Source organism: Nicotiana tabacum, chromosome 18 (genome assembly GCF_000715075.1).
Source record: "Nicotiana tabacum cultivar K326 chromosome 18, ASM71507v2, whole genome shotgun sequence".
In the NCBI taxonomy this organism is placed as follows: domain Eukaryota; kingdom Viridiplantae; phylum Streptophyta; class Magnoliopsida; order Solanales; family Solanaceae; genus Nicotiana; species Nicotiana tabacum.
The window spans coordinates 23050171-23111118 of record NC_134097.1 but is presented as its reverse complement, the minus strand read 5'-3'; the positions used below and the strand labels follow the sequence as shown (position 1 = coordinate 23111118).

Sequence of the window (60948 nt, the reverse complement as noted above, 5' to 3'; positions counted from 1 at the left end):
TTTATAAATTAGCATGGTGTTCAGTGAAATAAACATAAATAAAGATTGACCCCTTAAGTTAAAAATCCTTGACCCGCCTCTAACAGAAAGTAATTCTCTTTTGAGACTAAAACCGCTGCCTACTATGCTAGATGAGTTGATGTTAATATTGCTCTTTTATATTGATTCTTCTCGTTGGTCTCAATTTATAGCATGATTTTCAAATGCAAAATGCATCAATTAATAACTTCTTAGGAGTCTGATTCAGAACTTATACGGTTTTATAACAACAATAACAAACTCAATATAATCCCGCAAGTGGAGTTTGGGAAGGATAGTGTGTACGCAAGCCTTATATGGTTTTCTGTTTCACAAATGTTAAAATCAGGATGATGAACACAATGCATTTCACAATTTTTTTAAAGCATAAGTACAATGTTCAGAACACAATATTTCTGAAATAATTTTAAGTTATGCATTCTACTTATTGATACAAATAAACCCTGCCTAAATGGCTAACAATTTTGTTCAGATAATCCAGAACCAACCAAGAACAGAACCAGACACTAATCCCATCCCTAAGGAAACAGCCATAACAATTGCAGCTATTTCTGCTTCAGAAGTTGGCACTGACTTTGGAGCAAGAATCATGATGACACTTGTCAAGTATCCATTGGTCAAACCGAGCATCGTCGTTAGAAAAATAATTGGTACTTCATTTTTTAGCCATTTAGGACCATGTAGACAAGCAGTAAACAAAGGATAGAAAATTAGCCTAGCAATACAAAACCAAGTAGCCTTTCCAAAGCTCTTGAGAACATATACTGCAGTGAAAGATTTCCCCGCGAAATCCGACACGTTGTAAACTGTAATCAGCAAAATGGGATACCAATCTTTGAACAACTTTGATTCAAGATTTTCTGCCAAGAACCCTGGAAAAATGGACAAAGTAACCGTATAAATCGCGAAAATACCAAATGCTGGCCATCTTATAGTTCTTGCCATATCCTGGAATTTATGTCTTGAGCATGGTAAGCAATTATCTTGAACAAGTGCGTAATGTTGCTGCATTACTGGCAGTTTATATAACAAGTTGCAGCAGATAATGCAACCTATCAAAATTGTTGTGCTGGTTATGAAATACAAATGAGCACTTGTCTTGAGACCTTGTGGAGTATGTGGAAGTGACACCTTGGTTATAATCCTTAATATGGAAATTAAAACACCTGTTGCAAATTGACAAAAAACATTGATTAAGCAAAATAATCAAGATATAAAAAGAAAAGGAAAAAGGTCCAAAATATACTCCTCCAATATACGAAATATCTTAATTTTACCATCCGTTATACTTTCTGCCCATTCATATCCTTGCCGCTAGCAAATTACCTCATATATTTCTAGATATAACGGGCCTCCAGCGTGGATTGGGTGGATTCCATATGTCAAAATACTAAAAGGTCCAAATCTATCCATCTTATTTTGACTATGACAGTATGGTTGAAAATAACCTCTATTTTACTCCAGGCTGGAGCTCCCCTATGGTCAAGCGCAAATGCGAGACAATTTACTAATGGCAAAGATATGAATGGATCCAAAGCATAATAGAGAGGAAAACCAAGATGTTTCATAAAGCAGAGAGGGTAATTTGACCCATTTCCTAGAAGAAAAGGCAAATTCAAGCTTTAAGCTTGAGCTATAATTTGGGCAAGTTGTCTCGTATATTTTCTAGGCTTCAATATAGAATGGGTGGATTTCACATGTCAAAATATTTCAGGTAAAAAGTTGATTTTTATCCCTTTTAGCTTCTTTTGACTATAGTTTGAAATTACCATTTGTTATACTTCGGGTTGGAGCTTTATTAGGATCAAGCGCAAATACAAGACGGTTTGCTAGTGACAATGATATGAATGACTTCAAAGTATAACATAAAGATAAGTTCAAGATATTTCGTAAAGTAGACCCTTTTTCCAAAAAAATAAAAAAGAGCAGCCTAGTGCACTAAGCTCCCGCTATGAGCGGGATCCAAGAAAGGGCGGGACCACAAGGGTCTATTGTACGCAATCTTACCCTGCATTTCTGCAAGAGACTGTTTTCACGGCTCGAGCCCCGTGACCTACTGGTCACATGGCAGCAACTTTACTGATTACGCCAAGTTTCCCCTTTCACTCTTTTCCCAAAAGAAAATATCAAATTCAAGATTTAAGCTTGAGCTAATATGTCCATTTTAGTAAGGAATTTCACCGGACTTTATTACCTGAAGAAGCAGTTCCAGCAAAAATTGCTTGCATGTATTGTTTTGGTAATTTACCAGCAGAGCCAACCAAGCTTCCTCCAATTAAACCATCAGCTAAACCACATATAACAACTGATGCAACAATTACAAAATAGGCTGCATTTGATTCCACATTTGTACCATTTTGGTGCCAATTAGTCCACTCTATAATTGGAGTTACCATTAAAGAAAGAACAAACATTGAAAACCCAAGATTCAATCTCAATCTAAGGCTCAATGTTTGGTTCCATTTGGTCCAACTCAACATCAAAACAAGAATCAAGACAGAGGAAGTCATGTATGCAACAGAGAAAACATTTTCAACATGTTTGGTTGGATAAAGATATCCAAAATAATCAACAGCTGTAATAAAGGCATTCCAAGGCAGCAAATTGCCTGCACCAAGCAAGAAATGGATTATATATGCAATTTTGTAAGTGTCCCTTGGCTCATTTTCATCCCTTATAAAAGATCCTCCCTTCTCCATTCCCTTGAGATTTTGCACCATGTTTTGATTCCACAGCTTGTGGAAAATGATCATGATCCAGCATTTTATAAGTAGGCAACTAGCTAGACAAGTACCTATGTAAGTACTATGTTGCTCGGATACAGGTGCGGGTATCTGGCACGAGTGTGCAGTGGCAGAGCCAGAATTTTTATTAAAGGTGTCAAAATATAAATAATTAAACACACAGAAAAATCAAGAGAAGTCAACCTATAGTAAATATACAAAAAAAGAAACAATTTTATCTAGCAATACCATGTAATTTTCTGACGTGACACCCCTTAGTTGACTGTGGCTCTGCCACTGTGAGTGTGGATCTAGAGGATGGATTCTTCATCACATAAATTTTAGGATTCAAATGTGCATATGGCCACATTTCTTGTTGAAAAATAAGCAATAATTTTAACATAATTTAACTCAGTTTTATTTAATGAATTAAGTTGAATGATCAATCATGGTTGAGTCATTAAATAGTCATGGTTTATTAGTTACTAGTCCCTCCTGTCTATAATAAGTTATTTTTTGGCATTTGGCACTCCCATTAAGAAAATACTAACTCCTAGAGAAAAAAAGGAATTTTGACTAAATTATTTTAATTAAAATCTCCATATTGTTAACTTGACACGTTGGAAAATGTAAATAAGGCCAAATTTTGAAAAAAATAAAGTTAATTCTTTCTTGATTAAGTAAAATGTTACTTATTTTGGACCAAAGTAAAGAGACTAAAAAGTCACTTATTATGAACCGGAAGGAGTACAGAACTTGATTGACCGATTTTGGAATAAACTTATATTTTTGAAGAATACGAATATATGATACAAGTATGATGATATTTTTTGAGAATCCGAGCAGTATACAAATGTATTGTTTGCAAAAGAAGAATTAAGCATAACTATATATTTTCACCTTTATGTCCTGTGAAAGAATGGTGTTTTCAAGATTTCAAATGCCATTTTGGTAATGGTCATTGGTTATGCAGCTTAGCTTCAGTACACCATCACAGAATTAATCTTAGCTTCTTTATAGCCTATAGGGTACTGATCCCAACTTTGAGTTGACAAGGGTGCAAGCTGAACCATTGTGCTATAAGTTGAAGATTCCACTTAATTGGCATGGATTTGACTGATAAGGTTGAATTTTAGAATATGAAAGATGTCTTATTGTAACAGAATTATACCTTTGTGGGGACAAAAATGGATGGGTCCTATAATTTGAACAACATTTTCCCAAATTAAAAGGATACTTCTGCACATGCTACCATTCTTGGATTGCACGGGTCACACGGGAATGATTCACTATGGATGGAAAAAATAAAGGATTTAACTTTCGTTAGAGGCTGATCCAAAATTTAAACTAGAGGAATCAACCTTTAAGTACTATGTTACATGTCGAAAATGTCGGGCTACGTTGAACAGGTTACTTGGTTGCTACATCCAGTACTACTGCCCAAGGATGGATGTACCATTATTATAGGTACGGGTTCAATTGAAACTTATAATTTTCGACGCACAACATAAATTTATGTGTAAGAATTCATATAAATTATACTCCCTCCGTTTCATATTAAATGAAATAGTTTGACTCGGCACGGAGTTTAAGAAAAAAGAAGAAGACTTTAAGAACTTGTGGTCTTAAAAGCTTAAGGGGTAAAAAGTTTGTGGGACCATGATATTTGTGTAGCTATAAAAGCTTCTCATTAAGGGTAAATGGTATGAAAGAGTTTAAATTGAATTATTTTCAAATTTAGAAATGTATCATTTATTTTGGAACAGACTAAAAAGGAAAGTACCTCATTTAATATGAAATGGAGGGAGTAATAAATAGTAAATATGAACCCATAATTTTAAAAATATAATATATTTAATTCTAAAAATCTTAAAGTGAACTCATGGAGTTTATGGAGTTTAAATCCTGGACTCACCTTTGCTACTACCCTTCACGGGTGATACCAAGTTATTTGTCTTATCTCCGACATTACCAATGTTGGTATACTATAGACAATTTGTTGTTGCAAGTTACTCATAAGATAATGTAAAAAAATAAAAAATTATAGGTTTAATCAGTGTATATAGAAGTTAAACTCAAAATGAAGACTACTCTAATAATGCCTGTCTGGCATTTTCAAACTAAGTTTTCTTTTCTATTATCTAAGAATAAGAATGTCACATTGGTCCTTCTTGCAAAGTAAAACTGGATAGTTAGTTGCAGCTACTAATCATATCAGAGAGAATGACCAATATATAGTGGGAGATTTCCCATTATGGAGGATAAAAATACATTGTACTCTCTCTTTCAAAATGAATGGACTTGGAAATTGTTCTGAAAGTCTAATGATCAAGTGTAAGTTGTGTATATCGTAGTATCATTTTATGTATAGAAAGTTAACTTAGTGTGTGGGGCAAGGACACAATAACACTTCTTAGTGATCAGGAGCAGAGAGTCCGTTGAACCTTGATTTTTTTTGACGGACCTATCTTTTTCCTATAAACTATTGGGCGGCTCACGGTTCGTGAGCATGTTAGGAGATTAAGTGGATATTTTCCGAGGCGACTAACTTTTTCTAGTATTATTAGAGCTATATGTCGTTTGAGTTTTTTCATTACCATCGAAAGTGCAATATGATTTAATCATCCATGAAAGTGGAAGCCACATCGTAATGGTTGAAAATTTTGTGAAATATTTCAAGTTCTTTGCAAGGACATTAAGCATAATAGCGTAAACAAGGGCTTTTTGCTTTTATAAATGGAAGAGGGGTTGGGAGTGATCACTCGAATCAACCTATTTTTTAGGCTTTTATGATGATGTTAACCCCAAAAAACACAAATGAAATGACTGCCATTTTGCTTTTGACACGACTTAGAATTTGGAGAATACATGAACGTAGAGACGAGAACAAAATTTTGAGTTTATGGGTTCTAGATTATAAAAAAGACAACTTATTAGATTCTCGATAAATTATTTATGCATAGTAAATAAATTTTTTAACATAAATATAAGATCTAAGCCAAATTATTAAATTCTGCCCAACCCACGATTGTATCATGCAAGTGGAAGTTTTACTTTCGGCCGAACCAGAGAAACGATAGCTCCGCCCCTCAACGAGGATTGTAATATGTAATATTCTTTCTTTCTTTCATTGCATGTGTACGTACTTCCATTGGAGCTTATATATAACTGTCTCTTCGTTGAAATGTGTCATTTCACTTATTTTGTTTCAATTATTATAATCATAATATGTTTGCTACTCTCTCCGTTTAAGTTTATGTGAATCTTTTTTTTTTGTCTATTTCAAAAAGAATAATCCCTTTCTAAATTTGGAAACAATTTAGCTTAATCTTACAATTCTACCCTTAATGAAAAACTTCTATAACTACACAAATGCTCTGTGCCTCTTTTTGACTTGTTTAAGACCACAAATTCCAAAAATCTTTATTTTTTCTTAAATTTCGTGCCCAGTCAAACAGGTTCACATAAATTGGAACGAAGGGAGTATGTTTATTTTTGTTTACCTGTAAAATGCTATAGTGGAATTTATATGTGGTTTATAGACAAGTGAATCGATTTAATCTTAAAATGATAAATAAATTAGATAAAATGTAAGACTTAACCTTGAAATTGAGATAAAACAACAGATATCTTGGTTCCGGGAGCAGAGCTTCCGGAGCCAGTAATAGCAATACAAATAAGCAAGAAAATAAAGTGTTATTGAGCTTTGGATAGAATACAATATATACTTGTCAGAAAATTCATGTCACCTACAATAATGGTAGAACTCACTATTTATAGCTGCACCTAAGGAACAAGGTCCTTCAATCAAGCCCCTAATTATTTTCAATTATGATGGTCATTGAAGAATGTGTAACGGTAGAAAATGAATGCCATATTCTCTATAATAGACCATATACTTAATGCTACAGAATATTCTCCATTAAGTGCTATCGGATGACAGACATTTATTTCGCCTTTATGAATATCATTCTCTCCGATAACAAATGAGATCGTGCCTTCGGACCCGGTTATCTTCTGTCTTTGGCTCCACGTGTCGCTTTCTTATGTGATCATTTAATATGAACATATTTTACCTTATACAGATAGTTCCCCTGTTTTCCGGTGGCATAACGTTGTGTCACCGGAAAGTTGGTAGAGATACCCATTTTGGCGAGAAATTCTCTTACCCCCTCTAAAAAGTTTTTGGCGGTTGATTGAACGTATGTCTCTCCGCATTTAATGCCCCGAACACGCGTCATCCCAGATAATTATGGCCACAATTTTAACCGCCTATTCATTTACTTATACGCATCAAACTTCTTCATTTACATTTCATAATAATCAAACATTCTCAAACTCCCAACTCATACTTGTCTTCAACTTTCTCTAACCTTCTTGTTTAAAGAAAACCCCTTCCTCTCTTCTAATAACAATGGCTTCTTCTTCCAGAAACCCTATTTCCTTAAAGAACAAAGGTAGAGCTGATGATGCTGGTCCTCCTACGTGAGCACCATTTTTCCAAGAAGTCTTGTCACAACTAAGGACTTCGAAGAGAAATATCCTTCCACTAACCCTCGCACATATGCTATTGTTGTGTATCCTTCTTCCATCTGTCCTTCCAATACTCCTACTGTGAAGGAAGATTGCCATTGCCATGATTTAAACATCATCGCTCCTGACCTGGCGGAACGGATAACCTTACCCAAGAAGGGTTTCACATATTTTTATACATATCATTTCACTTTGGGGCCATTTACTTTGAGTGGGGAGCTTGACTCCGTTATTGTATGCCTGGCTCAAGTAATTCCTTCTCTGTGGAGTACAGTTGCTTGTTTTTGGTATCTATGGCAGTATACAGGAGAGGATCTAACCCTGGCTTGACTAATGAATGTTTATTCCTCCAAGATTTTTCGCGAGGGAATGATAAATTTCAGTAAATATGGCCCATGACCTACTGGCCAGAATGGTTCCTTGCAGTTGCCACTAGGGACATCATTCTGGCCTCGACTCCATACTTTCCAGAATTATGGAACCGTACTCATAAGTTCATCATTTGTCTTTTCTTCTTAGTTAAAGATCATCCCATGTTGTTACTAATCCATTTTTCTTTCACTTGTTTCAACAACTTGGTGGACTCCACCGAGAGTCAAAGACTAGGACCAGTGGGTCAAAAATATTTTGAATGTCACTACACTCGAGATCCGTATATGGAAGGAACTGACCCTTAAATATGGGTGGAAGGCCAAAAATCATGGTAAGTCGAACTCATCTTGTTTCTACCTTTTGTATAAGAAAACTTATTAACCTTTTTCTTTTGTGGTATTCAGGTCTACTCTAGGGCTCAGTTGTCGTTCCCGAGGAAGACATTTTGGCTAATCCTTCTGACGCGGTGAGGTTGCTGCATGAGGCTTTTACCCAAACAAGTGTCTCCGGGTCTGCTTTTGGTGCAAGTGCTTCTTCTTGGAGTCCCTGGCTGGAGAACAAGCAACAAAAAAGGAGATGTTCTTCCACATTCGGGGGAAAAAAATAAAAAGGCAAAGAGTGCCGCGCTTGAGACGTCTTCAGATGTTTTAGTAATGAGCACCACGCCCGAGCCGGCCATAGACATCGTGGTGATCGACACTGATGGAGAAGCCAGTGATGAAGGGGCTTCTCTATATAGAATACAACGACCTTCATCAGCTCAATCTGTTGAGCTAGTTACACCAATCGAGGATGATGCCTCGGCACTCTAGGGGGAGTATGATATGGGGAAAATGCTAACTCTTGCTTTTGAGTCCCAGTTGTCGTTTCCTATAGCGTGAGGCTGAGTACCAAGTCCTTTCCGTCTTTGGTTGATGAGCAACCAACAACCAGCACTGCATATGCCGCAGCCGCTTCTCATCCTACAACTCCATCAGCTTCATTCTCCTTCTTCACCAACTCTGCCCCCGCTACTAGCAACTACTATACCATCTCCACTAGTCGTAATTGCCTGAGAGGAGGATGTCCATCTTCCCAATCCCCAGTTCATGGGAATTTGGGGCAAAATTATGCTTCCCCCTATGAAGATCCCCAAACGGGGAGCAGCGTCATCCTATCGGTTTCTACCGAATTCCATGTGTTATCCCGACCGGTGTAACTTGATAATTATCTGAAGCCTTTGGCTTCAAAAAAGGATAGGAATAAAATATAAACTCTCTTGGGAGAATGTTTATTGAACAATTTCATGCACAACACAACGGCGGTATGGTCTTTGTTTAGTCTATTGTTTCTTCTATCTTTGTTATGACAAGGTTTTGAGTTTGCATTTTTGTTTTGCAGGCCAACTTCCTTGCTTTCAAGGGCCTTCAAAGGATGATTCTTGAAAAGGAGGAATTTACCTCTGAGCGAGATCAACTTTTGGTTGAGCGAGACTAGACTGTTGCTCGCCTCTCAGAATTGGAAGCACGAGCTGCTGAGGCCATGGGGTTGGAGGCTCGATTGCAGTAAAGCGAGCAAGAAGTAGTGAACTTTAGCCAGGAGACCGCCTAGTTAAGGGTGTAATTTGAAGAGGCTAGGGCCAAATGGGTTGAAGTCTATAACGACCCGGCCGGTCGTTTCGTGAGTCATAGCCCCGTTTCCCCCATTTCTACTTCTCTATGTGTTCTTTAGCTGTATTTCATCGTATCGTGTTGGTTGATTCGGGTTCGAGTGGTTTCGGTGTGGAATGAGACACTTAGTCTCCTAGTTAGAAGTTTAAGTTGGAAAAGTCAACTGGATGTTGACTTATATGTAAACGATCTTAGATATGAATCCTGATGGTTCGATTAGCTGTGTTAGGTAATTTTAGACTTGGGAGCGCGTCCGAAATGTGATTTGGAGGTCCGTAGTAAAATTAGGCTTGAATTGGCAAAATTGGAAATTTAGCGATATTCGATTGGTAGTGGAAATTTTGATATCGAGGCCGAAATGGAATTCCGGAAGTTGGAGCAGGTTCTAAGTATCATTTGTGACATGTGTGCAAAATTTCATGTCATTCGAATGAGGTTTGGTATATTTTGGCATTGTTTACGAAATTTGGAAGTTTAGAAGTTCTTAGGCTTGAATCTGAGGGTAATTTGGTGTTTTGATGCTGTTTTGAGTGTTCCGAAGGTTCGATTAAGTTCATATGTTGATATGTGACTTGTTGGTATTTTTGGTAGAGGTCCCGAGGGCCTCGGGTTGATTTCACGTAGTTGACGGAACAAGGTTGGAATTTGAGGAATGCTGAAGATTCCACTCAACTGTCATAACCGCACCTGCAGAGTGGTGACCATAAGTGCGGGTTCGCAGAAGCAGAAGAGTAGCTATAGAAGCAGCCATAGCTGAGGAGGGCAGGAGTCGCAGGCGCGAATAGTGGACTGCACCTGCGAGACCGCAGGTGCGGAATTTTACCGCAGAAGTAGATCCTGAGATTTAAGTGAGAACCGAATCAGTGATGGATTTTCCGCGGGTGCAGCATCGCAGAAGCGACATGAGGACCGTAGATGCGGAAGTGCTGGGCAGAATGTATAAAAGGGGAACTTCACGAATTTTGGGTCATTCTTTACCATTTTTATCCAGATTTAGAGATTTTGGTAGAAATTTGAAGAGGGATTAAATGGGGTTTTCATTGAGGTGAGTAATTTGAACCCTAATACTCGTGTTTATGGTAATTTCCCGTGGTTTAATCTTGTAATTAATGGTGTTTAAGGGTGAAAATGAGGGGTTAGGGCTTGGGATTTTGGAGAGTTTGATTGAGGATTTGAGGGGTCAAATGGAGTCGGATTTTGATAAATCTTGTATGTATTGACTCATGAGTAAAACGACTTTCTAGTTTTGTGATTTTTGTTGGATCCCGGGACATGGGCCCCAGGGCCGAATTTGTGTGAATTTCGGGATTTTGATCTAAATTGATAGTTTTTTGTGTGGAATTGATTCCTTGGCCTATATTGATTGCATTGTATTGCTTTTGGTTAGATTCGGGACATTTAGAGGCCGATTGCCAAGGCAAGGGCATAAAGTAATAGAATTTGGCTTGGTGTGAGGTAATTAACGCTTCCAAACTTGGTTATGAGGGTTCAACCCCCCGAATTATATGCTATATGATTGTATTGAGGTGATGCACATGCCAAGTGATGGGCGTGCGGGCGTGCACCGTGAGAATTGTGGCCTGGTTCATTCCATGGCACCGCTTAGTGGCTCTTTCTTGTTGATATCCTTGTTTCTATCATGTGATTAAGTAAATGTGCTGTAAATCATGCTAGATATCCTGTTAGGGCTTTACGGTGATACTATTGAGACCGAGTGGTCATTTCTTGCTGTCATTTAATTAGATTTAGTGATATTCTGTACTTAGTCTTATTCATGCATATCATATCATATCTCATTCTCAGTTGTTAATATTTGGCACATCATATCATTGTTTCGGGCTAGTTTTCATGGCATTGTGAGCCCGTATGTATGCGATTGGAGAGTGATGACTGAGTGAGACTGAGAGCCTGATTATGAGTGATAGTTATGGGATCAGGCTGCATGCCGCAATGGTTATGTTGATGATTATGATAGCGCTTGGGCTGTAGGAGCCCCTCTGGAGTCTATAACACACCCCTAGTGAGCGCATATGATATTTTGAGGGATGGATTTCCCTGGACATGGATTTGTCCGAAGTATTGATATCTGGAGATAGATTTCTCCCTAGGGTTGAATTACCCTTTACCTTGGTACCGAGTGACTTATAGTCAGCGATGAGTATGTTCTGGGATGGATTTCCCTTGGCCAGATGGCCATATGCGGTACCGAGTGGTTGAGTGTGCGTGTATATATATACACCTGGAGATGGATTTCTCCTCTGGGTTGGATTACCCTTGTTCCTCGGTACTGGTTGACTTGCAGTCAATGTTGTATATGTTCCGGGATGGATTTCTTTGGGCCGGATAGCCATCTGCAATATCGAGTGGTTGAGCACTTGAGACTGGGAGCATGGTACATTTGATACATTCTGTGCATTGGCATATAGGGTTAGCTGAGATTTATATCTCACATTGTTTAGATCTGTATTTATTTTATTGCTTGAGCTGTATTCCTGAACTGAAAGCATGCCTACTCTTTCTATATAGTTTATTTCTATTTTCTGTTGAGGTTATGTTCGTCACTACCTATCAGTCCATAGTTTGGACTTGTTACTTATTGAGTTGGTGTAATCACATTACCCCCCGCACCTTGTGTGATGATCCAGGTATCTCAGGCCACGGTAGCGGCTGTTGACTATTCCAGTCGCAGACTTTCACCGGAGATAGCGAGATAACTACCTGGCGATCGCAGTCCTTTCTTTCTCCTTCTTTATCTTCCTTTTAGTGTACTTTTGGATACTCTCAAACTATGTTGTCTTGTTATATTTCAGAACAGTTGTAGTATTTTCTCGTGAATTAGTGACACCCGAGGTCGGGCTTTTATTTCTGCATTTTGGTTTTTGAATTAATTTCTTTTACGAAAATTTCAGTATGAAAAAGTTTATTATCTAGCTTTTAATGAAATATCGAATTATTTGTGAATGTTCTGGTTGGCCTAGTTCCATGATAGGCGCCATCGCAACTAGGTTGGTTTTAGGGTCATGACAAAGTCCATAATGATGTTCTTGCTGCATCCAATCATGAGGCTACTTCTGCAGAAAGATTGAATAATTTGCAGGCAGACTTAAACTCCAAAACTGAAGAAGTTACTACTGCCAAGGAGAAGTATGCCCGGTCAGAGGAGAAACATAAGAGGATCATAGATCTCTACTATTTGTACATTGTTGTCAGCCTCTGGGCCACTAGATCCCCGCAGGATAACCTTTTTGCCAAGGTTGACCAACTTAAAGAAGAACTTCAGCGCCGAGCAGCTTCCCTCATTGTTGAAAAAACATATTTTATGTACAACGTGAGGAAAAAAACCTTGGAAGAGCCAAAGTGGGTGTCATTGACTTCGATGCTAAAATCGTTAAGGTCCGTAAGTTGAAGTCAACTGCCCAAAGGGGTCTTCCGATCCGTCCTGATACTATCGACACTTCTGGTTATGGTTCCAAGTTCCCAGGAATTGAAGAAGAATCGGAAGGTAATGACGTTGAAGGCCAAAATGGTGAAGGCCAAACTATTAAACCAGTAGCGGATCCAACTACTTCTCTTGGGGGTGCAGATGCTTCTCTTCCTCCAGGTTTTAAAGATGCAGCAGCTAAGTTTTTGCATTCCTTTCTTTTTCATATCTTTGTACTTGTGTTATTTGACATGTTTATTGTGAATATAAGCTTATGTTTGGTCAAGTATCATGCAAGTTTTTCTTGTTGCGTACTTTTTATTAAATATTTCTTGCAAGTTTTCCGCACTGAGATATGTGAGGCTTCGGGTGTATTTTTCCCAGTAGTATTTGGATTCCGGGCAAATGTTCTTCAGAAATCAACCATTTAACTTAAGGATTTCATAAGAGAGGGCCCTCTTATGTTTATGTTTATGGCGTTCTTGAAGAAGGCGTCTCATGTTCATTATGGCACTAGCATTTGAAGTACTTGTTTAACTTTCAAACGGTAAAATTAATTCATCGATAGGACAAGAAACAAGATAAAACCAAAGGATTTTACTTTATTCCTTCCATTTTCAAAAAAGTACGTAAACATTCATTGTGCTAAAATAAATTGCCATCACTTGTGGCTAACTTGTACAACTGGTTTCTACGGGGCTGGCCGCACAATCCCCGGTCCTGATGATACAGTTTTGTTTTCGGGTTTGTATCCTGGTTGATGTGGCAATCATTTTTGTTGTATCCTTATATCATCCCTCCCAGTGTTTGAATGGGAAGAATGTGAATTGGAACGCTAGAAGTTTTGCACCTTTTCGAGGATTCTACTAATGAATGGTTAGTTAATCTTCAGTTCAATATCATGCTTCACTTCCCCTAAGCAATTTATGCTATCGAAACAAAGATTATCTAACAATCCCCTAGTGGCTTGCACTTGTGAACGGTCGGGTAATCTTTGTTCGATAACAAATTTTACTTCCCGGTAGGAACTTTGCTACCGAGCAAAAGATTATCTAACCATTCCGTAGTGGTTATCTACTTGCGTGCCTTGTCATTTAAAAGTCTTATTTCTGCTGATGAAGATTCCTTCGCAGTATGCTTTCCGTTTCTACCTCGTTTAAAACCTTTCCACAAAACCTAATTGGAACAATAGCTGGACAAAGGGAAAAATAGTGCAGCATATACTTTCAGTGTATGCGAGGCTCATCAGCTATAGTATCTTTTGAGGTATGCCACGTTCCAGTTGCTCAGCAACTTTACCGTCTTGATTTTCCAATTTATATGACCCTTTTCCCGATGATAACTGGTACCCTGTAGGGGCCTTCCTATGTTGGACCTATTTCCCTGCATTGAGCTCCCAGGTGTTCTGAGTTACTTTCCTTAAAACCAAGTCTCCTGCTTTAAAATAATTGAGGTTGGCTCTTCGATTGTAATATATTTCCTTTCTCTTCTTTTGGGCTACCATCCATATACACACCAAGTCCCTGCGATAATCAAGCAGTTCCAATTTGACCAACATTGCCTCATTGTTTGTTTCTTCGTCCGCTCGGAAATATATCAAGGTATGTTCTCCTACTTCCACCAGGATCAAGGCTTCTGATCCATATACAAGAGAGAAAGGAGTTTCCCCCTTTCTTGACTTGGTCGTTGTCCGGTACGTCCATAGTACTCCTGGCAGCTCTTCAGGCCATTTACATTTAGCTGCTTCCAATCTCTTTTTGAGATTTCGTATAATCACCGTGTTTGTTGATTCTGCTTGATCATTTGTGCTCGGATGATAGGGTGACAATGTATTTTCAAGTTTCCAAGGAATTTGTGACCTTTTCACCTATTAATTGTGGCCCGTTATCGTAGGTTATCTCTATTGGTATTTTGAATCTGCAAATTATATTCTCCCACAAGAAATCAACCATTTCGCGCTCGCCGATATTCTGATAAGGACCTGCTTCAACCTATTTGGAAAAATAGTCAGTTAAAATAAAGAAAGAAATTTATCTTACCGGGGGCTGGTGGTAACAGATCGACTATATCCATCCCCCACTTCATGAATGGCCATGGCAAAAAGATTGAGTGTAGTGGCTCTGCCGGTTGATGTACCAACGGTGCATAACGTTGACATTTATCGCATTTTTTAACATAGGCCTTGACGTCTTACTTTATTTGGGGCCAGTAGTATCCTACTTTAATTAATTCTAACACTAAGGAATCTGCGCCTGAGTGATTTTCGTAGATCCCTTCATGGACTTCTCGCACGACATAGTTAACATCGGACCAATGAGCCTTGGAAAGATCTTCTATACAATTGCCCTTCTTTAAAGCTGTACCGAGCTGCTTTAGTGTACAACACCCAGGATGCCTTAGGATCTTCAGGAAATTTTCTGTGCTCAAGATAGTTAATGAACTTATTTCTCTAGTCCTAGACCATATTGGTCGTGTTTACCTCGTAATAGCTATCCGTATTCAATACAGAATGCATAAGTTGTACGACCGTGCCGAAGTCCGATCCTTTCATTTCCATGGATGATCCAAGATTGGCTAGTACATCTGCTTCCGCATTCTCTTCCCTCGGGATGTGTGTGACTTACCATTCCCTGAACCGGTCGAGCAGAGCCCCTGCTTTCACTACATTTGTTGCATGTGTTCCTATTTGACTTCGAATATCCTGTAGACCGGATTTACTACCAATTGGGAGTCGCATTTGATTTCTATGACCTCGGAGTCCAATACACGGGCCAGCTCGAGTCTTACACCGAAGCTTCATACTCTACTTTATTGTTAGTTAGAGGAACAGTTTTTATGGCATGCCTTAGGGTTTCTCCTGAGGGCATGGCTAGCACTATGCCAATCTCGGACCCCTTCACGTTGGAAGCTTTGTCCGTAAATAAGGTCCAAACACCCGATGATGATTCTGACACCATCACTGCTTTTTTGGTAGCCAAAGGTAAAAGTCCTAGACTGAAATCAACCATAAAGTCGGCCAAAGCTTTCGACTTAATCTCAGTCCTAGGTTTATATTCTTTGTCAAATTCACTCATTTCGATTGCCCCATCTACCTGAGAATTCAGGTTTATGAAGAATGTTCCGTAGGGGAAATATGGTCACCATAGCTATTGAGTGACATTGGTAAGCCTTAGTTTTCTAGCGACAATTACAAGGGTTAAAGCAAATTTTTCCGGAATGTGGGTAGAATATTTTGCTCCCGTCAAAATTTTACTAACATAATAGATAGTGGATTGTGTACCTTCATCCTCGCAGACTAAAATGACACTTATCGCTACCTCCAAGATGTCCAAGTAGATTAGTACTCATTCGCCTTCCTCTAGTTTTGAAAGCAATGAAGGACTTGACAAATACCTTTTCAAATCCTTCAAAGCCTATTGACATTCCGGGATTCATTTGAAGTTGTTCTTCTTTTTGAGGAGTGCAAAGAAATGATGGCATTTTTTCGAAGATCGCGAAATGGTCAGTCTCCCTGTCAGCCTTTGAACCTCTTTTACACTTGAAAGTTGGTCCAGGATGTTTTCGATGGCTTTAATTTTGTCGGGGTTAACCTCGCTCCCACTTTGATACAAAAGGAATCCCAGTAACTTACCGGAGCTGACCCTGAATGCACACTTCTCGGGATTAAGCTTCGTGGTGTGCTTCCTTAAGATGACAAAAGTTTATTGCAGGTGTTTAAGATGATCACTTGCGTTAAAAAACCTAACCAGCATATCATCTATGTAAACCTCCATAGCATTCCCTACTTGTTTCTTAAACATTTTGTTTACAAGCCACTGGTAAGTGGCTCCAGTGTTCTTTAGCCTGAAAGGCATTACATTATAACAATATGTGCCAAAGCTTGTTACGAACGAAGTTTTTTCCTATTCATATGGGTTCATCTTAATTTGGTTGTAGCCAAAGTAAGCATCGAGGAAACTCATTAATTTGTGATCGGACATCGCATCAAATATTATTTTCCTTTACATTTTCTCTATATAACATTATTATTACTTATCCTGATGAACCGACGACTGTGACATGTAATGAGACAACACAACATAAGGATAGTGATTCAGAGGAAATATAAGAAGAAGATATAATACCTGAGGAAATTGTCAGAGAGGTGAAATTTTTTGAGAATAAGCCTAAGTCCAATTTGAACGAAACCAAACTGAACTACGCTTGACCAGATTCCTATTTAAGAGGGGATACGTAGGCAGCCCTGTGGGTTCGGTCATATCTTAATAAAATCTTCATTTTCCCCAGGGTTAGAAACTGGGGCAGAATTTTAAGGAGGACCCTCAAAATTCCGGAGCAAGTCCAAACAATTTCTTCATATGCAGAACGGCCGAAGAATCGCTTATAAAACTGGGCCAGAATTTTGAGGAGGACCCTAAAAATTCTAATGCAAGGAAGTCACAATGTCTCTAAAAGTGTAATAGTCATTGATTCGTCTAGTTTACTCAATTTCGTATAGTACTATGTTTTTAAATAACTATGTTTATCAAATGCATACATATTTTTCGAAAACTGTATTTCTATGGCAGCCAGATGTTACCCACGGTAACTCAAATAGGATCTCCAGAGCAAAGCAAAGCAAGCAGGTGAAGGCATGAACCAACTTTCCCCACAAAACTCATAATTTTTCTTTGAATGCAGGCACAATGAACATAACATGAATATTCTCAAGTATACACATATCAAAATCACTATTTTCATAACAACAAGGCTGCCAAATGTAAACATGTCTCCAGATAAGAAAATACTCTGCTATCACTCATTATCCTTTCGTTACATGAGACTAAGCATTGTCTCCCATTTTGTATGAGGCTAAGCCCTGCCTCCTCAATTACATAAGGCTAAGCATTACCTTTACTTACATGAGACTAAGCTTTGTCTCCTTTTCTTGCATGAGACTAAGCATTGTCTCCCATTTTGCATGATGCTAAGCCCTGCCTCCTCAATTGTATAAGGCTAAGCACTGTCTTCCATTGCATGAGACTAAGCCTCGTCTCCTTTTCTTGCATGAGACTAAGCGTTGTCTCCCATTTTGCATGAGGCTAAGCTCTACCTCCTCAATTGCATAAGGCTAAGCACTGTCTTCCATTGCATGAGACTAAGCCATGTCTTCTTTAATTGCATGAGACCAAGCATTGTCTCCCATTTTGCATGAGGCTAAGCCCTGCCTCCTTAATTGCATAAAGCTAAGCACTGTCTTCCATTGTATGAGACTAAGCCCTGTCTCCTTTAATTGCATAAGACTAAGCATTGTCTCCCATTTTGAATGAGGCTAAGCCCTGCCTTTTCAATTGCATAAGGCTAAGCATTGCTTTTCCCTGCATGAGACTAAGCATTGTCTCCTATTTTTGCTTGAGGCTAAGCCCTGCCTCCTCAATTGCATAAGGCTAAGAACTGCCTTTCATTGCATGAGACTAAGACTTGTCTCCTTTAATTGCATGAGACTAAGCATTATCTCCCATTTTGCATAAGGCTAAGCCCTGCCTCCTAAACTTCATAAGGCTAAACATTGCCTTTCTTTGCATGAGACTAAACATTGTCTCCTAATTGCATGAGACTAAGCACTGTCTCCCTTTCTTGCATGAGGCTAAGTCTTGCTACCTCAACTACATAACTCTAAGCTCTACCTTTCCTTTCATAATACCGAATGCTATGCTACTTGAAATCTAGCACTATTTTTTGCTTTCCTGTGGTTAAGCTCTGCCCGAATCTTATGTAAGACTAAGCTCTGTCTTGTTTTGCTTCGCATATGACCCAGCATCATGTCTTTGCATCTCATGGGATAAAACATTGCCATCTTATCCAAAGGCACCATATTCCGAAGGCATCATTCTCGTAGCTGGAAGGCAGCATGTCATGGCCTGAGGATCTCTTAATATTGCACATCATTATTCAAAGGCGTCATAGTTCAGAGGCACCATTTTCATGGCCGGAGAACATCATTTCATGGCATGCGAATCCCTTATCTCACGATTCATTTCCCAGGAAATCATGGTCCAAGGACATCATCCTCACCGTCCAAAGACAACCTTCATGGTCCAAAGGGAATTTGCATCATGTTTAAATTCTTGCAATAACCCATATATATTTGCATGCATCGTATTTTAAGTTTTGCATGTAATCCAGGAAGTAACCATTCTTCAAATAGGAGCAATCCTCGCTCCGGTTTCCATTCATAACATTTGCATCCTACAATTATTTCAAAGCGAACTGACCATCATCAATTCCTGCTTCTTACTCTATGACCGTTCAAGTATTTGCTCATTGATATAGCCATAACGTTTCAAATTCATATTAATGACTTTGCATAAATTCATCCGATACTGTCCTACCCAAAGGAACCCTTTCCGAAACATACGACCATTCCTATAATAACTCCATCTGTTTTGTTCACCGTTGGATCCATAACTACACATGGCCTGATTCCCGTAACACTAGGGATATGTAGGAAACTCAGGAACCAGGGTTCGGCCCCCATTTTTCCTAAATCACATCATCCTACATTCAATTCGGCCAAAATTGGTCATCATTTTCTTTACCCGACAACTCTTATATCATTTTAGGGTAAAGAGGGGCGGCTATTGATACCCAATATTTCCCTCATATTTTTTAAAACATACATATATACTTTCAAAACATTATATGTGCATCCTCATTTAGTTTATAAACCCATACAAGCATTTTACATAATTTTTCATGATTTTTAGAAGCCTTAAAATAATTTTCTTCTGCATTTTTATTGTATAAATACTCAATAATTATCCTTCAAATTATATTTATGATCCAAACTTATTATTTAGACCAACATACATATTTTTAAATACTCATTTCATTTCTCATAATTATATTTGCATTTTTAGGCTAATTTCACATTTTTGTAATAATAGCCTATATTCATGTATAGTTACATTATTCATGCAAAAAATATCTTTTTTATATTTTTATAATGTTAAGTTAATATTTTAAATAATTTTAGTGAACAAATAATGTAAGCATGTGATTTTTACCCTATATGAAGTACTCCTATAAAATCCCAGGAAAATAAGTTTTCTGTTAATTATTTGCCATTTTAGGAATTTTTTTTTAGAAATTTTCTCAATTATTTGCATTTTTTGTGCATGTTTAATTTTTATTTAAATTATGAAAAAATAACAAAAATGTCATGCATTGCATTTAAGATTTGTTTTTACATTTTTAGAATTAATCAGTAATTATTTGCTTTATAAAATTTGAAAATCACAAAAAAATAGTTCATTTTTACATTTTATCTTTTAATTTTAGTTTATTGATTTTCCTCTTTTAATTTAGAATTAAGTGATGTTTGTAATTTTTATAATTATTTAATTAGTCTAATTTCACATTTTTAGATAAGTTAGGATTTTTAATTTAAAAAAAAGAGGGAAAGAAAAGAAAAATTATGAATAAAAGAAAGAATTGGAAAAGAGTTTCATTTTTTGAAATTGGGCCATTTTCAATATCCCCAATTCGGCCCAATAATTTTCCCTTCAAAATCAATTAACCCATCCCCAAATACCCACCGTCCCAGCCCAAAAATGGACATGACCCGCCCGGCTCCCCTACTATATAAAATCGTTATATCATTTTCCCCAATCCAACCCCAGCCCAAACACACTTGAACCCATCATCCCCAAACCCACTACCCTCTCTCATTAAAATCTCTAAAATCTAGACCTAGAGGATGAGATTTGGGGAGAGAACCAAGCGATATAGACCCTTCTCTGAAAAATAGAAGTAGCAGCGCAAAAAAAAAAACCCTGCTCCCTTTTTCTTTCTTCTCTGTTCTCATCTTCAGCAACAGAACTTCTTCCACATTCATTCTCTCCCTTAAATTCCATCCAAATACACAAATTATCACAAAATAAAAAAGAAAAGAGAAAAGAAGGGGCTGAAAACGAATTTCAGCATTTCAAAATCGAGTCCAAAACCTACAATACTGAAACTTAAAAAAAAGAATTCTAAAGTCGGTTTTCTGCTTCTTCTTTTCCAATCTGTTCATAGAAAAGAAATGGAGTGATTTCTTTCCTTTAAAATCAGAAAAGAACATGAATTTCAGCTCCTTCCTCCCTAATTTCGATTCTTAAAAATGAAGCTTGATTTCTTCGCTTTCTGGGTTTATGAAAGCTGTTTTGGAGCCGTGGATGTTGCTTCGCTGATTTTGCCGTTGCTGTTTGTGTTCCTTAATACGGGTTGCTGTTTCCTTTCGGTTTTTGCTTCTTTGTACGCGACAAAAGTTGATGGTAATTTCTTGCGCAAATATTTTTTCGTAGTCGTGCCCTTTCTGCTTGGCAAAGGTATTCTTTCTTCCTCCCTCTCTTTATTTTTTAGATTTGTTTTATATATCTAGTTATTTTTGTTTATTTTCTTATATTTGTTGTATTTGTTTTGTGTTTTGTCAATATTGATGGTACAGTTAAGAAAAAGTAGGTGGGTATTGATAGATCCAGCATATATGCACATATACACAATCAATTATGTTTAATGTGGTGATATGCTATGTGGGTTTTGAAATACATGTGTGTAGTATGAGCATTTGGTTGAAGCAGAAAATACAAGGGTTGGTGATTTGTTGAAGCTAAAGGGCTATAAGCTTAAAGCTGTCCTAAAGTTTTGAAATTATTATTACTGTAATATGTATAATTAGATGCAATTAATTGTATATTTGTTCCCTAATCTCCTAGCTGGGTGGAAAATGTGGTAATGAAAGTTAAAATGGTAGGGGTGCTCATTATGTTATTTCTTCTTTATGGTTTTAATTGTTTACTGAGGAATAATGTATACAGAATCAATCTAAAGGAGGATTAATGTATACAAAATTGAGTTGACTTTGAATTTTAAGTTGTAACCTTAACTGCAAGGCTATATTTGCAATGCATTCCGGGATTGTTTACAAACCAGTAGAGTTCGATAAAGTAACTACTTCCAATTTTTTCTTAATAGAATCTTTTTTTTTTTGTTTAAATTAAAAGAACGAGTTGATTCCCACATGTATGTTACCATAATATTTGAACCTCACATGCAAAATCTCTAATTTTAGGATAATAGAATCACAAATACCGTAGTTTGCTTTAGGCACATAATTAATTCATCGTGACTATGGGTACGGTTCCCGTGACATAGTCATAATACCTAATTCCCAAATTCAGGGGTGCATTTCATGTAACCCGATCATAACAACTTCGAATAATAAAACCCTTTGAAATAAATTAAGGTGTGCCATACGCAAACAAAATCCATAACTCATGGCCTTCTTAAAATTAAGTCAAGAGTTAACTCGTATAGAAAAGATTTGAGGTGTGCCATAAATAAATTAAATTATCTATTGCCCTCACAAATGTTGCTATTGAAAATTGAATCTTCGTAGTTTCTTTGGACGCGTTTTAAATAATTTATCATAGCTACGGGTATGGTTCCCGTAATGTAGTTGAGATTTTTAATTACAAAACTCGGGTGTACATTTCATGTGACCCAATTTCAATTCTCAACAATGTTAAATAAAACGTGTCGCGAACCGCGGGTGCATTTCATGTAGCGTGGTTTAAGACCTATTTTAAATAGCATTGAATCTTCCTAGACGCATTTTAAAATAATTAAAAGCGGTTATAAGGTTAAAAATGCACAACAGGTTTAAAATGTGTAGTAAATTAATAGGCCAATTGATAATAGTTAAAGAGACCGTGCTAGAACCACGAAGCCCGGGAATGCCTAACACCTTCTCCCGGGTTAACAGAATTCCTTACTTAGAATTTCTAGTTCGCAGACTTTTAAAAATAAAGTCTGGAATTCCTCGATTTGGGATTTTAAAATAAACCGGTAACTTGGGACACCAAAATAATTATCCCAAGTGACGACTCTGAAAAAATAAATTAAATAAATAATCTCATTTCGAATAATATAACTTTAATTGGAAAAACTCCCTCATATACCCTGGGGTGGTAAAAAGGAGGTGTGACAGCTCTGGCGACTCCGCTGGGGATCATGATCGAACCCAGAACTTTTGGTTCAGGGTTCAAGAATTCAATCTTAGAATAACTGTTATAGTTGGCTTTATTTATTATATGATTTTTACATGTTTGAGTCTAATGTGCTAAATGTCGCTTTTTACCGCTTTGATATTGTTTGGACTATATATAAATTGTTACGAAACCCTCTTCTCCCTGAGTCTTCTAAATCATCTGGGAAGTGTGCACTTCGTGTGACTTCTTTTCTGTTAGAGTCATATCCCAATTTTAGAACGAGGTTCGGACAAGTTGCAAAGCTAGTGAAACTTCTTTATTTCCGGTACACTGCCCCCCCCTCCCGACTCGGGCTGTTTGCTCGGCTAAGCCAGGTCTAGAACAATACACCCAAGTTTTAAACCTATAATAACATATCATCATGCCGAATCCCTAGTAGGAATACTTGTTTGCATCACATGCATCTGACTTTGGGGACTCAACACAGGGGTTGGGTCCGTCTATGACAAGTGTACCCAAATTAAAAAGACCATCCTGATGCATCTTACGTGCTACTTGTGCATCTATTTGTTTCGGCTTGTATGTTGACCAGCTTCTAGAATAGGGAAAGAAAATCAAAAAAGAAAAAAGAAAATCAAAAAAAGTGAGGTAGGTATTTAGAAAATTCTGAAACTCTGCCGGAATTCTGAAAAAAAGAAAAGTCATTTCAACATGAACCCAAAATATGCAAGTGTCATGTTTCCCTGTTCCGTCAAAACTGACCGAACTACGCAGGTCTGATTCTCACCGGATGTGAGATACATAGGCAAACCTTATCGGTTCCGGCCCCAATTTTCAAAAAATCCAAAAATATTTTCCTTTAGTTCCTTCTTTAGAAATCTTTCATTAGAAAATTTAAAAAGAAGAAGAAGTTTTTAAACTAAATAAAAAAGTAGTTTCCTTCATGCTGAAGTCTTTTACATGGAAAAAAGAAATAAAAGAAAAATCAATCAAAATTAAAATCCAAAATACAAGTTTCCTTTATTTTGAAATATTTATTTTTCAAAAATTCAAAAAAACAAAATTAGAAAAAAGGAATAAAAAAAATTCTTTTCCTTGTTTAAAAGTCTCTCTTTCAAAAAACAAATTTTTGAAAAAATTGAAGTCCCAAAATGTTTTTACTTTTCTTTAGAAGTACTTTTGTAAATAAGTAAAAAAAAACTCAGTAATCCAAAACATTTTCTTAAAAGTCCATCTTTCGAAAATTAAGAGGCGACATCCAAAATCCAAAAATATTTTTTTTCTTTTTTAGAAAAAGAGAAAACAAATGAAAATTCAAACAAAAATATTTTCTTTTTTACATTTAAAATTTCCAAAGTTCAAATCAAAAGCAAATGAATTTTTAGAAGTCTTTCTTTCAAAAAACAAAACAAAAATCAAAATATCAAAAAAAAATATTTCCTTTCTTCTTTTAACGCATTTCTTTCAAAAAATTCAAACAAAAAAAAGAGTTAGTTTATTTACTTCATTTTCGATCTTCCCGTACTACGCATGATCTGATTCATGCGGCGCCATGATACGTAGGCAATCCTCATCAGATTCGATCATAGCCATAAAATTAACTGAGTGAAAAATAAACTGAAAAAAAGAGAAAGAAAAATTGAGTGAAAAAGAAAAAAAGAAAAAAAAAGAGTGCCAAAAATAAAAGAGAGCGGCAAAAATAAAATGGGAAAATCAAGAGAGATTAAAGAGAGACAGAAATAAAAGAAAAGAGGTACATACTGAAAGACTTGGTTAAGGTCGGGATGAAACATGCAATCGTTCAAACATATGGTAGAAGCGTTTAACTGTCAGGTGCATTGCTTCCCAACGTGCGATTTCCTATATATTAAATGTTTCGAAACTAACAAGGTTGTTGGGTGTACAAATTAGCCAGGGTTTGGCGGTTGATTTTGTTGGTAGTCTAGCCTCCCCTCCTTCACAAGATCCTAAGGCACAGATGGCCTCCACAAGCAATCTACCAATCATCGGTCCTAAGGAGAGCCCGACATCGACTAGTTTGCAGCTAGAATCAACAGCTGCTGAAGAGAATAAGAGGTTGTGTCTTCGCATATTGGAAATGTGGGACGCCTGGTCTAATGGTAGGGATCCGCCAAGTGCAATTCCTGGGTTCCCTGAGTTGATCCCAGGTCAGGTGCGATTACCAACGCGCCTGTACCCAACCCACTCGTCCCATGCGGGAACCCTCCAATGATCCTGGCATGCCTTCTGTGGTTCGCCCCCAGTCACCGGCTTCAAGGACACCGCCTCCAATGTTCATCTTTTAGGGTCCATAGCTTCAGTCAGAAATAACATATGTGACCACGTGTTCTTTCACTCAACCTCCGCAATATGATCTCTTGGTGGAGCAAGAAAAGGTGGTTAAAAATCCCGAGCAAGAGGAAATGCCTCGGAAGATGAAGAGCCTCGAACAAAGCCTAAAACACATACAAGGTCTAAGTCGCCAAAAGAGTGTCTCATACTCTGACCTCTGTATGTTTCCCCATGTCCACTTGCCAGCTGGCTTCAAGACGCCAAATTTGAAAAGTACGACAGGCACAGAGACCTGATCACTCATCTGAAACAGTACTGTAACCAGCTGAGTGGTGTTGGTGGAAAAGAGGAGCTGCTAATGGCCTATTTTGGGGGAAGCCTCTTCGGAATTGCTTCTAAGTGGTATACGAATCAAGAAATTACCCATTGGCATGTGTGGGACAATATGACCCGAGATTTTGTCCGCCAATTCTAGTATAATGTGGACATCGCTTCCAACAGAAACGCTTTGTCCAATTTGAAAAAGAAAATCGCAAAAAGCTTCCGCGAATATGCTGTCAAATGGCGTGAACAAACTGCTAGGGTAAAGCCTCCAATGGATGAAATTGAAATGGTCACGGTCTTTCTACAGGCCCAAGAGGCGGACTACTTCCAGAACATAATGTCCGTTATTGGAAAGTCGTTTGCTGAGGCTATCAAAATTGGGGAGATGGTAGAAAGTGGGCTAAAAACGGGTCGAATCTTGAGTCATGTTGCTTTTAAAGCAACATCACCAGATGTCCAAAATGGTTCAGCGGATTTGATAAATGAAAACGGGAGAGAAGAAGGAGCCATTATGGCTTCTAGCTCGAGGGGGGCCCCTAGGTCATTCGGCTAATCATATATGCCTCCTGAGGTCCCTCAACATTATTATCCCCTTCAAGATGTTGCTTATGCCATGGCACCACCTCCTTATGCGATGATGAACGCGCAACCTTACCCGCGACCACAACATTATCCACAAAATCGAGCTCCACCTCCCAGAAATGCCTATCCTTACCAAGCTCCATATAATACTCTACAAAATGATCCCCAGTACAATCCTCGCCCAAGAGAACCTTTTAGAAAGAATCAGTTCACTCCTATTGGTGAATCATATTCAAGCTTGTTACTAAAGCTAATCAGGCTATATCTATTGCAGCCAGTGGCCCCGAAATCGCACCGAGTTGATACTAGATATGAATACCACTATGGAGCAGTGAGACATAATACGGAGGACTATTGGACCCTCAAAAGGACAGTTGAATATTTGATTGAAGCTGAAAGAATCGTTTTTCGCGATGAAGAAGCTCCTGATGTGACGAACAATCTATGCCTGCCCACAACATCGGGCCAATAGTTGGAATGATTTGTGAAGCTGAGGAATTTGATTCGGTACTGAAGGTCGTTGCGGCCTGTCGAGACAGAAGAAAAGCCAAAAAATGGTCGACAAGCATGAAATTTTCCCATAAAATGAGAGTCTTAATAGCCAGTCTTGCTATCCTTTCTGCGTCCGGATTATCTCAGGGTGTGATCCGGATGTTTTACCTTATTGTCTTACTTTCTGATGTAAACCCTTCTATCTTCATAATTGAAAAATAAAAGAAAAAAGAAAAATAAAAAAATCATAAATCAAGAATCAAATGAAATTAATATTTCATTGTCCAGGAATATCTCTTTTCTTAGTCTTGTCACTTTTCTTATTTTTCTTTTCAGTTCTGTTAAATGCAGATTTCAATAACATGACATGCTTGTGGACTTCATGCCCAGATCCTGAAAAGCTGTCAGAGCTTGAAGTAATGAATCAAGAATTAGATCGCAATGAGGATACGTTTAAGGAAATAAAACAAAGATTTAGAACAACTGAAGGAAAATTGGTTCCAGATTGGAAAGATCTATACATTGCAACAAGAGTACTGTCAAAAGAGTGCATTGTACTTGGGACACATCGAAGGAAATATCCCAAAAACAGCTATCAATGCAAATGCAGTCAAAAGGTACTGTGTTTGATCCTCCATATAGTATTAATGTTCTCCAGTTGGGATGATGAAGGCTTTTATTCTCGCTACCCAAACACTATCAACCCTTTGCAAACCCTTTTGAACCAGTTACTCTTCTTTGATTTCCCTCTTTGGAACTTTAAAGCGTTATTGAAAAAAAATAATTTTTGAGATGATAAATGAAAACAAAAGAGAAGAAAAAGAAGAATAAAAAAAAGGAAGAAAAGACAAAGAAAATGAAAAAAAAAGAGGAAAAAGAAAGAGAAAACAAAAAAAAAAGAAGAAGAAAATAAATAAAAAAACAAAATAAAGTTTCCTGAACTACGTTCGACTTGATTCCGAAAGGATACGTAGGCAGCCTCTCTCTGGGGTTCAGTCACACCAAAACAAATAATCTAAATTCCACCAAAAGTGAAACTGGGGCAAATGTAATAATGGCTCGGCGATGGTTTCGCCCGAAAAGTTCCAAAGTTGTAACTCAATCCCAAATCCTTTTTACCCAAAACCCTATTCAAGTCCTTCTGATCAATCGGCAAAGAGGTTCAAAATGGAAGGATAGAGTTACTTGGATCTGATACAATAAAATGAGAGAAATAAAATAAGAGTCTTATTGGTTAAACTCCACGGGCACAGTGAGACGACAATAAGCAGAGAAATTGAAATGAGAGAGTCTTGTTAGTGAAAACTCGCAAAGAGCACTATAAGGCGATGATGAGAAGAGAAATGAGAGAGGCCAGCTCATGAAAACCCGCAAAGGGCGCCCCTGATCGAAAAGAGGATTCTCACAGCCATCGGTATCGACAGAGTCCTGGCTAGGTTTCTCGATTTTAAGGCAAACGTTGTGATGAATTTCTTAGAGTCAGATGGTTTACACAGATCAGGAATCCAGTTCAAAAGGCACGTCATATTCATTGAAGTCTGCATGTACTCCGGATAAGTCCTTCATTCCTTTCCCCGAAAGAGACACTTCTTGTTTTAAACTCATTCTCCATTCTATTGTTTATTTTCTTTGAATCCCTTTCGATCTAACTCTGTTCCGAAACTAAGCAAAGAAAGGATGGTATGACTGATTTACAAGGTTCTCATTTGATACAAGTTAATATGCAAAAAGGCACCCAGCCTCGTCAGGGGGATAAGTCAGCCTCGACTGGCCATGACGGCTGATGCTTCGAAATCAAAACTCTTGGAAAGAGAAAATCTAATTGAAGTGCCTATAAAGGCAAATGAAGTTGAAAAGGTTGAGTCCCACATGGCCAACCATCTCAGCAAAAGTTTGAAAAGCCAAGGTACCCAAATGATCTGTAATTAAAGTTGGGAGAAAGAAGCCAGAAATGAAAGGCCTACGAAGGTGAAATAAAGTTGGAAAAGGTTAAGTCCCATGCGACTAGCCATTGCGACAAAGTTTGAGGACCCAAAAGTCCCCCAATGCTCTGAAGTTTTTTTTTAGAAAAAAAAAGAAAAAAAAAGAAGAAAAAAAAGAGAGAAAAAAAAGGAAGTCAAAAGGGAATGGCCTACGAAGGAAAAATAAAGTCGAAAAGGTTGAGGTCCACCGACCAACCGTCATGGCAAAGTCTGGAAAAACCAGAGGTTCTCCAGGGCTTGAAATGAAATCAGTCCTCAGGGAAAAAACAATTGCAGTTGAAAGGACCGAGATCAAGTGATTGAAATATTCAAGGCCACAAAACCAACCACCATTTCAAACTAACAATTGTACTTTATTTGAAAATATCAAACAGGTGCAATCCAAAGCAACCTTGCAAGAAGCAGGTGCAACCAAAGAGAAACTGCGCAAGCAGGTCCAAAGTTCTTTCCCGCATTTCTATGAAATAAAAAAAGAAAAAAGAAAAAAAAATAAGAAGAAAAAATTCAAAACATGGTAGCCTAGGGTCCCCAATCTCTAGTTACATTTTTTCCAACATAGGGTCTCCACTCCCTAGTTGATTTTATCTTAGACATAGGGTCTCCACTCCCTAGTCGCTTTTCCAACATAGGGTATCCACTCCCTAGTCGCTTTTCCAACATAGGGTTTTCACTCCCTAGTCGCCTTTTCCAACATAGGATCTCCACTCCCTAGTTGAATTTATTTTAGATATAGGGTCCCCACTACCTAGTCGCCTTTTCCAACATAGGATCTCCACTCCCTAGTTGATTTTATTTTAGATATAGGGTCTCCACTCCCTAGTCGCCTTCCCAACATAGGGTCTCCACTCCCTAGTCACTTTTCCAAACACAGGGTCTCCACTCCCCGGTTGATATTTTAGTATAGACATAGGGTCTCCACTCCCTAGTCGCTTTCCAACATAGGGTCTCCACTCCTTAGTTGATTTTATTTCGGACATAGGGACTTCACTCCCTAGTTGTCTTTCCAACATAGGGTCTCCACTCCCTAGTTGATCTTATTTCAGACATAGGGTCTCAACGCCTTAGTCGCCTTTCCAACATAGGGTCTCCACTCCCTAGTTGAGTTTATTTTTAGACATAGGGTCTCCACTCCCTAGTCACCTTTCCAACATAGGGTCTCCACTCCCTAGTTGAGTTTATTTTAGACATAGGGTCTCCACTCCCTAGTCGCCTTTTCCAACATAGGGTCTCCACTCCCTAGTTGAGTTTATTTTTATACATTGGGTCTACACTCCCTAGTCGCCTTTTCCACATAGGGTCTCCACTCCCTAGTCGCTTTTCCAAACACAGGGTCTCCACTCCCTGGTTGATTATAGATATAGGGTTCCACTCCCTAATCTTTTTCTCCCAAGGATACACAATCTTGATTTTATTGTTTTCAATAAAGAAATAGTTTAGATTTTGTTACAATAACTCACGAAATTTTCCTAGTGAAAACTGGGATAAACAATTTCGTTCGTTTATTTGCTTTGGTGCCTAAACAAGTTTTTACTGTGAGGCACAATTTTTGAGATGACCAAAATAAGAAGTCTCAACCCAAATAAAGAAAATAAGAAATAAGAAAAGAAGTTGAACTCAAGATGTAGAAGCGGAGAAAAGATGCGGACTGCTCATAATTTGATTGAAGTCACGAGTTTTGCATGTCCCGCCTTGATCCGAAAAGCTGAAGAAGAGTGAACCTGCAGTTGCAGCTAATGAGTATTAAGATTCAGATCAGAGTCTGCGGGAAGAACTATCCAAGACTCAAGATCAAGCTTTAGAAGGTTATAAATGGGAATCTTGTAACTCGTAGTTATTAGGCTTAGCTAGTTTAGCTTTTCATCTTCCATTTTGGTGTAATAAGGAGCTCAAAAAGCAGAAACATCAATGAAATCACAGTTTTCCGGTAGTCCCAGCTACCAAAACTTCCAGAACTACAGTGACCTGATTCCTTTATAGCCAAGGATATGTAGGCAACCTGCGAAGCAAGGTTCGGTCTGACTTTTTCAAAAGATGTTTCTCATGGAGTTTCAAACGGGCAAAAATCCCTCGTAACTGCTCATTTTATCTTTGCATGAAAACCCTTTGTGTCTCCGAGCAAAGAGGAGCAGCTGTGAGCATGCGCTTTTTGCTCTATATGAATTACTCCTATAAAATCTCAAGAAAATAGGTTTTTTGTTAATTATTTGCCATTTTAGGAATTTTTTATTTTTTATTTTTAGAAATTTTCTCAATTATTTGCATTTTCTGTGCATGTTTAATTTTTATTTAAATTATTAAAAAATACCAAAAATATCATGCATTGCATGTAGGATTTGTTTTTATATTTTTAGAATTAATCAGTAATTATTTTCTTTATAAAATTTAAAAATCACAAAAAATATTTCATTTTTACATTTTGTCACATATTTCTCTTTTAATTTAGAATTAAGTGATGTTTGTAATTTTTATAATTAGTTAATTAGTCTAATTTCACAATTTTAGATAAGTGGATTTTTAATTATTAGGATTTTTAATTTAAAAAAAATGAGGGAAATAAAAGAAAAATTAGGAATAAAAGAAAGAATTGGAGAAGAGTTTCATTTTTTGAAATTGGGCCATTTTCAATATCCCCAATTCGGCCCAATAATTTTCCCTTCAATATTAATTAACCCAGCCCCAAATACCCGCCGCTCCAGCCCAAAAATCGGACATGACTGTCACGACCCGGATTTCCCAACCTCGGGGGTCGTGATGGCACCTACTAATGGGAGCTAGGCAAGCCAAACCTTAACTACTTGCTACGCTTCCATATTGCTTTATTTTAACAAACACAAGGTGATAACATGATAATAACGGAAGTTTAAATAATTAAGCGGAAGTCAACAATTAAATATCTTAAGTCTACATTTATTACAACTTTTAAAACCTCAAATACCCAAAACCTGGTGTCACAGTATCACAGACTATCTAAGATTTCTACATACAAGGTCTGAAGAAATAACAGTGCGCTGTTTCTGAATAAAAGAAAATGAAACAGGAAGTAGAGATAGAGGGAGACGCAAGGGCCTGCGGACTCCTGCAGTCTACCTTGGGTCTCTGGGTGGATTGAAGGAAGCACTCAAACTACTGTTCGAAAGCTGCTCCTAGATTTGCACACAGTGCAGAGTGTAGTATCAGCACAACCGACCCCATGTGCTAGTTGTGAGCACGTAATTTTTGCCCTACACGAATTACTCCCACAATTTCAAAACAAAATAATTTCTTTTCATTATTTGCAATTTTGTGAATTTTGTGGCATTTTATGTTAAATGTTTGCATTTGTCTGTGCATGTTTATTTTATTTAACTAATGAAAAATACAAAATACGTACATTTGCATTTAGGATTTAATTTGACATTTTATGATTAATTAATTAATTAAGTTTTTTTATAAAAAGGAAAACCACAAAAATAGTTTATTTTTGCGCATTTGAATTTAGTCGCTTGCTTTAATTTGGGAATTAAATAGTTGTGATAATTATTTAGAGTTAGTTAATTTAATTTGATGAGATAATTTATTTAGGAATTAATTTAGGTTTATGTTTAATTTTAATTTCAATTTAAAAGGAATTAGAAAAAAACTAATTTGAAAGAAAGGAAAAGAATTGAATAAGAAGCCTAGGCTTGGGCCATTCTTGTTTAAAAATCCATAAGCCCAAATATTTTGCCATGAAACTCGTTCAGGCAACCCACGACCCGCCCCTGATACCCGACCCCTCCCCCCCTAATTGAAACGACGCCGTTTTGGATTGTGTAATCTGAGCCGTTGATCTCCCCTTAATCAAACGGATCAGAACTGAAGCTCCAGGTGTATTTAAGTGTCCGAATACCCCTACCCCCCTCAGAATTCCCTTCGGTTCATCACCCTCATCAGAAAACACCCCCAAAACCCTAATCCGCCGCCCTAACTCTCACCACCTTAGCCCGGCGGCGCTGCCTCTGTTCGCCACCAAAATCACACCCTGGAACCTCCACGATCCCCTCCTCCCAAATCCCGGGTTAGTTTCCCTTGAATATTGCCCGATCCTCTCGAATATTAGATCAGAAAGTGAAACCTAAAATCCCAAGATTTCCGAATCATGATTCCATTAAAAATTTTAGGTCCATTTTGACTTTACTCGTGTGTTTTTGATAAAGAACACACGATTAATCTCAAACTGAGCCGAGATTTGAAGACTTGAAGATTCGTCACCATTCTTTACTGGTTCGAGTGGTTTTTAGGTATTTTGTTCTTCTTTACCTTTCGTTATTTAACTTATGTTTTTTTTGCTATCTTCTTACCTTCTTCTACTCTGTCTTTTAGTTTCTGATTTGAATTTCTCATTTTGTTATACTGCCTATGTCTGCATGTGAGATTCAAGTTGTGTTTAATTATCAGTTGGGTCTTGTCTTCAAGTACATATAGTTTGAATTTTCATTTTTGTTTTGGTCTTAATTTTGTGTCTAGTCATTTAGGTTTCTCAATCTGAACGTGTGTGTTTTTGGGTTTTCTTCACATTATTTGGGTTCATAAGGATTAAATAGCCCAGGAAGGACTTGAATTGGGTCTAGTTCAGACCCATTCACTTGGGTCATTTGGACCTGGGTTTTGCTAGGCTGGGAGGGTAAATAATCAAGGTTCGAGGGGTAGTCTAGGGAATTGGGGAAGGGAATATTGAGTAACAGAATTCAGAAACTTCTAGGAAAGTAGGGTGGGGGCTTATATGAAATCTGATGTTTTAAACTAAGGGTTTTTGAGCAAAAACGAAAATATGAAAAGGGTCTAGGTGCAAATTTGATCCTCCTTTAGCTGCCCTAGTGCCTTGCTTATAAAGGAAGCTTTTCTTGCCTTTGAAGGCACTGATGGCTAAAATCCAGAAATATAGAAAAACTACATAAAAAAATTACTTTTTCACTGAATTGCTCTTCTGATTTTTTTAATTTCTAAAAATAGTAGTTTCTCATTTGGGGTTAGAAAGGATTAAACTTGGGTTTGTAGAAGTTTGATTTGAAGTTCGGGTCACTGTTTGATTGATATTGTTCTTTGGGTTGCTGCATATCATTTTTTGGTTTGGAATTGGGTCTGCCATTACAGTTACTGTTCCATTATTTCCTACTGGGTTTGCTGCTGCTGATTACTGCCTCTTTACAGCTGCTAATTTCATATAGGTCTGTTATATACTCTGGACCTTATTTGGTTTTGGCTGAGATTTGCTAGGGTTCTCTAATGAAGATTTATTTTTAAGCTTACTGGAAAATGACAAGTTGTTAGTGTGGTTGTATACAGGTTCTACTTGTACGAGATTGATTTGATTTTTAAATTTTTTAGGTATGTATTTCAAGGTAGTTTGGAAATCTAGAAATTAAAGTTTGCCTACTGTTAGTTATTAAAATGGGACTTTTAATCGTTTTCAAAGTCGAGTCAATGCTAAAATGCCAGACAATTGTCCATTGATGAGTTAAAGTGTGACTTCGAAGGTAGCTTGCATGTGTATTGATCCCAGCGTTAGCCCCTTTTGAATTTACGTTGTTTTATTTGCAACTTCTGGCATTATCTATGCGTTGTAAAGGACTCGATATTGAGTCAGCCATCCGGTAGTTACAAGTTCTGACATTTGGGCTCACGATTGAGCCTAAATTGGATACCCCCTTTCTCATTTAGCTATTAGCTCGTTTGTGCTGGATTAAATCCATTCGCTTAAATACTCAACTTTTCTCTAGTAAGCCTTTTAGTTAGTTTGAGAGAAACCTTTAATTATATTTGGCGTTTAATTAATTAAGCCCATTAAATAGATTGAGGTGAGCCATATTAAATAACATAACTAATTTATGGCCCTCATCAGTTAGTTTGGTAACCCTTTGATTAGAATAAATCGAGGTGTGCCCTGCCAAACAAAATGACAATTGCATGGCCTTCGTATTAATTTAGATATAAAAAATCGGCAAACGTACGGAGTTTGCTTACGTACGTTTAATATACTATCCTAATTATGGACACGTTCGCGTGACATGATTACGGTTTCTAAAAACAAAATCGAAGTATGCGTTCACACAACTTCGACCGAACTTTCTTAATAATAACAAAGCGTTATTAATTGTGGACACGTACGCGTGACATGATTTTTGACGCACCAAAAAAAAATGAGTACACGTGCGCGTGACTCGTTTCAAGGTAATTTCTTAAAAAAGAGTTAAATGCACATAGGTTCTAAAACGAGCAATTAGACAATTTAATAAGCTAAGTATGATCAAAGCGACCGTGCTAGAGCCACAGAACTCGGGAATGCCTAACACCTTCTCCCAGGTTTACAGAATTCCTTACTCGGATTTCTGGTTCGCGGACTGTAGTACAGAGTCAATCTTTTCCTCGATTCGGGATTCGAACCGGTGACTTGGGACACCATAAATTATCCCAAGTGGCGACTCTGAATCTTTAAATAAATAAATCCCATTTCGATTGTACTTTAATTGGAAAAACTCCCTTATATTTATACCCTTTACAGGGTGTAGTAAAAAGGAGTTGTGACAACTCTGGCGACTCTGTTAGGGAGCGAAATTAAAATCTCTGGTTCAGGGTTCAAGAATTTGAGCTTGTTAATGATTTTTACTTGGCTTCATTTATTGTTAATATTACTGTATTCTATGAATCTTTTGTGCTAAATGTTATTTGTTTACTGCTTTATTATTGTTTGAATTGTATATAAATATTTTCTTACGCCACCTCTTTGAGTCTTCTGGAAATGGTGCACACGTTCGCGTGACCCCCTTTTTTCTGTAGAAATTATACCAAATAAGAATGATACTGGGCAAGCGACAAGGCCGGGTAGACTTCAGTGCTCCCGTTACGTCGCCCCCTCTTCGGCCCCAGTTGTTTGCTCGGGTAATCCAAGTCTAGACCAAAACCCCTGGAGTTAAACTTAGAAAAACACAGCTTCATGCCGGATCCCTAATAGGAGAGTTTTGTTTGCATCATGTGCATTTGACTTAGGGGACTCAACATAGGGGCTGGGTCCGTCTAGGACAAGTGTGCCCGAAACAACAGACCATCCTGATGCATTCTATGTGCTATATGTACATTTATTTGTTCGGGCTTGCATGCTGACTGGCTAGGGAAAATAAAGCAAAAAGAAAAACCAAGAGTGATGTAGGGAAGGAAATAAAACCCGATTCTAAAGAAAACCACGGTATTTGAAAAACATCCCGAAGCTCTGCCAAAATTTTTCAACAAAAAAATTATTTCAAAAGAGTCAAACGCTGTGTTCTTCCAAATGTGTCAAAACTGACCGAACTACGCATGTCTGATTCTCACCAGATGTGGGATACGTAGGCAACCTACATAAGGTTCGACCTTATTTTTGAAAAAAAAAGAAAGAAAAACAAGAAAAGAAAGTCGGTGGTCGAGTGAATGCAGTCTGGATTCTTGATCAAAATAAGTCGATCCAGCTTCGACAATGTCTCAAACCGTTCTTGCCGAGATAGCCTCAGAGTATTTTTCAGTTGTCGAAAGGCTATTTTCGTAAAAGAATGGACAAGTTTGTGAAGGGTCATAATATAATCCCCCCGGCCTCAAAATTCATGTGAAATTGGGAAGGGGACGCATTTGGAAAAACAGTCACTTGGCTAAAATTGGCATATAGGGGAAGAAATCATGGTCCTTTGATTTGTTTTTTTTTCTTTTTTTCTTTTCTTTTCTCTATCTTTTTTCTTTTCTTCTTAAAAAAACTGTTTACAAAAGGGTCCACTCGAGTCAACCCTAACCTTAACCTTCCACAGGAACAGAATGAATACCATCCAGGATCCGCCAGAAGTGGTCAGGGAACATGCCCAATTGCACTTGCGTATGTGGTGGAATGATCTAGATGAAGATGGTCAGAAATGGGTGAAAAAGCAATTGGGTGCTCTTATAAATATTTTTGAGATCAAACCACGGGAAGATATGATCAAGGCTTTGGTAACTTTCTGGGATCCTGTCCACAATGTCTTTCATTTCTCGGATTTTGAGATCACCCCTACTTTGGAGGAGATAGCCGGGTACATTGAATTCGGACGGGATTTGAGGAAGCAACAACTTATATTTCCAAGGGCTCTATCGGTGCACAAGTTCTTTGACCTCCTGAATATCAGTAAACAGACAAATAAAGAACGTGTGAGCAATGGGTGTTGTGCTTTCCATTTATTATACTCCAGGTTCGGGCACTCTGCTGGTTTTGAAATGCATGAAAAGGGTCTGAGCAACAAACAAGACAAGGGCCTTTGGCAAATTCATCGTCGGTTCGCATTTATTGTGGCATTCTTGGGAATCATGGTTTTTCCAAATGAGAAAGGGATGGTGTATATTCGTATGGATAGAATTGCACAAATACTCACTACCAAGGAAGATCATACACTTGCCCTGTTGGTGCTGGCAGATATTTATCGAGCATTGACCTTATGCAAAGTAGGGGCTCAATTATTTGAAGGTTGCAACATCCTTCTGCAAATGTGGTTGATCGAGAACCTTCACCATCATCCCAAATTCATGAGTTATGGTTCGAGCCCGAATAACTTCATCACTAGTTACGAGGAGAGGGTAAAAGATTATAACGCATCAGAAGGGTTTGAAGCATGGGTCTCTCACTTGAAAGTTTTTAACGCAGGTCAGGTCGAGTAGACTATAGGATGGCTCATGAGGACAGAATTCATCTATATGACTGCTATCAAAGGCTACCTGAGGTTAATGGGTGTAAGGAGTATTCAGCCATATGCACCGTAGAGGGTCTTGAGGCAATTGGGAAGGTATCAGATTGTGCCCGAAGATGAAGATCTAAGCACCCAGGTCATAGAGTTACATCCAGAAGCTGCATTGCCCGAGGCTGTAGTTTAGCGGGATTGGAATAGCTGTCGGTATCTAAAAAAATGGCACCCAGGTACCAGACATCGCCAAGGGGGAAGTAGATCCAAATTATGCTGCTTGGTTTGAGAAAATGTCTTATGTAAATAACGAGCCAGAGCTCGAGAGGCCTACCAAAAGGCCTCATGTTCAAGCCTTTGATGATAAAATTCAGGAGAGGTTAGCCTGGGGGAGAAGGAAAAGGAATATAAGGCCACCATCCATGATTTACGAGAAGAGTTGAGAAATGTCACCTTCAACAATGATTTACAGGCACAAGAGGCCGAAGGTGAGAGGAGAAGATTGGTGCGAGAAAATGAAGCTCTCAGAGCTCAGGTTTGACAGTTGAAAATTAAAGCTGAGAACCCAGGCCGAAGCGGGAAAGATGAAAGACTCATTTATAACCTTACTCAAAAGGTACGTGACTATGAAGATGACCTGCAGAAAGCTGAGTCTGAACTAGCAAAAGCACAGGCAAGGTTGGCTAAAAGCACCGAAAGGTGTGCAACTTTCGTTCAACAGATGAAAGACAGATATGAAAAAGGGGTCACAGGTTGGGAAAAGACAATTGGCAACCTCAAGGGTGAAATGGCTAAACAAGCCAAAAATTTTAAGGTTGAAAGAGAACATTGTTATGCCTTAATGGCACGGCTAGAAAGTGACTTGCAATAACTCCAAGAGCAGAACCAGGTAGCCGAACAAACTTTGGAAGCCAGAACTGAACAGATTGGGCATTTGTTGCAAGAGAAGGGCATTATAAGAGAGCGAGTCAAAAGGATCGCCAACTACATCGCGATGAAGTGCAGTAGCTACGAGGATATGACTGAATCTATGTTCTTCGCTACTGTGATGATTTTTGTTCACCAGGTAATGGAAGATCTCTACCACCTCCAAGAGGATTTAGCAAGTTGGCCCTCGGCGAGGCCGAATGATGCCCCACGGGTCCCAGGGGAAATTGAGGCACTGATGTATTCGTGATTTCTTGAGTCTGTATTTTCTTTCCGTTAAAGTCTGCCAGTTTGTCTTGGAGTCTGTATTTCTTTTATTAGAGTATGTGGGTTGTTTGTTTTTCGACTCTATATTTCATCTTTCATCAGAGTCGGTTAGTTTTTGTTTAAGTCTATTTCCGAGTCTTATTATGAAAATTTGAAAATTCCAAAAATGTTTTATTATTTTCATCTCCAAGAACTACGCTTGGTCTGATTCATGCGGGGTCATGATACGTAGACAATCTACATAGGATTCGACCGTAACCAAATGAAAACGAGAGAAAGAAAATAAGAAGAAAAATAAAAGAGTAAAGAAAAGAAAAAGAACGGAAAAACAAGAAAGAAAAGAGAGAAAATAAGAAATCAAGAGAGAATAAAAACAAAGAGAGAACAGAGGCAAGAGTGACAGGAAGGAAAAGAAAAGAAAGAAAAAGGGGGAAGTTTGCAATTGAAAGTAAGAAAAGGTCGGGATGACGTATGCAACCGAGTAAATACATAATAGAGATGGTTAACTGTTTAGGTGCATTTATGCCCAATGTGCGGTTACCAATCTGTTAAAGCCTAATCACTAACAAGGTTGTTGTTTGATGTATTGAGTCCAGGCAGGTGGTTAGTTGATTGGCATTCTGACAAGTCACTCATACAACACCCGATCAAAAGACAGGCTGAATATGGCCAACCAAGAACCAGAGACAAGTATTGTTGACCCGTCAAAGAGGTGGAAGAACTAGATGTTAATGCAATGAAGGAGGAGATGTATAAGTTAAAGCAGCAGATGGCTGAAATGTACCAAGCCTGGGCCAAGGGGCATCCACCACCGGTTTATCCTGCCAACCCTGCTTATATCCCACCATCGGCCCAACCTCAGGAGCCTCCTACTGTGAACTCATCTCTAGCCTTTCCCCTCTACCAACAATGCTATGGTGCCATTTCCCATACTTCTCAAGCTCCACCACCCAAACAAGTCCCATACCCTCCCCCACTAATTACGCCTGTTTTTGTGGCACCTCCACCTTCTACACTACACCGATCTTCCAGTGAACCTCTGTTCCAAAATCACGACAACCAGTACTATCCCCCTGAACCTACCTTCAAAGTTCCAAAACCATATTCTTGCACCCCTCATCTTGATCTCCCGGCAGAGACCGAGAAGCTACCCAAAAAATCTCGAGCATGAAGAGATGATCAGAAAGGTCAAAAGCTTAGAACAAACGTTCAGAGATATGAAGGGGTTGGGAGGTCAAATAAGTGTGGCCTATAAAGATTTATGTCTGTTCCCAGATGTTCAGTTGCCAGCAGGGTTCAAAATGCCCAAGTTTGATCTGTACGACGGGCATGGTGACCCAGTAGCACACTTAAGAGGATTTTGTAGCAAGATGAGAGGAGCAGATGGAAGAGATGAATTGTTGATGGCGTATTTCAGCCAAAGTTTGAGTGGATCGGCATTAGAATGGTATACCAGACAAGATCATAGTAGGTGGTACACATGGGACGATTTGGCCCAAGCTTTTGCCTGCCATTTTCAGTACAACCTCGAAATTATCCCAGACCGTCTGTCATTGACAAAGATTGAGAAGAAGCCTGGTAAGAGCTTTAGGGAATATGGATTCCGTTGGAGAGAGCAAACAACGAGGGTTGACCCTCCGATAAAAGAAAGTGAGATAGTTGATTATTTCTTGCAGGCTTTGGAACCCACTTATTTTGGTCACTTGGTGTCAGCAGTAGGCAAGTCCTTTAATGAAGTTGTAAAAATGGGAGGCATGGTTGAGGAGGGACTCAAGTCCAACAAGATCATGAGTTATTCAGCAATCAAAGAGACCACCCAGGCCATTCAAAACGGTACTGGGGGTGTACTTGGGAAGAAAAAGAAAGAGGATGTTGCTACAATTGAGTCGAGAGCTTAGATTGGATCCAGGAACATTCCACGTTACTACAACCCGCCTCGACCCTACCTTCAAACTTACCCCCACACTCCATATAGTCCACCACAACACTACTACCCACCGCCCAATCCCCATTTTTCCGTCCATCACGCACAAACCTATACCCAACATCCCGCTCACGAACAATGGTGTGCGCCGGCTCCACAAAGTCCATACCTAGATCCACAAAATTCCCATCCACCCCCAAGAGCCTACAGAAATCTCCCTGGAACAGGTTTTCGGCCAAATCAAGCCTTTAAGAATGAGAGGTTGCAGAAGCAGAAGACTTTCACTTCTTTGGGAGAATCATATGCTAGTCTATTCCATCGACTGGGACAGTTGGGTATGTTGAATCCGATCGAGGCTAAACTGCCAAATCCTCTTCCCAGAAATCTTGACTACTCGGTAAGTTGTGAGTATTGTTCAGGGACCTCGGGTCACGACATAGAGAAATGCTGGAAGTTGAAAACAGCTATTCAAGAGCTCATTGATACTAATCGGATTGAGGTCCAAGCCCAGAGGTACCCAACATCAACCAGAACCCGCTTCCGACCCATCATGAGATTAATATGATTGAGATAGTGCATAAGGGAGGGGAGCCTAAGAAGCCATCGCAAACTGTCATGATGGTTCATTCTAGTGAAGCCAAGCCATTTGAAAAGTCAACAAGTGAGAAGTCTGTGATTAAGTTGAACGGGGCAAATAATGAACCATCCGTGAAGGTTAAGAAGGGGTCCACAAGTGACGTTGTAGGAAAACATCAAAGAGCAAAAGTGGTTGTGCCAAGAGTGACGAACAAGCATATGGTAATTGTGAAGGGCGCCTGCACAGATCCTGTCATTATCAAACTGGTAACTCAATTACCCATAGTCAACAGCAAGGCAGTCCCATGGAATTATGAACGAGTGACAGTGACTTACAAGGGGAAAGAGGTTAAAGAAAAAGTGTGTGAGACTCATGGTTTGACTCGATCGGGGAGATGCCTTGCCCCTGAAGAGTTGAGAAAAGCTAAGACCTCAAAAGATAATCAAGTGTTCGTGAAGAAAGCGGTGACCGAGGAAGAAGCAGAAGAATTTCTGAGAAAGATGAAAGTACAAGACTATTCCATTGTGGAGCAGTTAAGGAGACACCAGCTCAGATCTCGCTCTTGTCATTATTGATCCATTTAGACGAACACCGTCGGGCTTTAAGGAAAATCTTGAACGAAGCCCATGTTCCTGACAAAATCTCAGTAAACTACTTGGAAACGATAGCTAACAAGATATTTGAGGTAAACAGAGTCACTTTTTCTGATGATGAGTTGCCCGTGGAGGGTACCGAGCACAATAGAGCCCTCTATCTGACGGTGAAATGTGAAGATTCCGTGGTTACTCGGGTACTTGTTGACAATGGTTCCAGTGCAAATATTTGTCCTCTTTCCACTCTGAACAAGTTGAAGGTGGATGATGAAAGAATTCACAAGAATAGTATCTGCGTTCGGGGATTCGACGGGGAAGGAAAAGATTCAGTCGAGGACATAGTGCTCGAGCTTACAATAGGGCCAGTTGAATTTACTATGGAATTCCAGGTACTCGATGTGGCTGTTTCTTACAATCCGCTGTTAGGACGACCCTGGATTCATGCTGCCAAAGCGGTCCCATCCACTCTGTATCAAATGGTTAAGTTTGAATGGGATAGACAAGAAATTGGTGTACATGGCGAAGACAATTTGTGTGTTCCCAGTGATGCCATTGTTCCATTCATAGAGTTTGAAGATGACAAGGGGCTGTGGGTTTATCAGGTTGTTGACACGGTATCGGTAGAGAAAATCCCTGAAGGGAAGTGCGTGACGACTCCAAGGGTAGCTGCTGCATTAGTCATGGTAGCCGTTGAAATGTTGAAAAATGGTTTTGTACCAGGCAATGGTTTGGGCGCATCTCTGCAAGGTATCGTACAACCGGTTTCTCTTCCTAAAAACTTGGATACATTTGGTCTGGGGTTCAAGCCTACAGTCGCAGATGTGAGAAGAGCTAGAAAAATGAAACAGAGAGCATGGGCCCTTCCAAAGCCAGTACCGCGTCTTTCTCGATCATTTGTCAGGCCTGGTACCATAAAACGCCCAATGATGTCGGTTCCCATTTTGGTGGTTGATATGGATGAAGATTTGATGGAAAGGTTTGAGAGGATATTCGCCGATGTGAACGTGTTTGAAGCTGGAGAGGGTTCTAGCAAGGCGAATGTGCAATTTGTTGGGCCCAGTGCAAAGATTGACAATTGGGAAGCTACTCCTCTCCCCACCAGGAGAGAGTTTTGGTAGTTTGCTTTGATTTTCTTTCAATTTATCTGGATTATTCCAGGGTTGTAATTCAGATTCTATGTTCCGTCCGTTTGGATGTATAAACCCCGTTATCTTTAATTTCAATGAAATGCAATTTCTCTTTTCCTGTCTTCCTGATAGTTTTATTTTTGTTTTCCTTTTTTCCTTGTACAGTTCTTTTTATGCTATCTTCAATGATATGACATGCATGCAAAATCTCCGGCCTAGCCTTAAAAGCCAATCTAGTTCTGAAATAGTAATTCAAGAAATAGAATGTGATGTTGAATCGGAATATGACGAGGATGAAGCATTTGAAGAGATTAGTAAAGAATTAAGCCATTTTGAAGAAAAACCCAAGCCTAACCTGAGTGATACAGAAGCAATCAATTTAGGGGACCAAGATAATGTCCGGAAAACTAAAATAAGTGTCCATCTTGAACCACAGCTCAGAGAGGAGATAATTAAAACACTGCTAGAGTATAAAGATGTTTTTGCTGGTCCTATGACGACATGCCAGGTCTATGCATTGGTTTGGTGGTTCACAAATTGCTCACTGATCCGGCATTCCCTCCTGTCAAGTAGAAGTTGAGGAAATTTAAAACTGATATGAGTGTAAAAATTAAGGAAGAGGTCACCAAACAGTTTGAGGCCAAGGTCATTCGCGTCACTCGATATCCCACTTGGTTAGCCAATGTAGTGCTTGTGCCGAAGAAGGATGGCAAGACCAGGGTGTGTTGATTATCGAGACCTCAACAAGGCGAGTCCCAAGGATAATTTCCTACTACCAAACATCCATATATTGATCGATAATTGTGCCAAACATGAGGTTGGTTCTTTTGTGGATTGTTATACGGGCTACCACCAGATCTTAATGGATGAGGAGGACGCGGAAAAGACAACATTCAACACGCCATGAGGAACATACTGCTATCGGATCATGCCATTTGGTTTGAAAAATGCTAGGGGAACCTACATGAGGGCAATGACGACCATATTCCACGACATGATACACAGGGAGATCGAGGTTTATGTGGATGACATGATTGTAAAGTCTAGAAAGCAGTCTGACCATGTCAGAGATCTGAGAAAGTTCTTCCAAAGGCTTTGCAGGTACAATCTCAAGCTCAATCCTGCAAAATGTGCGTTCGGTGTTCCATCTGGAAAAGTTGTTGGGATTCATAGTCAGCCGACGAGGTATTGAATTAGACCCATCAAAAATCAAAGCCATCTAGGAATTTCCGCCTCCAAAGAACAAGACTGAGGTGATGAGTCTGTTGGGAAGATTGAATTACATCAGCCGGTTTATTGCTCAGCTCACAACAACTTGTGAGCCTATCTTCAAATTGTTAAAGAAAGATGCTGCAGTCAAGTGGACAGATGAATGTCACGAAGCATTTGATAAGATAAAGGGGTACTTGTCAAACTCACCTATGTTGGTCCCGCCAGAACTAGGGAGACCTTTGATTCTGTATTTGACAATCTTGGACAATTCATTTAGATGTGTGTTGGGACAGCATGACATCACTGGCAGGAAGGAGCAGGCCATATATTATCTCAGCAAGAAGTTCACATCTTACGAGGTTAAGTACACTCATCTTGAGAGGACGTGTTGCGCCCTAACTTGGGTAGCCCAGAAGCTGAAACATTATTTGTCCTCTTATACTACTTACCTCATCTCTCACTTGGATCCATTGAAGTATATCTTCCAGAAGCCTATGCCCACAGGTAGGCTCGCAAAGTGGCAGATCTTGCTCACAGAATTTGACATTGTCTACGTGACTCGGACAACGATGAAAGCACAAGAATTGGTCGACCACTTGGCTGAAAATCCTGCGGATGAAGAATACGAACCTTTGAAGACTTACTTTCCTGATGGAGAGGTAATGTACATTGATGAGTTGGAATAGATTGAAAGGCCAAGATGGAAAACTTTTATTTGATGGGGCTGCTAACATGAAAGGCATTGGAATATGAGTGGTACTTGTTTCTGAAATAGGGCATCATTACCCTATTACGGCTCAGCTTCAGTTCTACTGTACTCACAACATGGCAGAATACGAGGCATGCATTTTGGGTTTGAGGATAACTGTGGATATGGGTGTCCAGGAAGTCTCGGTCTTAGGTGACTCGGACCTTCTGGTACACTAGATTCAGGGAGAATGGGAAACACGAGATTTAAAACTCATACCATACCAGCAATGCTTGCATGATCTTTGTCAACGGTTTCAATCAATAGAGTTCAGGCATATTCCGAGGATCCACAATGAGGTTGCCGATGCTTTGGCTACTCTGGCGTCAATGTTACATGATCCAGATAAGGCTTATGTAGACCTATTGCACATTCAGGTCCGTGATCAGCATGCTTATTGTAACATGGTGGAGGAAAAGCTCGATGGGGAGCCTTGGTTTCACAACATCAAGGAATACATCCGAAGGGGAGTATATCCGGTACAAGCCACAGGTGATCAAAAAAGAACAATTCGTCGCTTGACAAGTGGATTTTTCTTCAGTGGAGGAGTTTTGTACAAAAGAACTCCAGATCTTGGGTTATTAAGATGTGTAGATGCCGAACAGGCCGCGGCTATCATGACTTAAGTACATTCTGGAGTCTGTGGACCGCATATGAGTGGGTATGTGCTGGCAAAGAAGATTGTTCGGGCAGGTTATTATTGGCTCACTATGGAGCGAGATTATATCAGTTTCGTGCGTAAATGTCATCAGTGCCAAGTGCATGAAGATTTGATTCATTCTCCACCATCTGAATTACATACGATGTCTGCACAATGGCTTTTTGTTGCTTGGGGAATGGATGTCATTGGACCGATCGAGCCAGCAGCGTCCAACGGGCACATGTTTATTCTAGTGGCCATCGATTATTTCACCAAGTGGGTAGAGGCTAAAACATTCAAGTCTGTAACCAAGAAGGAAGTAGTGGATTTGTGCATTCAAATATCATTTGTCGGTTCGGGATACCAAAGGTGATCATTACGGACAATGGGGCTAATCTCAATAGTCATCTGATGAAAGAGGTATGTTAGCATTTCAAGATTACACATAGCAATTCTACCCCATACCGCCCTAAGGCAAACGAAACAGTTGAGGTGGCCAACAAGAATATAAAGAAGATACTTCAAAAAATGGTGGAAGGTTCTAGGTAGTGGCATGAAAAATTATCATTTGCATTGCTCGGTTATCGTACTACTATCCGTACTTCAATAGGGGCGACTCCTTATTTGTTGGTGTATGGAACCAAAGCAATGATACCCACAGAAGTGGAAATCTCATCCCTTCGAATTATCGCGGAGGCTGAGATCGATGATGAAGAGTGGGTCAAACCCGCTTAGAACAATTGAGTTTGATCGATGAAAAGAGACTGGCAATAGTGTGTCATGGCCAGTTGTATCAACAGAGAATGGCAAGAGCATACAACAAGAAGGTGCCTCCACGAAAGTTTGAAGTGGGGAAGTTAGTATTGAAACGCATTCTTCCTCATCAAGTTGAAGCAAAAGGAAAGTTCGCCCCAAATTGGCAGGGGCCGTTCGTCGTGACTAGAGTGTTGTTTAATGGTGCATCGTATTTGATAGATGTAGAAGGAAAATGTGTAGAAATGGCTATCAATTCTGATATAGTCAAGAGATATTATGTATGATTGTACTTGTTTGTATTTGGCATGTTTCGAATATTGAAATGACGAAGGCATTTTGTTCTGCTATCTAAACACTTTATCCCTCGTTACCCCTTTGAGCCTCATTTATTTTCTTTCATACCCCTCATTCAGAATCGATAGCAAATATCGAAAACACAAGCGTAAAGATAAGTAAAGAAAGGAGAGAAAAAGAGAAAGGAAAAAGAAAAGAAAAAGAAAAAGAGAAAAAAAAAAGAAACAATAAAAGAAGAACAAAAGAAGAAAAGAAGAAAAAGAAAAGGGAAGAAAATCACAACAAACAAAGTAATTCCTATGTCATGAACTACGTTCGACCTGATTCCTTTTAAGGATACGTAGGCAGACTCACAGTTCGGTCCCATCAAAATAAAAATCCAAAAGTTCCCAAATAAGAAACTGGGGCAGATGTTGTGGCTGTTATCAGAAACCTGATTCAGAAGGTTGTAAATTTGAACCCAATCAAATAATTTTGAGCTTTTTATACCCTTCCTTTCTAAACCCATCCAAAGCCACATTACGGTCCAAAGAAAGACCTTCCGATCAGTCTTCGGGAAATGCCAAGTCAAGCAGGTAGCGGTGATTCACGTCAGGGGCAACACTCTGGTCCAAAGAAGGAAAAGAAGTCAAAATGAGAGTCTTATTGGTGAAAACCTCCACGGGCACCGTAAGGCGACGGGAGCTGAGAGAAATCAAAATGAGAGAGTCTTATTGGTGAAAACTCCCACGGGCACTGTAAGGCGACGGGATCTTAGAGAAATCAAAATGAGAGAGTCTTATTGGAGAAAACCCCCATGGGCACCGTAAGGCGACGGGAGTTGAGAGAAATCAAAATGAGAGAGTTTTATTGGTGAAAACCCTCACGGGCACCTTAAGGCGAAAGTGAGTTGACAGATGAAGGAATGAGAGAGGCCTGCTGGTGAAAACTTTTCAAGGCACCGCATGACGAACAAGATCGGGATTAGAGGTGAAGAAATCAGGTCATGGAAATTCTGGGGCAACAAAGTATGGCAACTGAAAGTTGATTGGTTGGACATATTGGGCCGATTAATCCAAATTGCATGTCATGACCATTGGAACCAGTTGTTCCACTCAGATAAGTCTCTTTTCTTTTTCTCTTCAGATAGTCTTCCAGTTTTGGGTTTCCTTATCCTTAACTCTGAAAGTCATTGCATTTAATTTCTTTGGGTTTATTTCTCTAAGATGTTCCCAATTTCAGTTCTGTTTAAGCAAATAAGAAGGAATTTCAAAGCTCACTACCAGCTTCAAGATTGCAAAGCACAGTGCGGCTAGAGCATACCAAAGATAGTATGATGTAAAAAGGGATAAAATACCAGCAAGAGTTCCATTGGCAAGATAATTTGATGGGAAATGCAGAGGTTCAGTTAAAGGGGTCAGAGATGCGAAACAACGGTTCGGGAATAGAACACTCGGGTCATTCAAGTTATGGGTTTTTTTTGAAAGTCAGTCGGAAAGTCAAGCAGTTCAGGGCCAGCTCAGAGAAGCCAGTCAAAACAAGATAATGCAGTGGAGAGACCTTCAGCAAGAATGCCATCAACTAACCACCACATTTTAAAACTGACAAAATTTTCTTTGATTAAAACATGGGGCAGGAAATTTCGATTGTTTCAGAGAAACCTTTCGTGGAGAAAGACAGTCACCAAACATGTTTGATTTTTTATTTTCAGGACCCTCCTGGAAAATGGGACCTAGTTGAAATGTTCAAAAATAGCATAATTTAGCATAAATGCATCCCAAAGGAATATAAGTCGGCGTAGAAGTTTTGCATGTTCGAGATAGGATTCAATTAGGAGTTCTCAGGACCCTCCTGGATAATGGGACTTAGCTTTAAAGTTTTGGTTAGATAGCAACATTTAGCGTAAATCCTACTGTAGGGTAGTATAATCCAGCTATAAAAGCTGTCACTCTTAAGATAAAATTTGACATTGGATTTTCCGGACCCTCCTGGATAATGGGGAGTAGTTTAAGACCTTCTTAGATAACAAGATGTAGTAGAAGTCATTCCTTTAAAAGATATAGCGTAGATCTAAATTTGTCGTTTAGTTAAGAGCTGTCAGGACCCTCCTGGATAATGAGATGTAGTTTTAATACCTTCTTAGACAACAAGATTCGGCGGGACCCTCCTGGATAATGGGATTTAGCTTTCAAATTTATAGATATATTTGGTAACACGATTCAATTAACACTCACAGATGTGCCCAGTTACCAAACTGGGGCAAAACGTTTTCTTTGTTTTGTCTATTTTGTTGAAATCAGGAGCCCGCCTGGTTTCTTTGTTTTGTCTATTTTCTTGTTGAAATCAGGTACCCACTTGGAGAATAGGGAGAAGCAGTTCAAGTCTAGCAGTCAGGAGCCCGCCTGGAGAGCAGGAAATACATTCAAGTTTAGCAATCAGGAGCCCGCCTGGAGAGCAGGGAATACATTCCAAGTCAGCAGTCAGGAGCCCGCCTGGAGTGCATAGAATACATTTCAATTCAAGTCAGGAGCCCGCCTAGAGAACAAGGGAGTACGATTCAAGTTTTGGTTTTCAAAATTCTTTGATATTCGGCAATGTGATTTGTTTTACACTTACACATGGGCCCACATACCTAAACTGGGGAAGAAAATTTTCTTTGTTTTTGTCTATTTTGCTGAAGTCAGGAGCCCGCCTGGATAGCATGGGAATACATTCACGTTTCAAATCAGGAGCCCGCCTGGATAACATGAGAATACATTCACGTTTCAAAGTCAGGAGCCCGCCTGGATAGCATGGGAATATATTCACGTTTTGGAGTCAGGAGCCCGCCTGGAGAGCATGGGAATACATATCAAGTTTAGCAGTCAGGCATCCACCTGGAGAGCGAGGAAAAACATCTTAGAATACAATTTGACTTTAGCAGTCAAGCGTCCACTTGAAGAAGGGGAAAACATCTCAGCTTACAATTCAAGGTGGCAACAAATGGATGCCACCGAGAGAATAAAGGACAACAAGGCAACAAGAACTACAAGATAAAGTTGAAGATATAGATAAGACTTTTGTAATCCATAGATCGTAGTCTAGTCTAGCTTCTTGTTTTATTTTGACATGGTGTCATAAGGGGGTTTAGTAAGCAGTAACAGCAGCAGCAGCAGCAATAGCGAAATCACAGCTTCATAGTAGTCCCAGCTACCAGACATTCCCGAACTACACTGACCTGATTCCTTTTTAGCCAAGGATATGTAGGCAACCTCAAAAGCAGGGTGCGGTCAACTCTTTAAAAAATGCTTCCCACGGAGTATTCAAACAGACAAAAATCGCTCGTATCCTCTCACTTTATCTTTGCACGAAAACTCTTCGTGTTTCCGGGCAAAGAGGGGCAACTGTAAGCACGTGATTTTTTCCCTACACGAATTACTCCCATAATTTCAAAATAAAATAATTTCTTTTCATTATTTGCAATTTTGTGAATTTTGTGGCATTTTATGTTAAATGTTTGCATTTGTCTGTGCATGTTTATTTTATTTAAGTAATGAAAAATACAAATTATGTACATTTGCATTTAGGATTTAATTTGACATTTTAGGATTAATTAATTAATTAAGTTGTTTTATAAAAAGGAAAACCATAAAAATAGTTTATTTTTGCGCATTTGAATTTTGTCGCTTGCTTTAATTTGGGAATTAAATAGTTGTGATAATTATTTAGAGTTAGTTAATTTAATTTGATGAGATAATTTATTTAGGAATTAATTTGGGTTTATGTTTAATTTTAATTTCAATTTAAAAGGAATTAGAAAAAAACTAATTTGAAAGAAAGGAAAATAATTGAATAAGAAGCCTGGGCTTGGGCCATTCTTGTTTTAAAATCCATAGGCCCAAATATTTTGCCCTGAAACCCGTTCAGGCAGCCCACGACCCGCCCCTGATACCCGGTCCGTCCCCTCCCCCAAATTAAAACGATGCCGTTTTGGATTGTGTAATCTGAGTCGTTGATCTCCACTTGATCAAATGGCTCAGAACTGAAGCTCCAGGTGTATTTAAGTGTCCGAATAACCCTACCCCCCTCAGAATTCCCTTCGGTTCATCACCCTCATCAGAAAACACCCCCGAAACCCTAATCTGCCGCCCTAACTCTCACCACCTTAGACCGGCGGTGCCACCTCTGTTCGCCACCAAAATCACACCCTGGAACCTCCACGACCCCCTCCTCCCAAATTCTGGGTCAGTTTCCCTCAAATATTGCCCGATCCTCTCGAATACTAGATCAGAAAGTGAAACCTAAAATCCCAAGATTTCCGAATCAAGATTCCATTAAAGATTTTAGGTCCCTTTTGACTTTACTCGCGTGTTTTTGATAAAGAACACACGATTAATCTCAAACTGAGCCGAGATTTGAAGACTTGAAGATCCGTCACCATTCTTTACTGGTTCGAGTGGTTTTTAGGTATTTTGTTCTTCTTTACCTTTCGTTATTTAACTTATGTTTTTTTGCTCTCTTCTTACCTTCTTCTACTCTATCTTTTAGTTTTCTGATTTTGATTTCTCATTTTGTTATTCTGCCTATATCTGCATGTTAGATTCAAGTTGTGTTTGATTATTAGTTGGGTCTTGTCTTCAAGTACATATAGTTTGAATTTTCATTTTTGTTTTGGGCTCAATTTTGTGCCGAGTCATTTAAGTTTCTGAATCTGAACGTGTGAGTTTTTGGGTTTTCTTCACATTAATTGGGTTCATAAGGAATAAATAGCCTAGGAAGGACTTGAATTGGGTCTAATTCAGACCCATTCACTTGGGTCATTTGGACCCGGGTTCTGCTAGGCTGGGAGGGTAAATAATCATGGTTCGAGTGGTAGTTTAGGGAATTGGGGAAGGGAATCTTGAGTAACAGAATTCAGAAACATCTAGGAAAGTGGGGTGGGAGCTTATATGAAATCTGATGTTTTAAACTAAGAGCTTTTGAGCAAAAACGAAAATATGAAAAGGGTCTAGGTGCAAATATGATCCTCTTTTAGCTGCCCTAATGCCTTGCCTATAAAGGCAGCTTTTCTTTCCTTTGAAGGCAGAGATTTCTAAGGGTTGAAATCCAGAAATATAGAAAAACTACAAAAAAATAATTACTGTTTCACTGAATTGCTCGTCTGATTTTTTTTCAATTTCTAAAAATAGTAGTTTCTCATTTGGGTTAAAAAGGATTAAACTTGGGTTTGTAGAAGTTTGATTTGAAGTTCGGGTCACTGTTCGATTGATATTGTTCTCTGGGTTGCTGCATATCATTATTTGGTTTGGAATTGGGTTCTCCCATTACTGTTACTGTTCCATTGCGTCCTACTAGGTTTGCTGCTGCTGATTACTGACTCTTTACATTTTTGCTCTCCTTATTTCTCAGGTACATGTCTCTGGAACCAATGTAAATTGATGCTCGAATTGGAGACTAAAAATGGAAATGGGAAATTGTCTGGTTCAAATTAGCCTTAGTCTTTTCTTTTCTTCTTGTCTTTGAAATGTCGCCATTGTTTTCATGGAGATCGTCAAATTTTGAAGGATAACCTGTTTTCTCCTTCAGCATATTTACCCTTTGTTGTCTGCTTTGTAATGTCAATTAAATCATGGACTTTAGCCCTTGAATAAGCTCGAATTCGTGTTAATGAGACTTTAAGTTTGTAGCTGCTAATTTCATATAGGTCTGTTATATACCCTGGACCTTATTTGGTTTTGGCTGAGATTTGCTAGGGTTCTCTAATGAAGATTTATTTTTAAGCTTACTGGAAAATGACAAGTTGTTAGTGTGGTTGTATATAGGTTCTACTTGTACGAGATTGATTTGATTTTTAAAATTTTTAGGTCTGTATTTCAACGTAGTTTGGAAATCTGGAAATTAAATATTTCCTACTGTTAGTTATTAAAATGGGACTTTTAATCGTTTTCAAAGTGCAGTCATTGCTAAAATGTCAGATAATTGTCCATTGATGAGTTAAAGTGTGACTTCGAAGGCAGCTTGCATGTGTATTGATCCCAGCGTTAGCTCCTTTTGAATTTACGTTGTTTTATTTGCAACTTCTGGCATTATCTATGCGTTGTAAAGGACTCGATATTGAGTAAGCCATCCGGTAGTTACAAGTTCCGACATTTGGGCTCACGATTGGGCCCAAACTGGATAGCCCTTTCTCATTTAGTTATTAGCTCGTTTGTGCTGGATTAAATCCATTCGCTTAAATACTGAACTTTTCTCTAGTAAGACTTTTAGTTAGTTTGAGAGAAACCTTTAATTATATTTGGCGTTTAATTAATTAAGCCCATTAAATAGATTGAGGCGAGCCATATTAAATAACATAACTAACTTATGGCCCTCATCAGTTAGTTTGGAAACCCTTTGATTAGAATAAACCGAGGTGTGCCCTGCCGAACAAAATGACAATTGCATGGCCTTCGTATTAATTTAGATATAAAAAATTGACAAACGTACGGAGTTTGCTTACGTACGTTTAATATACTATCCTAATTATGGACACGTTTGCGTGACATGATTACGGTTTCTAAAAACAAAACCGGAGTATGTGTTCGCGCAACTTCGGCCGAACTTTCTTAATAATAACAAAGCATTATTAATTGTGCACACGTACGCGTGATATGATTTTTGACGCACCAAACAAAATGAGTACACGTGCACATGACTCGTTTCAAGGTAATTTCTTAAAAAAGAGTTAAATGCATATATGTTCTAAAATGAGTAATTAGACAATTTAATAAGCCAAGTATGATCAAAGAGACCGTGCTAGAATCACGGAACTCGGGAATGCCTAACACCTTCTCCCGAGTTAACATAATTCCTTACTTGAATTTCTGGTTCGCGGACTGTAGTACAAAGTCAGTCTTTTCCTTGATTCGGGATTCAAACCGGTGACTTGGGACACCATAAATTATCCCAAGTGGAGACTCTGAATCTTTAAATAAACAAATCCCGTTTCGATTGTCCTTTAATTGGAAAAACTCCCTTATATTTATATCCTTTACGGGGTGTAGTAAAAAAGGAGGTGTGACACTGGTAAGTGTCTAGCCTAACCTCAGCAAAGTAGTGACGAGGCTAGGACCAGACTACCAAATAAACTTGTACAGTTCAAATGTATATACAGTAGAAAAAGAAATACAGAAAATAACCAGTCAATGTGGGAGGGGGAAACATGTTGTGGGGGAGATAACAGTTCCGAATAGAAAGCATCAAGAAAGGAAAGAAACAACATAACTCGAATATCAACAAAGAAGCAGAAATCAACAATTTGCACGGCATCACCCTTCGTTCTTTTACTCTCGTCCTCTCCAAGGCAATTTTATAATAAAAGTGTGCACGACATCACCCTTCGTGCTTTTACTTTCGTCCTCACCAAATCAATCATATAATAAAGATGTGCACGGCACCACACTTCGTGCTTTTACTCTCTTTCCTCACCATATAATCAATGAAAACCGGTACGGAATGGTAAATCGTATGGCACGACATCACCCTTCATGCTTTACACTATTTCCTCACAATAGCAAATAATGCATGGCATCACCCTTCGTGCTTTAACACTCTTCCTCACCCAAACAACAATCACAAGCAAAGGAGCAAGGTAATAAACAAAATAGTAATAGAGATCCCGGCAAGTGAACAACAATTAAACAATTAAATCCCGACAAGGGAACACCACAATAATCTCAACATCCCGGCAAGGGAGATAATCAACAAAGCAACAATATCCCGGCAAGGGGACAATTTGATAACTCTTTCTCTTTCTTTCATTTTTATTTCATAACTCACTTTACCACTTGAGCCAATGCTCCAAAGGGTTCAATCATCTCATATACTTTCACAATTCATAATATAACTTGAGCCAATGCTCCAAAGGGTTGAATCATCTCATATACTTTCACAATTCATAATATAACTTGAGCTAATGCTCCTCGATGTGCAAAGGTTACAATTCCTTCCACAAACTTTCCATAACAATTAGAAATCATCACCAAGACATGAAAGATACAACGAAATCAAGATCTTCAAAATTTAAAGACTCACGGTCATGCTAGACACCAACATATAGATACTCGTCACCATGCCTATACGTCGTACTCAACAATTATCACGTAGAAAATAAGACTCAACTCTTAATCCCTCAAGCTAAGGTTAGAACAAACACTTACATCGATGCCTCAAACACAACTCAAGTTTCAATTATAGCTTTACCCCTCGATTCCTCCGCCAATTTGCTCGTATCTAGCCACAAGTTACTTAATTATATCAATAAATGCTAGATGAATCAATTTGAATGCATGAAAGTGAGTTTTCCAAAGTTTTACCTAAAAAGTCAAAATCGCTCCTGGGCCCACGTGGTCAAAACTCGAGGTTCGAACCAAAACCCGATTACCCATTCCCCCACGAGCTCAAATATGTAATTTGTTTTGAAATCGGACCTCAAATCGAGGTCCAAATCCCCAATTTTTGAAAAACCTAGGTTCTACCCAAAACATCCAATTATCCCATGAAAATAATTGATTTGAAGTTGAAATCATGTTAAAAGATGTTAATGATTGAAGAAAACTAGTTTAAAATGACTTACAATTGATTTGGAGAAGAAAGGTTGTTTGAAATATCGCCTCTTATATTTTTGGGGTTTTTGAAAAATGCAAAATAACTGAAAATCTCATCTATTTATACACCTCTCAGACCCCCCATGTGGATCGCACAAAATGGACTGCGGCCGAACAAGCCTTCCTGAGGTACTGCGGTCCAGTGCCCTGTGCGGACCGCACGAAATGGACTGCGGCCGCACAGGCCTCCACCGCGCACCGCACGAAACCGACCGCAGATCGCACTATCCCTCTTCCGCGGTCGCACACATTTTTGTGCGGACCGCACCAGCGGGTTCAGATACCTGCAACTTCTGGGTTTAAGTCTAAAACATCCCGAACCTACCCGAAACTCACCCGAGCCCTCAAAACTCCAAACCGAGTGTGCATACTAACTCAAAAATATTATATGAACCTACTCGTGTAATCAAATCATCAAAATAACATCATGAATATCAAATTAAGTCTCAAGATCAGTGAAATTTTCTCAAAACTTCTTTAAACATAAATTTTGCGATTTAAGTCCGAATCACGTCACATGACATCCGTTTTTCACCAAATTCCACAAAAATGTCTTAAATCATATATAAGACCTGTATCGGGCGCCGAAACCAAAATACATGCCCGATACCAACACGTTCTAATCAAAAATTCATTTCCAAATCCTTTAAACAATTTCAGAAAATAATTTTCTTTAAAAATTCATTTCTTGGGCTTGAGACCTCGGAATGCGATTTCGAGCATACGCCCAAGTCCCATATTTTCCTACGGACCCTTCGGAACCGTCAAATCACGGGTCTGGGTTCGTTTACCCAAAACTTTGACCGAAGTCAAATTAGCTCATTTTATAATCAAAACTTATCATTTTTCACAAATTATCATATTTAAGCTTTCCAGCTATGCGCCCGAATTGCGCACGCAAATCGAGGTGATTCTAGATAAAGTTTTTAAGGCCTCAGAACACGGAAATTTCGTTTTAAAACAAGTAATGACAAAGGTCATCACATTCTCCATCTCTAAAACAACCATTCGTTGTTGAACGAACAGAAGAAGGAAGTACCTAAGTCGGGAAAAAGATGGGGATAACGGCTCCGCATATCGGACTCGGACTCCCAGGTCGATGCCTCAGAAGGCTGACCTCTCCACTGAACACGAACAGAAGAAAAACTCTTCGAACTCAACTAATGAACCTACCGGTCTAGAATAGCTACCGGCTCCTCCTCATAAGACAAGTCCTTGTCCTACTGGACAGTGTTGAAATCTAACACGTGGGATGGATCTCCGTGATATTTTTGGAGCATGGACATATGAAACACTAGATGCACGGCTGATAAGCTCAGTGGCAATGCAAGTCTATAAACCACCTCTCCCACTCGATCAAGAATCTCAGACAGACCGATGAACCTAGGGCTAAGCTTGCCCTTCTTCCCAAATCTCATTATGCCCTTCATAGGCGATACTCGGAGCAATACCCGCTCTCCAACAATAAAAGCCACATCTCGAACCTTGCGGTCTGCATAACTCTTTTGCCTGGACTGAGCTGTATAAAGCCTATCCTGAATAATCCTGACCTTGTCCAAAGCCTCCTAAACTAGATTCGTACCCAACAATCGAGCCTCTCCCAGCTCAAACCATCCAACCTGAGATCGACACCGCCTACCATATAAAGCCTCATAAGGAGCCATCTGGATACTAGATTGGTAACTGTTGTTGTAGGCAAACTCTGCTAAAGGCAAAAACTGATCCCACGAGCCTCCAAAGTCAATGACACAAGCTCGGAGCATATCCTCCAAAATCTTAATAGTCCACTCGGGCTGCCCGTCTGTCTGAGGATGAAATGTTATACTCAACTCAACCTTGGTGCCCAACTCTCACTGAACTGCTCTCCAGAAACGTGAGGTAAAATGCATACCTTAGTCCAAAATGATAGATACAGGCACACCATGAAGACGAACAATCTCCAAGATATAGATCTCAGCTAACCACTCGGATGAATAAGAGACTTCAATAGGAATAAAATGCGCTGACTTGGTCAGCCTATCAACAATGACCCATACTGCATCGAACTTCCTCCGAGTCTGCGGGAGTCCAACAACGAAATCCATAGTGAACCGCTCTCGCTTCCACTCGGGAAGCTCAATCCTCTAAAATAAACCACCAGGCCTCTGATGCTCGTACTTAACCTTCTAACAATTCAAACACCGAGCTACATATGCAATGATATCCTTCTTCATTCTCCGCTACCAATAATGCTGCTGAAAATCCTAATACATCTTCATGACGCCCGTATGAATAGAGTACCGGGAGCTATGGGCCTCCTCTAAAATCAACTCTCAGAGCCAATCCATATTAGGCACACAAACTCGACCCTGCAATCTCAAAACTCCATCATCATCTAAGGTAACCTACTTGGAACCTCCGCGCTGCACCGTGTCTAAGGACACATAAATGGGGATCATCATACGGTCGATCACGGATACTCTCCAATAAAGAAGAACGAGCGACCGTGCAGGCCAATACACAACTAGGCTCAGAAATATCCAACCTCACAAACTGATTGGCCAAAGACTGAACGTCCAAAGCAAGCGGTCTCTCACCGATCGGAATATAAGCAAGACTACCCATACTGGCTGACTTCCTACTCAATGCATCGGCCACCACATTGGCCTTTCCCGGATGATACAAGATAGTGATATCATAATCTTTCAATAACTCCAACCACCTCATCTGTCTAAAATTCAACTCCTTTTGCTTGAACAAATACTGAAGACTCTTGTGATTCGTGAACACCTCACATGCCACGCCATACAGATAATGCCTCCAAATCTTCAATGTGTGAACAATGGCTGCCAACTCCAAGTCATGAATCAGATAGTTCTTCTCATGAATCTTCAACTGCCGTGAAGCATAGGCAATGACCTTGACATTCTGCATCAACACTGCACCAAGCCCAATACGAGATGTATCACAATAAACTGTATAAGGACCTGAACCTGTGGGCAAAACCAATACCCATGTCGTAGTCAAAGCTGTCTTAAGCTTCTGAAAGCTCGCCTTACACTCGTCTGACCATCTGAACTGGGCACCCTTCTAGGTCAACCTGGTCATTGGGTTTGCGATAGATAAGAACCCCTCCACGAACCGATGGTAGTAGCCTTCCAATCCCAAGAAACTCCAAATCTCGGTAGATGATGTTGATCTAGGCCAGTTCTTGACTGCCTCAATCTTCTTCAGATCAACCTGAATACCCTCTGCTGATACAACATGACTCAAAAATGCAATTGAACTCAATCAAAACTCACACTTTGAGAACTTAGCATATACCTGACTATCCCTCAAGGTCTGAAGAAGCACTCTAAGATGCTGCTCGTGCTCCTCCCGGCTATGGGAATAAATCAAAATATCATCAATGAAGACTATCACGAACGAGTCCAAATAAGGCCTGAACACTCGATTCATCAAATCCATAAAAGCTGCTGGGGCATTGGTCGACCCAAATGACATGACCAGGAACTCATAATGCCCGTACCGAGTACGGAAAGCTGTCTTAGGGACATCGGATGCCCTAATCCTCAATTGATGGTAGCCAGATCTCAAATCAATCTTTGAAAACACCTTGGCACCCTGAAGTTGATCAAACAAATCATCGATCCTCGATAATGGATACTTATTCTTGATTGTAACCTTGTTCAACTACCAATAATCAATACACATTCTCATCGATTCGTCCTTCTTCTTAACAAACAACACAGGTGCACCCCAAGGTGAAACACTGGGTATAATGAAACCCTTCTCAAGCAAGTCTTGCAACTGTTCCTTCAACTCTTTCAACTCCAGCGGGGCCATACGATACGGCAAGATAGAAATGGGCTGAGTATCCGGAGCCAAATCAATGCAAAAGTCAATATCCCTGTCGGGTGGCATACCCAACAAGTCCAAAGGGAAAACATCAGGAAACTCTAAAACAACGGGCACAGAATCAATAGAAGGGACCTTAGTACTAGAATCACGAACATATGCCAAATAGGCCAAACACCCCTTCTCGACCATACGTCGAGCCTTCACATACGAGATAACACTGTAGGTAAAGTGACCAGGAGTTCCTCTCCACTCTAAACGGGGCAAATCCGGTAAGGCTAAGGTCTTCGTCTTGGCATGACAGTCCAAGATAGCGTGGTAAGGTGATAACCAGTCCATCCCCAATATAACATCAAAATCGACCATGTCTAGAAGCAACAAATCCACACGAGTCTCAGACCCCCAATCACCACAATACAAGAACGATGGACTCTATCCATCATAATAGAATCACCCACCGGTGTAGATACATAAACAGGAATACTTAATGAATTACTAGGCATGACCAGATACGGTGCAAAATAAGATGACACATACGAGTAGGTATACCCTGGATCAAATAACACTAAAGCATCTCTATCACAAACCAGAATAGTACCTGTAATGACTACATCTGGAGCCTCAACCTCGGGCCTGGCTGGAAGGGCGTAACATCGGGGCTGGGCCCTACCACCCTGAACTACATCTCTGGGATGGCCTGCAGCTAGCTGGCCTCCACCTCTGGCGGCCTGAGCTCCACCTCTAGTACCTCTACCTCTACCTCTAGCACCTCTACCCCCACCTCTAGCTGGTTGGGGGGGCTGTGGAACACCTGGTGCTTGTACTATAACATGAGAACCCTGATGTTGAGAGCTACTCGATGCTCAAGGGCAAAACCTGGCAATGATACCCGGATCACCACACGTGTAACAAGCCCTCGACTGTTGAGACTGCTGGCGTTGACAACCTGAATGACCACCCTAAAAACTCTGAAGCGGCAGTGCACTAATAGGAGCAGGTGGTGCACTGTAGGACTGCTGATCGTAATACTGTATCTAGGGACCACGACCACCTGAAGTACCATGAGAAACCTGGAGCACTGACTGAAAGGGCCTAGGAGGATGGCCTCTACCATACGAACTCGACCTCCAGATGAGGTACCACTGAATCAGCCTGAATGACGGGGCCTCTTGTCTGACCCATAACTGCCTCCCTATGACAGAACCATCTCAACTCTACGGGCCATATTGGCCGCTTCCTGAAAAGTAATCTCACTCCCAGCCTCTATAGCCATCTGAAGACGAATCGGCTGAATAAGACCATCAATAAACCTCCTCACCCTCTCTCTCTTGGTGGGTAGTATGATGAGAGCATGTCGAGCTAAGTCGATCAACCTGATCTCATACTGGGTAACAGTCATAGAACCCTGCTGGAGGCGCTCAAACTACCTCTGATAGGCCTCTCTCTGAGTAACAGGGAGAAACTTCTCCAGGAATAACACTGTAAACTGCTCCCAAGTCAAGGCTGGCGATCCGGCTGGTCTCGCTAAGCAATAATCCCTCCACCAAGTCTTGGCGGATCCAGACAAGCAAAATGTAGCAAAATCGACCCCATTGGTCTCAACAATGCCCATGTTCCTGAGAACCTTGTGGCAGCTGTCTAGATAATCCTGGGGATCCTCAGTAGATGCACCACTGAAAGTAGAAGTGAAGAGCTTCGTGAACCTATCCAGCCTCCATAAAGCATTGGCGGACATAGCCGCTCCATTACCGGTCTGAGTTACCACCCCCGGTTGTACTGCTCCAACTAGCTGAACCGCTGGAGTTTGAATATGAGGAGCTACCTGCTCCGGAGTGCGAGTAGCAGGAGTCTGGGCCCCTCCTCTAGCCTAAGAGACGGCTGGTACTACAGGAAGCAAGCCTGCCCAGGTGACACTTTTCATGAGGCCCACTAATCAGACCAGAGCATCCTAAAGAACTGGGATAGCAATAAACCCCTCTAGGACCTGAGCTGGGCCCGCCGGAACTGCTGGAGCCGGAACCTCCTCATCAAAATCAACCTGAGGCTCCGTCACTAGGGATGCTACTCGGGGCTAAGATCTACCCCGACCTCGGCCTCGGCCTCTGCCCCTCGTCGGAGCTACTACTGGTGGCTCGAACTGCTGAGCAAAGAATGAGGAAGTATGTGTTCTCGCCATCTGCAAAAGAATAGAGTAAAAGTTCAATTAGCATTGAGAAACAAAACCGCATGACGAGAAAGAACAAATGTGAAGTTTTTCCTAACTCTGTAGCCTCTGGGGGATAAATACAGACGTCTCCGTACCGATCCTTCAGACTCTACTAAGCTTGTCTGTGA

General features: G+C 39.5%; 2 protein-coding genes across 6 annotated transcripts; one reads left to right on the top strand and one right to left on the bottom strand.

Moving 5' to 3' along the window:
* Positions 1-372: 372 nt before the first annotated feature.
* Positions 373-3170, bottom strand: LOC107805968 (equilibrative nucleotide transporter 8-like). 2 transcript variants are annotated; one of them, XM_075235995.1, is made up of 3 exons: positions 3012-3170; positions 2234-2647; positions 373-1205 (listed from the first exon to the last, which is right to left on the bottom strand). In XM_075235995.1, the coding sequence occupies exons 1-3, from the start codon at positions 3163-3165 to the stop codon at positions 508-510; spliced, it is 1266 nt and encodes a 421-aa protein (XP_075092096.1). In that variant the 5' UTR covers positions 3166-3170; the 3' UTR covers positions 373-507. The 2 variants fall into 2 exon arrangements, with proteins under 2 accessions (XP_075092096.1, XP_016485572.1); XM_016630086.2 differs by lacking the exon at positions 3012-3170 and having other exon boundaries at positions 2234-2919.
* Positions 3171-20390: 17220 nt separating this feature from the next.
* Positions 20391-51826, top strand: LOC107805969 (uncharacterized). 4 transcript variants are annotated; one of them, XR_012701943.1, is made up of 2 exons: positions 20391-21088; positions 51542-51826. XR_012701943.1 is itself a non-coding variant. In XM_075236670.1 (2 exons), exon 2 carries the CDS (start codon positions 41775-41777, stop codon positions 42513-42515), a length of 741 nt encoding a protein of 246 aa, XP_075092771.1. In that variant the 5' UTR covers positions 20399-21088; positions 36213-41774; the 3' UTR covers positions 42516-48465. The 4 variants fall into 4 exon arrangements, 1 of the variants encoding a protein (XP_075092771.1); XR_012701944.1 differs by lacking the exon at positions 51542-51826 and adding an exon at positions 26777-28873 and having other exon boundaries at positions 20399-21088; XR_001652558.2 differs by lacking the exon at positions 51542-51826 and adding an exon at positions 21208-21610 and having other exon boundaries at positions 20399-21088.
* Positions 51827-60948: the final 9122 nt, after the last annotated feature.

What these genes read in the sequence shown, in the direction of transcription:
- LOC107805968 (XM_075235995.1), bottom strand. Translation starts at nt 3,165, where the DNA reads ATGTTAAAATTATTGCTTATTTTTCAACAAGAAATGTGGCCATATGCA. An exon ending in TCACGTCAGAAAATTACATG is followed by an intron (nt 2,648 to 3,011) that starts GTATTGCTAGAT and finishes TGCTTGGTGCAG; the next exon opens with GCAATTTGCTGCCTTGGAAT. An exon ending in TGCTGGAACTGCTTCTTCAG is followed by an intron (nt 1,206 to 2,233) that starts GTAATAAAGTCC and finishes AATTTGCAACAG; the next exon opens with GTGTTTTAATTTCCATATTA.
- LOC107805969 (XM_075236670.1), top strand. Translation starts at nt 41,775, where the DNA reads ATGGAATTCCAGGTACTCGATGTGGCTGTTTCTTACAATCCGCTGTTA.